Source organism: Ovis aries, chromosome 3 (genome assembly GCF_016772045.2).
Source record: "Ovis aries strain OAR_USU_Benz2616 breed Rambouillet chromosome 3, ARS-UI_Ramb_v3.0, whole genome shotgun sequence".
In the NCBI taxonomy this organism is placed as follows: Eukaryota; Metazoa; Chordata; class Mammalia; order Artiodactyla; family Bovidae; genus Ovis; species Ovis aries.
The window spans coordinates 179,224,041-179,294,310 of record NC_056056.1 but is presented as its reverse complement, the minus strand read 5'-3'; the positions used below and the strand labels follow the sequence as shown (position 1 = coordinate 179,294,310).

Genomic DNA, 70,270 nt, shown 5'->3' with positions numbered 1-70,270 from the left:
GAAGGAGAACAAACTCCACAAGTGTCAGAATTATTTAAAAAGTGTTTTGTTTGCACAAGAACAGGCCACGCGGGCACCAATGTCACCACCTGGAGGGTAGGTGAAGGTGGGTCTTGAGCAGAAATACACACACACACGGCAAACCACGAGCTGGAAAGTCGATGGGGAGTGAGGCTTTGGCTCCTGGAGGCTCCCTTTTCACTCTGCACATAACCCAGAAGGTGCAGAGAGACGACTGCCCTTATGGAGGCCTGGCCTGGTGCCAGGCGCCTTCCCACCTGGAGGCAAGCATGACCCCCCCCCACCAGTCTCCCTTCTCCAGGGGCACCTGAGGCAGCCACTGCTTCCTCCTCCATCATACTCACTGGGGAGGAAGGGGGACATAAAGTGACATCGAGCTCCCAGGGAGGGCACAGAGGCCTGATTCAGAGCAAGGGCTGTGAGCCAGGCCAGTGTGCGAGGGCGGAGGGGAGCAAGGTGTCCCAGGGAGCGCGATCCAGGCAGGGCTCTGCAGGCGCGCAGGCCCGAGGACCGAGCTGAGGGCCTTTGGGGGAACAGGGAGCAGGGCAGAGTCGCTGGGATGTCCGTAGTCAAGTGGACCACGGAGGGGGCAGGGTGGGCTCATATGTGCAGCCCACCTGGTAAGTAAGGCGGGCCCTGGGGTCATCCCTGAGCTGAGAGCAAGTGGGCTTCACACAAGGTCAGAGGGCAGGATTGGAGCAGAGAGAAGGATGAGGGCAGAAGTTGGGACTGAGGCCGCCAGGCCGTGGGGCCCATTCTCTTCCCAGCCAGCCCCCCTCTAACTGCCCTGCAAGACCAGCTGCCCCCAAAATAGCCCAGTGGGACTCAGACAGGCCCCAAGGCAGCCAAAGGGCCTCTAAGTGGCCTTGTCTGTTTGTGGATCGGATGCTGGGCTCTCCTCGCCACCTGCTGGCCTTGGTGTCTCCCCTGTTCTCCCCAGAGAGATGCTCATTCTATTAACACACGCGGCAGCCACTCCTAACAAAGCCAAGGCCACATTCTCTGTGCTGACAGCCCTCTTTAACTTCTGCCGTGGGACAAAGGACAAGCTAGTTAACAGAGGGGGGGGGCCAGTAAGATGGTGACCAAAAGTGCAACCCAATACAGAGGCGATGGAGGATACAATAGCCCCACTCCAGGAGCTCCGTCCACTTGGAAGCTGTCCTGTGTGAAGCCGCCTGGGGCTTATTGCCTGTCGGAGGAAACCAGAGACAGGAGAGCAAGAGTCTTGGCCCTTCGAGGCAGGCCTGGCAGTTTTCCTCCCCACAAACGCACAACAAAGCGTTGGCAGAACTGTCTGGCAAGGGGGCCCAGTCTGTTTGACTTGCTAAGGGTGGTAATCTCCCCACACTGAGACCCAGGCGTTCGACTTAAATATTCCAGTTGCCATGGCAACCTTCTCAGCTGGCTCTTCCCCTGTCATTTTCCATCACACATCGTGGCAGGTAGTTTTTGCTCCAATTGGAAACTTATGGTTGCCCAGGCAACCTCCTTAGAACATCCTGAGGAGGCAGGTGGGCTGCAGGTGAGGTGAGGATCTGTCTATTGGGAGCCCCTAGATGGCTGCATGGTGGCCAAAAGAGGGGTCTGGGATCATGGCAGGCTGTGGTAAACATGTTTGGGGTAGAACATGGTGGGGAGGGGTAGTTCTGGGAAGAGAGGACGAAGGGGCTCTGCAGACGCACTCATTCATTCACTGCCTCGCTTGTAAGCCATTCACTCATTCTCTCCCTTGCACACTCACCCCTCGCCATTGAGCATCTGTTGTTTTCTGGCCTTTTTTTGCCTGCAGGCTGGGTAGATGGAGGAGCAGGCAGAGCCCACACACACACACAGCACACACAGAAAAGCAAAACCAGAAAGAGCCTGGCTTTGGAGTCCAACAGATCTGGATTTTCATTTAGACTCCTGACTTTCTCCTCTTATAAGTGAAGTATAAGACTCAGACTTGCTTCTGAAGATGCTGGAAGCAGAAAACACTTGAGAGCCCACAGCAAGGCATGGAGACAGGTCTTCTGCACCTGAGGAGCGTATGGGCAACGACTGTGGCTCCCATGGTCCTCTGGTGGCAGGGAAGGCTGATCGTGGGGGAGGGGGGCAACTGGGAAACTGGGACTCAGCCAGTCAGAGAGCAAGGCTGGCTTTGTCACACCCCCTCGGAGGGAGAGAACAGGGTTCCTTCCTTCCTCCCCTGAGCTCAGTCCCAGAAGAACGCGAGGGAGGGATGCAGAGGAGAGAGGAGTGTGACATCCCAGGAGGGCCTCCTGGCCCCCACTTAATCCCAACAACCCTGCCAGGTAGCCTTCTTTCCCCCTATTTTGCAGTTTAGGAAACTGAGGCCCAGAGAGGTGGAATAAGGTCAACCCGAAAGCAAGCAAGTTGATTAGGAATTCATCTGTGGGTTGTGCTCCTTCCACAATCCCTCATTTAATTCTCACAACAGGCCTAGGAGGCAGATTTCATCATCCCAACTCTGGATGTGAAAAGTCAATCAAAGCCAAGTGAGGAGGCTCACCTAGGATCATACAGCTCCTTCCCAGGCCCACTCGGCCCAACACCCTGACCTCGGGACCAGAGTGGGCCTGTCCAGCCCAGAAGTCACCCCTGGGAAGGGGGAATGGAGAGAAACTGACATCAACCCATCATTTCTGCCCCATCTGCAACCCCCACCAGCCTGGCTTTGCTGGGACCTGCGCCTGGCTTCTGGTCAGAGCGAGAGATGGGGAGAGAGGCCTGGATGGGGCCCAACGAGTTCCTGTGTCCCCATGGAGGCGGACACAGGCAGGAGGCCAGGCAGACAGCTGGGACAGGACAGCCCCGATTCCTGCTCCTTCAGTGAAATTGTGAACACCAGATGTACGGGCACCACAAGAGCTGACCAGAAGCCCCTGAGAAGTGTGAAAGCTGGGGTGGGAGGAGAGGGGAGGGAAGCAAGCAAGCTGGGGAGGTGAAGAGCTGGGACTCCTCCTTCCAGAGCGGAAGGCCATGGCTCAGACACAGGACGTGACGCATCCAAGGCAGTGGCTGTTTTTGTTCAGCCGCGAGGTTGTGTCTGACTCTTTGCTACCCCGTGGCCTGCAGCACGCCAGGCTTCCCTGTTCTTCACTATCTCCTGGATTTTCCTCAAACTCATGTCCATGGAGTCAATGATGCCATCCAACTATCTCATCCTCTGTTGTCCCCTTCTCCTCCTGTCCTCAATCTTCCCCAGCATCAGGGTCACAGTGACCAAAGGATGTGCAGATCTGAGATTCAAACCCAGCTTTGCCTCCCTCTCAGGGCCTCTGCAGCCCGCAGAGGGTCCACTTCCGTCACGGTCCGGCTTCTGTTCCCCCCACACACAGAGGGGGCAACCCCGAGGACTCAGACCTTCACTGATACCTCCATCCACCAGTTCCTCCTTCTTCCCCGAACCCTGCAGGCCTCCTTCCTCCCCAGGAACTTGGCCTCTTGCTCCTTTTCCTGCCTAGAACACTCCTCTCCCAGCGATGCTCACATTCCATGCAAGATTACACGTCCCCTCCTCTGAGAGGCTTCCTCTGATCATCTCATCTGAAACAGGCACCTCCTTTGCCAAAAATGATCAGTTTTGGTGGGCAGAGGATGGAGTGCTAGACAAGGGAGGCAAGACAGCCGTGCTGGGTGATGGGTACCTCGGGCGAGGGAGGCCAGTCGTTGATCCATTCTCTGTAACTTTCTATCTGCTCGACGTTTCCCGTCATAAAAGGCTTTATTCATTTATTTAAGGCTGCACCAGGTCCTCTTTGCCGCATGTGGGCAGGGGCAACTCTCTCCTTGCGGAAGGCAGGCTTCTCATTGCAGTGGTTTCTCATGTTGTGGAGCACAGGCTCTAGGCACATGGGCCTCAGTAATATGCTCCAGAGAGCTGGCTCAATAGCAGTGGCCCACGGGCTGAGTTGCCCCAAGGCACGTGGGATCATCGCAGACCAGGGATCAAGTCCCTGTCCCTTGCATTGGCAGGATTCTTTACCACTGAGTCACCAGAGAAGCTCCCCATCATAAAAGTTTTTTAAGGGAATTCTCTGGCTATCCAGGGCTAGGATTTTGTGCTTTTACGGCTGTGGTCAAGGTTCAATCCATGGACAGGGAACTAAGATCCTGCAAGCAGTGCTGTGCAGCTGAAAAAAAATTAAAGTTTTTAAAATAACAAATACTAGAAATTTACATTCCTTCCCCCCCCATCACCCTGTTTTATTTTTCTTCATAATATCTTAACTCCACCCAACATCTCTTCATGTGTCTAGCTGACCGTTTGTAAGCGGTTCCATGAGAGCCGAGCTTTGTCTTGTTCACCTCTAAATCCCAAGGGTCTGTGCCAGACACGTAGACACACAGTTGGTGCTCAGTAAATATTTGTTGAGTTGAAAAAAGAACCAGATGCAACAATGGATGTGTGTTCTAAAGAACAGAAATACGCCAGTTCAAGTTTTGGGTCTGAGCCCATTTTAACCACAGGTGTAGGACTGAGAGAGGGATGAAGATACTCCTCATTTACTCACTCCACAAATGTTTAAGGACACCCCTTCTCGCCAAGTCCTGCACTGGCACTGGATTCTCCAAGCCGAGTCTTCAGGGAGTATGCTGGAGACGGGCCACGTGCTGTGGAAACCCTTGGAAGGCAAACCTCACTCAGTCCTTCTCAAGAGGGCATCGGGGAGGGCCTCCTTATAGGAGTGACCTCTAAGTTTAATCTTAGGATAGTAGCATTTCTCCAGGGGAGGAGGATGGATGTTCCAAGCAGAAGACACAGCCCAGTCACAGGCCTAGATAGGACAGCTGGGACAATTGCCTACTTCAGTGTGACCAGGGCAGAGAGGGCCAGGGAGGCACCCGGAGGCCCAGGGTGGGCTGCTCAGCTTGGACCAGAGTGTGCAGGTCTTGATGGCAGGCAGAGGAGGGTGGAGGATGACAGAGAGGTCGTGTCTGTCCCACCTGCCTGTCGGTGCCAAGGACCTGGCAGCTCATCCTCACTCCTGGCTTTTGGTGCTTGGGGTTCCCTCCACCGGGAATGTGTTTCCCCGTCTCTGCACAGGTTCTCCTCCTCCTTCAGGTCTAGACACGAGCCTGGGCTGCTCTGAGCTGCCAGCATCAGAAAAGGCAGCCTCAAGGATTATCCATTTCCACTCCTCCTGCAGAGCCTGTGGCAGGTTCTTCTCTCTGCGAACACACCACTCTTCTGTGGCTTTGCAGAGTCTCCCCCGCAACTCCCAAGAGACAGGGTTTCTTCTCCCAGCACACTGATGATGGACGTGACCATGAGACCTGCTTTGGCCAGTGGAATGTGGGCAGGAGTGTCCCAGTTCTGAGCCTTAAGAGGTCTTCAGGTTGCTCCCTGCCCCCTCACCCTTCTGCCAATCCCAAGGGACAAGTGTGTCCTAGACAGTCCAGGGATGGGAGGCTACTGAGGCCTGAAGCCAAGTCCCATGGAGCCCAGAGAGATCCACTGAGCCCCGGTGGATCCACAGATTTGTGAGAATAAGTGACTTGATACACAGCCCTTAGCCTTCTATCATTATTCTTCCCATCTGAGCTCCAGAAGAATTAATGCTTTTGAATTGCAATGCTGGAGAAGATCTTGAGAGTCCCTTGGACTGCAAAGAGACCAAACCAGTCAATCCTAAAGGAAATCAACCCTGAATATTCCCTGGTAGCTCAGCTGGAAAAGAATTCGCCTGCAATGCAGGAGACCTCGGTCTGATTCCTGGGTCAGGAAGATCCACTGAGGAAGGGATAAGCTACCCACTCCAGTATTCTTAGGCTTCCCTGGTGGCTTAGATGGTAAAGAATCTGCTTGTAATGTGGGAGACCTGGGTTCTAACCCTGGGTTGGGAAGATCCCCTGGAGGAGGGCATGGCAACCCATTCCAGTGTTCTTGCCTGGAGAATCCCCATGGATAGAGGAGCCTGGTGGGCTACAGTCCATGGGGTTACAAGGAGTCTGACATGACTGAGCAACTAAGCACAGCACACAGCGTTCATTAGAAGGACTGATGTTGAAGCTGAAGCTCCAATATTTTGGCCACCTGATGTGAACAGCCAACTCATTGGAAAAGACTCTGATGCTAGGAAAGATTGAAGGCAGGAGGAGAAAAGGGCAGCAGAGGATGAGATGGTTGATGGCACCACTGACAAGAATTTGACCAAACTTCAAGAGATAGTGAACGACAGAGGAGCCTGGCTTGCTGCAGTCCACGGGATCACAGACCCAGACACAACTTGGCAGCTGAACAACAGAGTCGCCACTGCCTTATCTTGTACCAGACCACTACTGTGTCTTCAGTGCCTAGCACAGGGTCTGATGCATGGGAGAACTTATAATACACGTTGAGAGAGTTCATGAATGTGGTGTCTGGAAAGGTCTGAAACAGGAAAGACGTGAGTGTACACACGGGGCAGAAGGCTGAGTGACTGCTGCTAGGGGAGACAGACGTGGTGGGGCGGTACCCTGAAGAGGGGCTGGGGAGGAAGCTCTCATCACGGCCCAAAAGTGGGAAAAGGGGTCAGCCTTGGGAAAGAGCAGAGAAGCGTAAGCACAAAGCTAAGTCTAACTTCCCCTACCACACCCTGAGCTCATCTCAGCTGACCGGAGACACTCCTGACTTTGATGGGGATTGAGAAATTCACCCTCAGCACATGGGGAGGAGGGGATGGTTCACCACCGGAGGGAAACCAGGGAGAGCACAGGGTTGCTTTTAGTGGTTTAATTCCACCTGCGGGGTCATGGCCCTGGATCGCTTACTGGGGACAAACGCCGCACTCTAGTGGCCCTCTGATTTCTGGTGGCCTGGAGGGGGCAGCACAGAGAGGCTAGGGGCTCCACAGTCCACAAAGCAGCTTTTCCCTCCCTCTTTCTCTTTCCTCGCCACCCCCATAGAAAGCACTACGGACCCACATATAGACCACCCACACCCTTAATCCCAGGATTAGAGATGAAGCAGAGAAAACCCCACAGTGATGGACTCTCAGGCACCATGGGGAGAAGGGGACCCCTGTGCAGGTCCCCAAAACCTCATCTGGGTGGGGAACCCCCAAGCTGGTGAGGAAGAAGCGTAGATAGTAACACTCCCATCTGTTCCCTTCTTTGCAGCTTTCAAAGCACTTTCCTACACATCCCCACGTTTAAACTTCACAGGACTCTGCCGTCTTCCCCACGAAAGATGAGGAAACTCAAATTCACTGACTTTTCCCAGCACACATGAGGGACTAGAGCTGGCCCGGGACCCCGGTCTAAGTCTAACTGCCACTTGTAAGCTTGTTCTGTACATGAGTCAAGTGGAGATTGTTGCCCAGAGGTGGAGGCGAGGGGGATGCTGTGTGACCCACCAGGGACGTCTGGGCAGCAGGTTGGGGGAGGGGATAGGAATCTTCAGAATAAATCTCACCCTCAGAAAAGACCCTCAGAAGGGATTTGGGTGATGAGATGCTCAGAGAACAGAGGCAAGAGAAGGGTGAAGGAGGTGAGAGCGTGCAGTTACACCATGAGGAAGAGCTGCTCAGGCTCGGACTTGAGGAGAAGACAGTCTGCACGGTTCCATGGATGGAGTCCAGGGAAACTTCCAGTTCCTCGATTACTCCTCCGTAAGACTGGCAGCCTCTCGGTCCGCGAGGCACCCAGGACATTACTCTGCACTCACTTCAGTACTCCACGGTGAGATTTTGCTGGTGGTGTCTGTGTCAGCCTTGCCTGCAGACTTTGAGTTACCCCCTGACTCACTTGGGGCTTCCCAGGTGGCGCTAGTGGTAAAGAACCCACCTGCCAGTGCAGGAGACATAAAGAGATGTGGGTTTGATCTCTGGGATGGGGAGATTTCCTGGAGAAGGGCATAGGAACCCACTTCGGTATTCTTGCCTGGACAATTCCACCGACAGAGGAGCCTACAGTCCACGACTGAAGTGACTGAGCACACACACCAGACTCACTCATCACTCACTCACTCATTCACTCATTCACTCATTCACTGACTCAGCAGGACACCTGGCGATTCTGGGCACTGGAGATGCAGCCATGGCTGGACAAGGTCTTACCGTAGGCGCTACCGGAGCCAGCACCAGGGGGAGGAGAGAGGGCTTCTTTGGGCCCCACACCTGGATACCTGACTTTCTTAGTGGGGATCCAAGCGCTGGAATGTTCCAGCCAAGAACTGGTCACAGTTCCTACTTCCTCCCCAGAACAGCCTAGCATTCCCAAAGCAAGGCTCCGTCCTTTCTCCAGACACTACTGTGTCCTGTTAAATCAGATCTGCCCCCCAAAGGAGAGCACACTGGCCCTTATCCTTCAGTGACCCCTGGTGTGTTCTTGGTTTTATTTGTTCCAGCGCTTAGTACAGAGTTGGGCACAAAAAGCCATGGTGAGATGTTCGCTGACTGGATACAGATGAATTTGTCCATCCAGTAAATATCTAGGTAATGCCTGGTATTTGCAAGGCTCCCAGCCAGGCCATGGACACACAAAGGTAAACCAGACACACCATCACTGGCCCGGAAGAACCCAGGGTTTGGAGTTGATGACAGGCACAGGTCAAAACACTGCAATACAGCGTGACGCGGAACCACGTCTGTGTGTTTGCTCCAAGTTTCCAAGCATTAGGTATCTCTAAGAACGTCTGCGGAACTGAATTCAAGGGCTAAATGCCAAAAACATTTCCAAAACGCAGTCAAATACATCTAACATCATATCACATTTTCCTTTACAGCCCAGAAGGGCCACTAGGACTGCAAGACACTCTTATCCCCATTTCCCAGGTGACACGTCTGAGGGTCAGGAAGGTCAGAGAGGGCATGGCAGAGCTGGGGGCAAACCCAGGGCAGTGTGGCCCAGCGTCTCTCTTCTTTCTCTGACAGCCCAGATGCTGTTTTCCAAATGGCCGGGGCTCTCTCCTGCCTTGTCTTCCTCTACCAGTCGGAAAAGACCCATCTGCAGCAGGAACATCAGCACAGAGGCGCACAGACCCAAGAGGTAAGGACCAAACAGGAGAACAGTAGCTTTCCCAGGGCTCTCCTAGCTGACTCCCATTTGCATCTCGCTGGCCAGAGGCAGGTCACAGGGTCACATGATCAACCTAGCTGCAAAGGAGTCTAGGAAGTGGGTATGTTCTCAGCCCCAAGCACACCTGGCCTTCTCTCAAAAGGAGAAAGGGAAATGAATGTGGCTGGGCAACTTTGCTGGGCCTGCCTCATTCTGGATGATGGCCATGAAAGGGATCACTATGCGGATTATCACTATTATTATGGCCATTCCCTGCCTGTCCTCTGCACACCTCCCATGCCTAAGCCAGGAAGGTACTTTCCGCATCCCAGCCCACATACACACACAAACACACACACACAGACCCTGCAGAAGGGACTCCCAAGCCCCCGTCCCAGCCACTCAAGACACAGGTCACTGTGGCACCCTGCCAGGCTCAGGAAGACAGAAGAGCCCAGGGCCCCAGGATGTGCCCAGAGAAGGTTCTCAGCCCTGCCCTCCCCCTGCCCCAGCCCCAGCCCCAGCAGGAACTGCTATTTTGAGAGCAGGCGTCACCTCGTGATGGAGCAGTTCTCACCGGAGCCAGGCACACCTTGACTGATGCTCTGGCTCTCTCAGCCTCCCCTCTCCTGCCACCTATAGCCTTCACTCCCCAGCTTCTTGCCCCGTCTCTGCCTCCTCTCCCACTCATAAAGCTCTTTCCAATCCCCTCCCTCCGTCTATCTAAATCTCTCCTTTCTCTCCTGCCTCCCAGTTTTATTAAAGCCAGTCCACAGTCCCTGAGTCCCTAGCAGTGACCACAACACTGATGCTGACACGGATTGAGCCTTCACTATGTACCAGGCACCAGGCTATTCTTTTACAGCATCGTCTCATTTCATCATCAAAGCAATCCTGAGGCATCTCTGTTCCCACTTTACACATGTGGAAACTGAGGCATGGAGAGCCCCAGTAACTAGCCCAAGATCATAGACTTAGTCACACAGAGCAGGGATCCCAACCTGGGTGCCCTGGCTCCTTCACCTCTGTATCTACAGTCTGCTCTTCTCCCCCAGGTGCCTGCATTGGGCTCGAGGACACGGGCCTGAAGAAGGAGCAGCAGCTGCCCTTGAGCTCACCGCCCAGGGAGGGGCAGCGAGGACTCGGCCTTCTGGATGGACAGGGGACATCCCCTCTGGACCATCGCTGTGCTGGCAGCCACAGGACTGGAAGGGGCGGAGCCATTACCCAGGAGAAGGTGGTGTCCTCCCCGGAACAGGCAGGCAGGAGAGGGACGTCAGGCCGAAGGAAGAGCAGGGTCTGGACAGGAAAAGAGACACAAGCACAAGGCCGGGCTGGGGTGAAAGGGTGAGGAGCTGACGCTGCCCTGAGAGCAGGATCTTCCTTACACCTGCACCTATCCCTTCTCCAGCCGATCTTCCCAACCCAGGAATCCAGCTGGGGTCTCCTGCATTGCAGGCAGATTCTTTACCAGCTGAGCTATCGGGAAAGCCCCATCTGCATCCCAGGAGCTGCACTTGCCACACCCCGTGCCAGGCCCACACAGGCCACCAGGGAAACTTTAACCAGGGTGACCTGTGAAGGTGGGGGCAAGGCTGAGGAGGGCCAGGGCCCTGAGAGCAAAAACCCACATCCGTGACTGGCAAGAGGAGGGGAGAGCTCCTCTGGGCCAGGCTGGGAGGTGCAGCCTCTGCAGGGGTGCAGCCGACATAGCAGCCCCATGGGAGGGTGCCCAGAACAGGGTCCCCAAGCTCACTGCTCCCCGCATCCACCTCCAGTGTCCCCGATACATGCTGGTCAAACCCAACAGAGAGACAAAGGACAGGGAGCCTGCTGATGCATCCGTGGTGGGCAGAGTCATGCTCCCCCAGGGCATCCACAGAGGCACCCCCGGAATCTTACAGGGCAAAGGAGCTTGGCAGATTGGATTCAGTCAAGGGCCTTGAGGTGAGATTATCCTGGATCATCCAGGCTGTGCTTGCACGCTAAGCCGCTTCAGTCATGTCCGACTCTTTGCGACCCCATGGACTGTAACCCACCAGGCTCCTCTGTCCATGGGATTCTCCAGGGAAGAGTACTGGAGTGGATTGCCATGACTCTCTCCAGGGGACCTTCCCGACCCAGGGATTGAGCCCCCATCTCTTAAGTCTCTCCTGCATTGGCCGGGTAGGTTCTTTACCACTAGTGCCACCTGGGAGCTTAAAGAAGGAGGCAGGAAGGTCAGAATCAGAGAAAGGAGATATGATGATGGAGCCTGCGAGGCAGAGAGAGACACAGAGGCTGGAAGAGCCCACTGCTGGCTGTGAAGATGGAGTAAGGGGGCCACGAACCCAGGAAAGCAGGCAGCCTCCAGAAGCCAGAAGAGGCAAGGACACGAGTTCTCCTAGAGTCTACAGAAGAAAGCAGCCCTGCTGACACCTTGGCTTTAGCTCTGTGAGCCTAGTTGAAGTCTTCTGATCTCCAGCACTATAAGAGAGTAAATTTGCCTGCTTTACTATGCTGTGTGTGGTCACTGGTCACAGCAGCCACTGGAAACCTCTGCACTGGCTCTGTAGGTCAGCCTCCTAGGACAGGAAGCAGGGAGAGAAGGGCAAGGTGGCTCTGGAGGGGCAGACATGTGGCCAGCACGAGAGCAAAGGCACAGTTCAGTTCAGTTCAGTCGCTCAGTCGTGTCCGACTCCCTGTGACCCCATGAATCGCAGCACGCCAGGCCTCCCTGTCCATCACCAACTCCCAGAGTTCACTCAGACTCGTGTCCATCGAGTCAGTGATGCCATCCAGCCATCTCATCCTCGGTCGTCCCCTTCTTCTCCTGCCCCCAATCCCTCCCAGCATCAAAGTCTTTTCCAATGAATCAACTCTTCGCATGAAGTGTCCAAAGTACTGGAGTTTCAGCTTTAGCATCATTCCTTCCAAAGAAATCCCAGAGCTGATCTCCTTCAGAATGGACTGGTTGGATCTCCTTGCAGTCCAAGGGACTCCCAAGAGTCTTCTCCAACACCACAGTTCAAAAGCATCAATTCTTCGGTGCTCAGCCTTCTTCACAGTCCAACTCTCACATCCATACATGACCACAGGAAAAACCATAGCCTTGCCTAGACAGACCTTAGTTGGCAAAGTAATGTCTCTGCTTTTGAATATGCTGTCTATGTTGGTCATAACTTTTCTTCCAAGGAGTAAGCGTCTTTTAATTTCATGGCTGCAATCGGTATCTGCAGTGATTTTGGAGCCCAAAAAAATAAAGTCTGACACCGTTTCCACTGTTTCTCCATCTATTTCCCATGGAGTGGTGGGACCGGATGCCATGATCTTCATTTTCTGAATGTTGAGCTTTAAGTCAACTTTTTCACTCTCCACTTTCACTTTCATCAAGAGGCTTTTTAGTTCCTCTTCACTTTCTGCCATAAGGGTGGTGTCATCTGCATATCTGAGGTTATTGATATTTCTCCCAGAAATCTTGATTCCAGCTTGTGCTTCTTCCAGCCCAGCATTTCTCATGATGTACTCGGCATAGAAGTTAAATAAGCAGGGTGACAATATACAGCCTTGACGTACTCCTTTTTCTATTTGGAACCAGTCTGTTGTTCCATGGCCAGTTCTAACGGTTGCTTCCTGGGTGCATACAGATTTCTCAAGAGGCAGGTCAGGTGGTCTGGTATTCTCATCTCTCTCAGAATTTTCCACAGTTTCTTGTGATCCACACAGTCAAAGGCTTTGGCATAGTCAATAAAACAGAGGCACAGTGGGCATCAAAATCATGAGACATGTTAGGGGATGGTGAGCTGTCTGCTGGAGCTGGAGCATAAGACACGTGGCAGATGGGGCTGGAGAGGGTGGGAAGGAAGGCCTTGAAACACCACCAAAATCAGGAGCCAGAACTTTGTACTCGGGCAGTGGGGAGCCATGGAGTGTTCCTGAGCAGGACCAGCTTGATAAGATTTGGATTCCATCAGATTGAAGAGGGATTGGACAGGAGCAGGGAGGTTGGAAGGGCAGAGGGAGGAAGCTAGTCAACAAGCAGTTGTGGTAAGCTGGCTGACTGACAGGAAGGGCCCTCAGAAGACAGACAAGGGATGCTGCCTGTAGCTCTGCGTCTCCTGTAAGCAGCTTCAACCTCGACCAATCGGCCCCTGACCAGCCCTCACACTCACTCCAAGTTCCTACCTCCAGGTCTCCACACCTACCCCTTCCCTGGCCTGGAGACACCCCTGCTGCTCCTCCCCATTGAGCTTTCCCAATCTGCCTGAGGACACCTCTTTCAGGGAGCTATCCCTGAGGAGCCTCTAGAATCACAGGGGCCTCAGGAACCATCTCACCCAGCCCTTCCCCTGCTCTCTCTTCCTCCCCCACTCCCTTTTTTTTTTTTTTTTTGGTTAATTTTTGTTAAATTGAAGTATCTGCTCTGCTTAGTAGCTCAGGCACGTCTGACTCTGCGACCCCATGGACTGCAGCCCACCAGGCTCCTCTGTCCATGGACATTCTCCAGGCAAGAATACTGGAGTGGGTTGCCATGCCCTCCTCCAAGGGATCTTCCCAACCCAGGAATTGAACCCAGGTCTCCCACACTGCAGGCAGATTCTTAATCATCTGAGCCACCAGGGAAGCCCAAACTGAAGTATAGTTGATTGATAATGGTGTGTTAGTTTCAGATCAGACAGTAAAGAATCTGCCTGCGGTACAGGAGACCTAGATTTTTTTTTTTTAATTTTAATTTTTTTAAATTTTAAAATCTTTAATTCTTACATGCGTTCCCAAACATGAACCCCCCTCCCACCTCCCTCCCCATAACATCTCTCTGGTTCATCCCCATGCACCAGCCCCAAGCATGCTGTATCCTGCGTCAGACATAAACTGGCGATTCGATTCTTACATGATAGTATACATGTTAGAATGCCATTCTCCCAAATCATCCCACCCTCTCCCTCTCCCTCTGAGTCCAAAAGTCCGTTATACACATCTGTGTCTTTTTTGCTGTCTTGCATACAGGGTCGTCATTGCCATCTTTCTAAATTCCATATATATGTGTTAGTATACTGTATTGGTGTTTTTCTTTCTGGCTTACTTCACTCTGTATAATCGGCTCCAGTTTCATCCATCTCATCAGAACTGATTCAAATGAATTCTTTTTAACGGCTGAGTAATACTCCATTGTGTATATGTACCACAGCTTTCTTATCCATTCATCTGCTGATGGACATCTAGGTTGTTTCCATGTCCTGGCTATTATAAACAGTGCTGCGATGAACATTGGGGTACACGTGTCTCTTTCAATTCTGGTTTCCTCAGTGCGTATGCCCAGCAGTGGGATTGCTGGGTCATAAGGTAGTTCTATTTGCAATTTTTTAAGGAATCTCCACACTGTTCTCCATAGTGGCTGTACTAGTTTGCATTCCCACCAACAGTGTAGGAGGGTTCCCTTTTCTCCACACCCTCTCCAGCATTTATTGCTTGCAGATTTTTGGATCGCAGCCATTCTGACTGGTGTGAAGTGGTACCTCATTGTGGTTTTGATTTGCATTTCTCTAATAATGAGTGATGTTGAGCATCTTTTCATGTGTTTGTTAGCCATCCGTATGTCTTCTTTGGAGAAATGTCTATTTAGTTCTTTGGCCCATTTTTTGATTGGGTCGTTTATTTTTCTGGAATTGAGCTGCAGAAGTTGCTTGTATATTTTTGAGATTAGTTGTTTGTCAGTTGCTTCATTTGCTATTATTTTCTCCCATTCAGAAGGCTGGAGACCTGGATTTGATGTCTGGGTTGGGAAGATCCCCTGGAGAAGCAAATGGCAACCCACTCCAGTATTCTTGCCTGGAGAAGCCCATGGACAGAGGAGGCTGTCGGGCTACAGTCCATAGTGTTGCAAGAGTCAGCCATGACTAAGTGACTAACACTTCCATATATATATAAATACATATTTCATATTTATATATAAAATATTTACATATTCACATAATACATAAATATACATATTCTTTTTCAGATTTTTTACCATCCAAGTTGTTCCCTTCATACATAGTAGGGTGTCTATGATACTCCCAAATTCCTAGTTTATTGTTACCCTGCCCCCCCCCCGCCCCCCTCTCTCTTGCATCCCTTCTCACCTCCGCTCACATGGCCCCACAGCCAGGATGTTCATTGCCTGGATTCGAATCCCACCCCTAGGAGGTGCCTTAGCCTCTGTAGCTTGATGTCTCAGCTGTAAAGTGAAGACAATGGTAGCACCTGCTTGGTAGGGCTGTTGTGAGGACTAAACAGATGTGAACACACAGATCCGTCGGCACAAAGCCTGTGGGGTGCGAGATAGGTAGATGGCAAGCGTGCACGTCTGCTGTGATGACCCTCAGACAGAGTTCAGGGGTGTGGGGGCTCCTTCTAGAGCTGAGTTGAGCACAGGCTTATGCTCCTTCCTCCCACTGCCCCCAGGGCAGCATGCATCTAATCCATCTTCCACATGGTGTCCTGTAAATATTTGAAGGCAGCGATCAGTGTCCCCTGAGCTTTCCTGTCTCCAGGTAAAGCAGCCCAGTCCCTTCTCTTGTGACTCCCACAGTGAAGTTTTCAGACCTTTCTGCATAAACTTTTTGCAACGCCCGGGCAGGGCTCACCTGGGACACAAGCTTCCTTCGCCGCAGGCTCACTGGGCTTTGTGCTGGCCTCTGGGGACACTGAGGCAAGGAAGGTCCCATCTCAGCTTCCAGAGCAGGGTCATTTCTATATACTCTTCATCTCTGTCTGAGAAGCAGTGATTTGGTTGCCTAGGAGATGATGGTCTCCATCTGGGTCCCCTGCCTGGAGCATCTCCAACCTTTCCCCTCTCGGCCCTCACTCCTGAGGTGGTGAACAGGAAGCCAGGAGAGTGGGGAAAGGATGGGTGGGGAATTACCACTAACTTGCTGTGTGTCCCTGGGCAAGTTGCTCCCTCTCTGGACCTTGCCCGGGAGACTAAAGACCAGGACTGCATGCAGGTGTGCCTACGTGGATGGGCAGTGCCAAAGGAACAGTAAGAACACGGGGCTTCTCAGAGAAAACATGAAGCTGTGGGTTTGGGTTCAGAGCAAACCCTCCCATCCCCACAGCCCTCCCCACATCCTCTGTGAAGTCTGTTTCATCACACAGGAGAGAGGGGTTTTCAGGGAAACTGAAGAGAAGGCTGACTTCCACATCCTGGGGGAGTCTCACAGAGCAGAGGGGGCCCCCAAGAAGCTCCAGAAGCTATGTTCAGAGGAAGTGGAGCTGCAGGGCCCTGGGGGAGGGGGTCCGGAGAAGCTGCTCTCAGAATTTGCAAGGGGGGGATGATTGACATCTGGACCTCATGGTGCTAGAACTTCTCCTTCCCTCAGGGAAGCCCAGCAAAAATATCATTTCCTTTTCGCTCTCAAGGAGACAGAGGCCCCAGAGGTCTCCAGCAAGCCCACAGCAGAAACAGGACTAGAACCCGAGCCTCAGCCTCCAGCAGAGGCAAGGGAGGCAGTGCTTAGGGGCTGGCGGGAGGGGACGGAGGGGGTTGAGGTGGAGGCCTAGAGGAGCTCCCCTTTCCTCCATCTGCCCCTCTCTTGGCTCAAGCATCGGGAGACGGGCCCGCAGGACAAAGGCTGCTGCAGGAGGGCCTGGGGACAAAGCCACCACTGGGTGGACCAAGTTCTAAAATAAGCCCGACTCCCCATTAGTGTGGTCACCGTGGCAACCAGAAAGTTGTGCAGCAGAAGGAAACAAGTACCACTGTCAGTGCTATGGGGAAGAGCCTGCTATGGCCAGGCCCTGGGGTAGGCACACACAGGCTGTCCCACTGAAGCCACTGCCGTCTTCATTCGGCGGATGAGAGCACTGCGGCTGAGACAGAGACCCTGGCCAGAGTGACTCGGAGCCCAGGTCTGTCTGCTTCCTGGCCCAGCATCGGACAGGAATTGGGAGGCCTGGATCCAAACTCCCAACTCTTTCTCTGTCTCCTGGCCTCCCAGGCACCTCATTTCTTCTGAGCCTCAGTCTCCCCCTTCCCACCTGAAGCACTGTTAAGGGGTAGAGATGAAGCGAGTTCTGCATCCCTCCAGCATGGCAGGGGTGGGGAGCACGTGTGATTGTCCATGATCTGGGACTCGGGGATGCCTGTAATAATCTCCTGCCCTATGGGCCTAATTACAGTGCTGGCCTCCTGGGATTCATTAATAGTGCTTCCCTTTGGCATAGAGTGTCACACAGACTTGTTAGTTGATGCTCTATCTGTGCCCAAGCTTTCTCGTCCCCTTCTTCTGGGGACCAGCCCTGTCCCCTGGCCACAAGAGCAGGAAATGAGCCAGGTCTGACCAGTCAGTCATTGACCTCATCTCTCTGGCAACTGTGATTGGTCCAACAGAGAAGGGCATGCCCAACAGAGCCAATCAGACAGCTCCCCTGGGACTGGTATGTGGCTACCAAGAAAAGGGAAGCTCTTGCTTTCCCAGAAGATGGGGGAGGTTGCAGAGTTGGGATCTGCAGTGACCTTGTCACTCATACCCTGGAGAAGATGTGACTACCTCCCAGGCTTCAGCGGCAACAGATGCTATTCCAGCTAGTCTAATCAAAAATAAATTTTTTAAAAGCATATTAAGTGGCTGAGTGTCCATGAACAATGGCCCAAAACGCACTGTAGAACTGGGCCACCATCAGAAAGCTGTGCAAGAAGGAAGTCACCCCTTGGCTGCCAGCCAGAACCATGCCTACTCCACTACAGTCCACGCAAGGAAACCAGTGCTCTCTGCTCTTTCCCCACAGAACTCAGCTCCAAATTCTGGTCCACGCAATTGTTCCTTATGGCAGGATTTGCGTTACAGCTGCACTGCTACCTGCAGGGGAGCCTGGAAAACGTAGCTGCGGTTTTGCAGCTTCTGCAGCACAGGAGGCATGCGATGTGGAGGGTGTGCGCAGCGTGGCCTACGTCACAGGCAGAGGCTGGCCCTCGCCCTTGTCGCTGTCATCTGGGGAAACGCTGACACCACGGCAGACACGGCCCTCAGCTGGAGTCGGGAAAGTTGCCTGGGCTCGGCTGTATCCTCACTGTGTGTCCTCCATGAAACATCTCTCACTTGAGGCTCAGTCCGTTCTTCTGTCATTTAGGGATGTGGAGACCTGTCCCAAATGCATCTCCAAGTGGTTATGAAGGTCAAGGTGAGAGAGTAGGTGGGAAAGACCCTGTGCACAAACCTACTAGTCAGTGAAGGAAGGCTTTAAGGCTTTAAGGAAGAGAGGGTGGGATGACTTCCCCAAGGTCAGGTCAAGGTCAGGGAATACCATGTGGAGGACTAGAACTGAAGACTGTGAATTCTCCCTTAGGTCTCAGGGGAGTGGGAGGGAGTGGAGGAAGGAGCAGAAGAGAGGGGTGAAACGGCTCCAGGAAGTGGTGGTGGTGGGTTGTATTAAATTGTCTTGTGGCTGTATAGCAAATTTCCCCAAAACTTAGTAGCATGAAACAACATACATTTATTAGAGTTTCTAGGATCAGGAATCTGGGCATAGTTCAGCTGGGTTCTCTGGCTCAGGGTCTCTTATGAGGTTACAGTCAGGGTGTCAGCCAGGACCATGGTCTCATCTGAAGGCTTGTCTGGGGAAGCTTCCATGCTCACTCCCATGGCTGTTGGTAAGTCTGCGGTGCTGGCAGGCTGTTGGCACAGCCAGGCAGCTCACAATGTGGCAGCCAGCCCCCAGCAAGCAAGAGAGAAAGGGAGAGAGGGATAGGCCACCCTGATATAAGCAACCCTCTTTTGTAACCAAATCTCAGAAGTGGTAATCCATATTCTACTCTTAGACTCAAGTCACTAAATCAGTCCCCACTCAAGGGGGAGGATGACGTGAGAGCACATGTACCAGGAGGTGGATCATCCCGGCCACCCAGAAGGGTGTCCACCACAGGCCCCAACCCCTAGGCCCTCTTCTCTGAGAAGAAGGTGGGTCAGTGGGTACGGGAGGCTGCTCCCAGCTCCTTGGCACCAGCCCTGGGTCCTGTGAGTGGAAAAGCTGAACTGAGTCTGCACCTGGCTGTGCCCCTTCCCCGGAGGGAGGAAGATGGAGGTGGGAGAACAGGACGGAGTGCAGATTACACACACGGGCAGCGGCAGCAACATGCCCCCCAGCAAGATGAGGTTTTATCCAATAAAACAGGAGGCCCTGAGGCCTCAAAAAGCAATGTGTTATCACATGAGAAGCACTGGACTGAGAGTCAAGAATTCAGGGTTCTGACTCTGGGGAAGCTTCTAGCTGGCTGTGTGTCTGTGAGGAAGTTACATGCCCTCTCTGGGCCCCAGTCTCTGCAACTGTAACACAGGGGTGGTGATCTGATATTGCCCAGGTTCTCTCAAGCTCCAGTGGTCAGTTTCTCCTCCATGTGAAGGGGATCACAAATGGATGGAGGCCACCTAGGGGCTTGGCCTGGGCCTCCGCCACACTCCCCCAAGGACCCTGCCCCCAGGAGCCTCCCCTTCCCCTCCATCCTCTCTCCCGCTGGCCCTCTCCTTAGTGCAGTTCCCTGGCCTTCCTTCCTCACCCACCTTTTCTATGTTCACGCAGCCCAGCCTGCTCCCAACCCCATTCACTCTTTTCCAGCCCCCAGCCCCTCACAGAGCAAGGTGAAACCAGACTGGGCTTAAGGAAAGGGCTGAGCTGGTGGCTTGGGCCAGGGGACTAGACGGCGGTTGGAAGCTGTTCAGCTGATGCCTGGGGTTGGCGGCGGAGGCTGGTCTCTTGTCTTCCTCCCCCGGGAAGGTGGGGGATGATGCTTCCAGACTTTAGGCAGCTGCTCCGTGATGTTCCTCCTCCCCCTCCTCACCCCAGCCCTCCTGCTGGAGAAGCAGGGTGCACATGGGGGCTGTGAGCAGAGCCAGCAGGGCAGCACTCTGGCTCCAGGCCTGGGGGGCTTACGGAACTGCAGCCAGCTGCCCCAGCCCCAGCCAGCCCCCTTGGCTCCGTCTCAAAGCACAAGGCCACCCCAGGACCCACATGCTGGACCTACAAGGAGCCCCTTCCTCTTGGAAGATAACTTAGCACTTGGTGCTCGCTCACAGGCCTGGCACTGATGCCCTTTTCTGGGCCTTTATCCCCCAAGTCAGGAATAAACAAGCTTTGTTCTCTCTAGTCCCAAGAAACACAGTGGATGCTCAGTAAATTTTTTTAAATGAACTAAAAAAGATTGATGACGATGATAATAATAGAAACTTTTATATAGTAGTCACCATGTGCCAAGCACTCTCCTAAGAACTGTACACACATTAAAGCATTTAATCCCCATCACAATCCTATATTGGAGGCACTATTAATATCTCTACAACAGAAGTGCAAGAATGGGTGAATGCCATATTCTTTCAATGGGAAGGCATTAACCCACAAGAGATCAGATCCACGACCAGGCACAAAACATGAGAGGCTGTGTGATACGGTAAGAATCTCTTCCCTGTTACATCCATCTCTTTTGATTATCACATTTCCCCAGGGAGGTATATAGGGCAAAAATAAAGTTCTACTGCATGTCACAGGGAATTATATTCAATATCCTGTAATAAGCCGCAATAAGAATATGAGAAAGAATGTGGTGTGTGCATAAGTGACTCACTTTGCTGGGCAGCAGAAATTAACACAATGTAAATCAACTCTACTTCAATAAAATAATTTTTTTTTGTTTTTTTTTTAATCAGATATTACCAAAGTGGAAAAAGAATCAAACAAATATATAGTTGATTTGAATAAAAAATTGCTATGGGTCTAGGCCTTCCAAGCCTCTAAGACTGTAAAGTCCTTCTAAGACCAGGCTTCTCAGAGGCAGCTGGCAAAGATGTGGGGTGAGATGCCCCTGGGTTTGAATCCTGGCGGCACCCACTACTGTGACTTAATCTCATGGCACCTCGGTCTTCTCATCTGGAATCAGCGACGAGGATAACTTCTTTCCCTAGAACACTTGAAGATTAAATGAGATGAAGTATGTCAGGTGTCCCCCCAGGGTCTGGGACACAGCAAAACCTTTCTCTAAATAAAGCAAGCGGTGAACACCCAGAGTCTAGAGGATTCTCCAGGCTGAGTCCCAGCCAGGGAGTTTCTGGATTCCCAGGGAGGGACCCGAGGTCCCTGGGAAGCCACTGGTAACAGCAGGCAGGCAGTGGGGGAGGAGAGGAGGGAGGGAGTCACGCTGCCGCTGTGAATGGGGCTCTGGCGCCCCCTCCTGGATACTGCCCTCCTCACAGCCCTGGGAGAACAGGAGGCTTCACTTTTTCAAAAATCTCCCATTTCTTGGGTTTATTTTCCAAAAGGACCAGGTTAAAAAATAAAAAAGAAAGAAAGAAATAGATATATTTTTTTAAAAAGGACCAGAGACCTCCCTGGTGGTCCAGTAGTTAAGAGTTTGCCTGCCAGTGCAGGGGACACAGGTTCAAACCATGGTCTAGTAAACTCCCACATGCCTCAAGGGCAACTAAGCTCATGGGCCACAGCTACTGAAGCCCGTGCATCCTACAGCCGGGGCTCCACAAGAGAAGCCACCGCAACAAGAACCCTCAGACCGCAACCAGAGAGTAGTCCACACTCGCTACAACTACAGAGAGCCCAAGGCCAGCAACGGAGACCCAGCACAGCCAAATACATAATTTTAAAAAAATTTAAAGAAAGGACAAAAGCTAAAGACGGGAGGCCCACTGGTTCCTCTGGGGCTCAGTATATGGCACTTGGCAAAAGTTATGCATTTCTTGGCCATGACTTAGTAACATTATTAACCACAGATATCACCTGCCAGGGGCTTCCTAGGTGGCACTAGTATAAAGAATCTGCCTGCCAATGCAAGAGACAGATGCAGGTTCGATCCCTGGGTCGGAAAGAGCTCCTGGAGGAGGGCATGGCAGCCCAGTCCAGTATCCTTGCCTGGAGAATCCCGTGGGCAGAGGAGCCTGGCAGGCTACGGCTACGGTCCACAGGGTTGCAGAGTCAGACACGACTGAGCAGGCATGCACACACCTGCTAGGCGGGAATGAAGAGCTCCTCTCACTTCATCCTCCCCACGCTTGCTCAGTCTGCGTGACTATCAGCCTCTTTAAAAATCTGAGCAAACAGAGGCCCAAGGAGATAAGCTGAATTCAGGGCACACAGCCAGGATGTGGCGATGTTGGGATCCAGACCCCACCTGGCACTCAGGAAGGATCGGTGCTTGCATCTCCCACTGATGCATGGAGAGCTGGTCCTGCGATGGGGACCAGGCTGAGTGCTTTCACATGTGCCATTCAGCTCTGACCATGACTCTTTGAGGTGGGCTTTTGTCTCCCCCTTTGGTAGGGTGACCAGCTATTCTGGTCTGCCCAGGATGGCGGGCGGGGGGTAGTTCTGGGATGCGGCACTTTTGGTGCTAACACCAAGAATGACGTACATGTGTCACAGTCAAGGAAACTGAGACCCAGAGAGGGTGACATACCACAAGTGACTCCACGCCAGTAAGACGGGCAACCTAGAGGAAAGAGACGAATCCTCAGACAGCGACAGACAGCCCTGCTATCGGGCTCTGGAATGAGGCAGGGCAAGTGACTCAGAAGCACAGGCTGAGCTGGTTCCATTAAGAACAAAGCGAGAGGGTAGAAGGGGATGAGAAGAAATGGTGGGACAGACAAGAATCCCCTGAAAGCACTATCAATGTCTCCTAATAAGAACACCCTAGGTTGGTAAACTGGACCCTCCACTTATGGGCTGGGCCATTTTTTTTCTTAAAGTCCGACCCATGATTTCCCATCTGTAAAGTGAGGATAATAACCTTGTACTGTTGCTCATTCATTTAATCAGTGTTCACCCAGTTCCTACTGCGCACCTGGCATGAGAGAGGGGAAACATAGGAACATATGTAATTGGTGGGTGTGAGTCCCTGGCACATAGTAAGCTCCGATCAGCAAGTAGCCTGGGAGAATCCTAGACCCCAAATTTGGAAGAACAAGCCCATTGTTCAATGGGTGCTTGACTGCCTACAGAGACAGGGAGCTTGCTACCCCACAACACAGCCCATCTGTTAGCAGGAACCAATGCACCTTAGTTCCTGTATGTCTATGAACATTTAACAAGTTTTACTCTGTCAGGAGCTAAGTGTTTAGTGTGTATTAACCTGCCTAATCCTCATGGCAGCCCTCAGCATCTGGGCAGGGTTTGGGCTGGAGCAGTCAGTGCTAGCACAGGTTTTCTGACCAGTTTAGGATGTGGGTTTTTCGTCTGTCTCTCTGCCTCTGCCTGGCTTCTGCCTGAGTTGGGGTTCACCCTCCTGATAGCATCTGAACTCTACCCCCTCATTACCCATCTGCATCTTCAGGCAAAGATTTCACTACCCACCAGCTCCAGCCAGACCCCCTGCCCTCAGGGCTCTCTGGGAGCAGGGATCTGGCTGTGAGCACCCTTCCCACAGCAGTGAGGAAGCTGGCATCACCACCCCCCACCTACCCACCCCAAATTCCCGAACACACCCAGGAGGTGTCTCCCCAGAGAGCAAACTGAACATTCAGCCCTTCCCGTGAGCAGCTCCGCCTGCCCTTCCAGCTTCCGAGGTCTATCCTGGGCCCAGGCCTCCCACCCCGTCCATGCCCCAGCACGAAGTCCTTTCTGGGGCCACAGAGGCCTGTTAGAGAAGAGATCCCAGCAAAGGTCTCAGGGGTCTTGAGACACTATGGACAGTAAAACATCAATCTTATCTTTTCTTTGTCTGATAGACGTATCAGGTAGCTCCACTGTACATGAGAATCCTCAGTTTGATTCCATTGCTACCACTCTCTAGCTGTGTGACCTTGGGGGAGTTACTTAACCCCTCTGTGCTTGTTTTCCTCACCTATAACATGAAGGTAATAGAGCACAAGCTCACAGGGCCTCAGGGAGGATCAGCTCATAGAATGTGAGTGCCTAGCACACAGCAGCGCTCAGTAAGTAAGGGGCATTTACCATTCATTCATTCAACAAGCACTGTGTTGCGGGAACTAGACTCAATCTTCACACAAACTGCCAGGGAACAGCACAGGGCAAAGGAAAACCCCAGAAGATCCTGGTCCTCAAAAGCGTGCTCCCAGTAAACCCCTAGGGCCTCGTCTCTAGATGTCCTCTGTGAACCCTAAGCTGCTGGGACAGGGGCTTTGGCTTCCCTCAATCCCAATGCCACACATTTCTGACTGCTGAGTCCTCTCTCTCTGCTGAATGCCTTTGCTTCTTCCCTCATCTCAGGTCCCTAAGAGGTCCTTACCTGGCACCATCCTGCCTTAGCATCTGCAAAAACCCACTCTGTGGGCAAAACGGTCACTTTCCCTCGGTTTTACCCATCCCTCCAAGCCTCCCCACCCCACCTAACAACCCCGCCCTGTGTGGTGGGCGGAAGTGTATCCTTAGCCCTTATTTTCTGATTCACGAGCAGTAATACGTGCCATGCACTTGGAACCCACTTTGAAATGTTTGTTTTATATAGTATTAGCCCACATCCTGAACACTTCTGGTGTACCAGGCACAATCTGGTGTGTTTTATAAACGCTAACCCACGGAATCCCCACATCTCTCCTGAGGAGACAGTATCATCCCCATTTGCCAGGTGGGAAAATCAAGGCTCAGAGAGGGTAGTTAAGTGGCCCAAGGTCATAAACTAGAAAGTGGCAGAGCTGGGATTAGAGACCAGGCCACCTGGCTCCGAGTCCATGCTCTTCAAAACTATGCCCTTATTGCCTCATATTTTAAGTGAAAAATGGTTCTTTTTGATCTGGTGGTGGTTTAGTCACTAAGTTGTATCTAACTTGTGACCTTGTGGATTGCAGCTTGCCAGGCCCCTCTGTTCGTGGGATTTTCCAGGCAAGAATACTGGAGTGGGTTGCCATTTCCTTCTCCAGGGGATCTCCCTGACCCAGGACCTCAACCTGGGTCTCCTGCACTGCAGGCAGATTCTTTACCGACTGAGCTATAAGAGAAGCCCTTCTTTTTAGTCTATATTCTATCAGAAGTTGTAATTGAAAGCCTTTTAATGTACTCTTTGGCTAGACCGTAATGATTAAACAAATGTCTACTCTGGCTCATCCAGACATGAAGTTTCCACTTATATCTTTCATTATCAAATACAAAACTGACATACGTGTGTGTTTAAGTTCATATATAAAAGTTGTTATATTTTATATAGAGTCGAACACAACTTAGCAATAAAACAACTACCACAGAAGTTGTATGGCATCCAAAGCAGAGACATTGCTTTGCCAAAAAGGTCTGTATAGTCAAACCTATGGTTTATCCAGTAGTCATGTATGGGAAAGTTGGACCAGGAAGGCTGATATCTGAAGAACTGATGTTTTCAAACTGTGGACAAGGCTCTTGAGAGGCCCTTGGTCAGCAAGGAGATCAAACTAGTCAATCCTTAAGGAAATCAACCCTGAATATTCATTGGAAGGACTGACGCTGAAGCTGCAACTGCCATACTTTGGCCACCTGACATAAAGAGCTGACTCACTGGAAAAGACCCTGATGCTGGTAAAAATTGAAGCCAGGAGAAGTGGGCGATGGAGGATGAGATGGTTGGATGGCATAACCAACTCAATGGACATGACTTTGAGCAAGCTCCAGGAGATAGTGAAGGACCAGGAAGCCTGGTGTGCTGCAGTCCATGGGGTGGCGAAGAATTGGATAAAACTTAGCAACTGAACAACAGTGGCAAAAATATAAAGACTCCTTCCATGAGCTAGAGGTAGAATGCTTGTCTCCTGCGTCTTTTAAAATCCAGTATTTTTTGTGGTTTTATTTCTTACAGAGTAGAGAAAGGCATTTAGGCTGCTATTTGCAAGCACGTCTCTAAAATAACACATCTCAAGAGTGGACCATGTTCATTTCTAATGAATAAAAAGCCAGACTGATATAATCTTCACTGCATTTTCCTTTATAAGACAGGTCTTAGCACATCTGCACTGTGAAACTTTTGATCCAGTGTGTGTGAACTAACAAGGGAAGATCATATGGAGAAGTTGCCACTGCAAGTATGTGTGTGCTCAGTCATGGCCACCTGTTTGCGACCATGGACTGTAGCCCGCCAGGCTCCTGTCCATGGAATTCTCCAGTGAAGAATACTGGCGTGGGTAGCTACTCCCATCTCCAGAGGATCTTCCCGACCCAGGGATCGAACCCACGTCTCCTACATTGCAGGCAGATTCTTTACTGCCTGAGCCACTGGGGCCGCCCCACTATGGGGCCGATTAAACCATATCTGACTTAGGACAATTGCAATGATGTAAATTTCCAAAGCCCTAGACAGAGGTGCTGAATCACAGACCCTCCTCCGCTCTCTCCTCACTCATGCTTTCTCCAGGATTTTGGACTGGAGATGGGGGTACAGGGTAGTTCTCTTACTGGAAACCTAAGTTCAAAGACCCACAGAAGCCAGGGATGGATGGGGGGACAAGGGCACTAGCAGAGGAGCTGGGCCATTCTGGGTAGGAAGAGGTGGCAACAGTGCAGAAGGCAGAGAAAACCAGACACCCAGCCTTCCCTGGGATCTCCTCCTCTGTGCCAGGCACGGGCCTGATGGGACATCTGGCATCTCAGTGAGTCCCCACAGCAAGGTGGGACTAAGGGACTTGCCCAGTGGAGGAAGAGGTCTGCAGGAGGGCTCTCTCTGGATGAGGGGAGGGAGATCTGAGAGCAGTTAGGTCTCAGGAGAGGGAGCAGCTGGGGATGGAATAGAAAGTGTGTTAGGACCCTTCTCGGATTTTCACCAAGACCCTGGGCCCAACTCTGCGTGTGTCCCAGCCGCTCCTGCTCACATCCTCAGCATGAGGCCCACTCCTGCCCCATCAGCCAGAGCCAAGCTAGTGGCACCATTTGGTCCCTCTGTGCCAGGCCTGCCACAGCAGTGCGTCTGCCCCTGGGTATCATGACCATCCATGGCTGGCAGCAGACTTTTCCCTGGACAGACACCTCTGCCAGGCCGAAGTGAAGTCGGTGTGGCAGGTGGGCTCAGAGCCCAGCTGGGTTTAGATCCTGACCCCAGCCTCGCTCACTGTGACCCTGCCTCTCTAAGCCTATTTCCCCATCTGTAACAGCAGCCATGACTGCTAGGGGAGCGAGTGCACCCCAGCTTCAAATGTGGGTGAAGAACTTGGAAAAATCCCTTTTCTACAAATCCCATGGTTTGGGTACTAACCCTCACCGGCTGAGACCTCGGGGAGCACATTCCCAGGAGAAAGCTCCCTCTCCACCTCCTAGACATGTAGACCAGCCCTGCTGCAGGACTAATGCTCGATGCTACTCCAACAAAGGAATGGAAGGCTGGGTCCCAAGATGGATGGAGCACTCAAGAGTCTCCGCCTGAACAAGATGAAAGGCTGAGATGAAACAGGAGTGCTGAGATGCTCTCAAGAAGGTCAGCATCCAGACAAGACAACAGAGAGCCGTGAGAAAGGTACTCCTCCAATTATCCAAGCAGGAATGGGCTTTGAACACAGGTGAGTCAGAGCAAAGCTGACTTACCCCTTCTCACCTCTCCATTTCCTGGAACAGCGTCATCCATCGCAAACAGCTTTAAGCAGCAGGAGATTGTTGCACAAAAATACACTTGTGATTCAACAATGAGCACAATGAGGCATCAAATCTTCCTGTTCACGTTTTTAGGAAAAGCAAATCATCTTTGAATTTCTCATGACTGTCTTCCTTTTTACATGGTGGTTATTTTTAAACACTTCAATAATTTATTAGAATAAGATGTTTAATGTATGTTGGTACATTCATGCTTTTTTTTTTCTATTTCCAAATATATTTTCAATATCAAATACCTTACACAGTCAAAAGCTACGGTTTTTCCAGTGGTCATGCACGCATGTGAGCTGGACCAGAACGAAGGCTCAGTGTCAAAGAATTGATACTTTTGAACTCTGGTGCTAGGGAAGACTCCTGAGAGTCCCACGGCCAGCAAGATCAAACCAGTCAATTGTAAAGGAAATCAACCCTGAATATTCATTAGAACTGATGCTGAAGCTGAAACTCCAGTACTTTGGCCACCTGATGCAAAGAGCCAACTCGTTGGAAAAGATACTGATGCTGGAAAAGATTGAAGGCAAGAGAAGGGGGAGAGAGAGGATGAGATGGTTGGATGGCATCACCGACTCAACGGACATGAGTTTGAGTAAACTCCAGAAGATAGTGAAGGACAGGGAAGCCTGGTGTGCTGCAGTCAATGGGGTCACAACCAAGTGAATGAACTGATCTGTTTTTAATTTTGTGAATTCTACCTTTTTAAAAGCAAAATATACTCAAATTGTTATTTCAGAATTAAGCAAAATAATGAGCAAAAAATGGCATTGCTGATTTTCTCAAATATTACTATTAGTAGCACTTTCTACTACTCAAATCTCACAACTCATGGTGATGACTCCTACAACCTCCATTTAGTGATAAAACTCAGGTGCACACAGATCAATGAAACAGAACAGCTAGCCCAGAAATAAACCCACTTATCTATGGTCAATTGATTTACAACAAAGGAGCCAAGAATATACAACAGGGAAGGGACGGTCTCTTTCAATAGATGGTGTGGGAAAGACTGGGCAGCCTCATGCAAAAGAAACTGTCTTACACCTTACACAAAAATTAACACAACGGATTAATGGCTTAAACATTAAGACTGAAACCATAAAACTCCTAGACGAAAACATAGGCAGTAAGCTCCTTGACATTGGTCTCAGTGATTAATTTTTTGAAGTTGACACCAAAAAAAAAAAGAACAAGTGGGACAATATCACTAAAAAGCTTCTGTACAGCAGAGAAGAGGATCAACAAAATGCAAAGGCAGCCTATGGAACAGGAGAAACACACAATATCCAAAGTACATACAGAACTCATACAACAGCAAAGAATAAAAACCCCAAACAATCCAATTAAAAGATGGGTAGATCCGAATAACCACCTTCCGAAAAGACATACAGATGGCCAACAGGTCCAGAAAAGCTGTTCAGTATCACTGATCATCAGGGAAACTCAAGTCAATACTACAATGATATCACCTCACACCTGTCAGAAGGGCTATTAGCAAAAACACAACAAAAAACAGTGCTGGTGAAGACATGGAAAAAAGGGAACACTTGAATACTGTTGCTATGAAGGTAAACTGAGACAGGTACTAAGGGAAAAAAAGAGTATGGGGGTTCCTCAGAAAGCGAAAAATAGAATTACTATATAATCCAACAGACAGATACTTCTGGGTATTTATCTGAAGAAAATACGACACCTTAATTTAAAAAGGTATCTGCACCCCCATTTTCCCTTCAGCATTATCTACAGTACACCAGGTATGAAAACAACCTGTGTCCATCGACAGAACAGTAAAAATGTCACACATACATACAGCGGAATACTACCCAACCATTAAAAAATAATAATGAGATCCTGCCACGCATGCCATGGATGGACCTTGAGGGCCTTATATTAGGCAAAGTACATATCCAAAGTACAGATGCAGAAAGTAACACTGCGTGACTGTATCTACATGTGGAACCAAAAAATACCAAGCTCAGAGACACAGAACAGAGGTGAGAAGGTCCGCGGGCTGAGGCGGGTAAGTGCCGGCAGGGACAACACATGGGTGAAGGGGGTTAAAGGCACAGACCTCTAAGCACACAATACATTCATGGAAAGGTAATGTATGCCACAGTGACTGCAGTTATGAGATATACTGGGTATGTGAAAGTTGCCAAGAAGAAAGATCTTTAAATTTCTCATGACAAGAAAACAAAGCATCTAGTTACGTGTGGTGGATGCCAAGTAGACCAAGAAAATGAAACGTCAAAAAAAAAAAAAAAACCACACACACATCCCTGGTGGGGTTAAGAGTCCACCTTGCAATACAGGGAACACAGGTTCAATCCCCCACATGCCACAGGGCAACTAAGCACGCATACTGAAACAAAGACCCAGCACAGCCAAAATTCACAAGACAAAAATACAATTTCAATTGCTTAAAAAAGAGTCTGAGGCCCACAGAAGTCAGGCATCCCACTCAGGGTCACACAGTTTGCGGTGGCCCACCGGGAGAGAGCCAGCCTACTGAATCCCAGTACCCCTCTCTTACCTACTTTGTTCTAAGGCCAGGTGGGAATCCAGGTGCCTGGATGCAAATGCCTGGATCAATCTCAGCACACTGCCTGGTTCCTTCTGGACGTTCACTGCCAGCAGGTCTCCTAACATCCCTAGGAACTCACCGCCACGTACAGATGAAGAAACCGAGGTGGGGAATAGTTCAATGCATCCGGCCAGTCTGATGCAGAACCATAGCTCCTGACCACACATTAGCTGCTGAGGAGCAGCTTCGGGCTCTCCTAAGAACGCTTATACTCTGGGTCTTGCTGATTCTCACCAGTGTGCATAGCACGTGCCCCGCCCAGAGCCCAAGGGGCACAGGCAGGTCAGAAACCCAGGTCTGCCAGGCTCAAAAGCCTGTCCTCGCAACCCGGTGCAGAGGCCCACAGATATCCACAAACACACCATGGCTTTATTATTTCTATACATTTCCAGAAGCACATTTCCTGGGTCTACAGCCAGGGCAGACTCCAGAGGCAGCAAGGCAGGGGGCGGCGGGGTCCCTCCGTCCAGAGCGCGAGGGGGGCTGGTGGTGGCGGCGGCGGCCGCAGGCTCACTTGAGGCGGTAGAGGACCTTGCGCTGCATGCGGTGCTGGATCTCGCCCCGCCGCAGCATGAGCTGCAGGACCTTATGGATGGCGTGCTCCGGGTATTTCTGCGGGACACGGGGCGGGGTGAGCGGCATACCCCCAGACTCCCCACTGTTCGGGAGCCCAGGCACCCCCTGCTCATGGGAATGCTCCAGCCTTCACAACCTACCACTCTGCATCCTAAATGGGCTCACCCGTCCTAAGCACCTACTACACACCAAGCTTTGTTCTAAATCTTCACATACTTACACTCATTCCACCCCTCAACATCCCTGAGCAGCTGGTACGTGCTCATTTTACATTTTACAGGGGAGGAAACTAAGGCACAGAGAAGCTAAGTCACTTACTCCATGGACTGGAGCCCAGCAGGCTCCTCTGTCCATGGGACTTCCCAGCAAGAATACTGGGGCGGGTTGCCATTTCCTCCTCCAGGGGCTCCTCCCATCCCAGGGATTGAACCGAGGCCTCCTGAGTATCCCTGCACTGGTAGGCGGATTCTGTGCCACTCCTGACATCCCCGAACTCCGCTAGGTCTTGGTCCACTCACCCCTCGAGTGAGTGGGGTACCACCTACCACATAAACTGGATGAAGAGATGACATACACGAGAGGGAGCTGAGCCCAGAAACTAGACTGTCCGTGTGACTTCAAAGATGGTGACAAGGTCCCCATAGCTTCCAGAAGGCCCTTCCACCATCTATGGGATCAAGAGCTCTGTCCCCAGCGGGCTGGAAGGCTCACCCTCTGGTTTTGCACCCCCAACCCCACAAAAGGCAGGCAAGTAGGGGAAGGGAGAGACAAAGGGCTGGGGGAGCCTGGGAGGTCCCAGCAGAACCTCAGACCCTGGTCCTTTCCCCTTAATGCGACAGAGAAAGTCGTGAGTGGAGAGCACTGGGGACAGGCCTGGGCCCAGGCACAGCCGCCCCTACCCCATCCCAAGCCTGCCTGCTGAGTGCAGGACATGGTACAGGGTGGGTGGGAACCCGGCCCTGCAGGCCCACCTGCTTGGTGAAGTCCTGGATGATGCTGTGCTCAGACACCTGGGAGCCAATGGCGAAGCGGCGCTTGAGCTGCTTCTCGATGCGGCTCAGCAGCTCCTGGTCCTCCTGGCTGGTGAAGCCTTCCACCCCTGTGGGCGCGAGGAGGGAGGTGGGTCGGTGGGTAGGGACCTCGGCCTGCCCACAGCGGGGAAGGGCCAGCCAGGCCCCAGAGAGAACATGAGAGGAAGACAGAGAGGGAGCCCGGGGACAGCCAGGGCCTGAGCATGACGGCGGACAGAGGCCTGGAGTCGAGGACAGAGGCCTGGAGTCAAGGACAGAGGCCTGGAGTCGAGGACAGGGCAGGCATGAGCAGAAGGATGCTGCAGGCAGAGGGAACAGCAGGTGCAAAGATTCAGAGGTGGGAAACGTGCCCACCTCATTCAAAACCTAGTCGTAGGGCCAGGAACATGGCCAGAGGGGGGGCCAGAGGCAGCCAGGTCCCATGGGCTGGAGGGCACAGCCCAGGTTTTCCTGATTCTGGTGAGTGGGGCAGCCACTGGAGGGTGGTGAGGAGGGCCTTGAGCTGAGGACAGCACCTGGGCCCCAGGCGGGTAGACAAGTCAGGAAGACTTCCTGGAGGTGGCTACGTCAGGATAGAAAGCTAGAGGGGACCCGCAGTGACCCAGGAGCATGCAGGCCGTCCTGGAGACCACATCAGTGAGGCACCCCAAGCAGCCCTGGCAAGCAGCTCCTGATTTCCGACAACTGCTGGAATGGGGTCTCCTCTGCTGACCCAGGCCTGCAGACACCTTGGTGTTTCAGCTACAGAGAGGAGCAAGGTGGGAGGGGAGAAGCTGCTGAGAGGGACTTCAATGCTTAAAGTTGAAATGAGTTCACAAGGCAAACTCTTACATAGCCTGCAAAGCCCAACTCTAATTACCCTGCCCCAAATCACACCCACCCTGTGCCCTCAAACACCCGAGGGAGCCCTCCCCACCATAACCAAATATCTCAGGGGACAGGAAGCCCCTCCAGGGCAGAGATTGAGTCGGCATCACCAAGGGGAGGGCAGAGGCAATCAGCCCCCACTCACCTCCCCGGGTCCAGCCACACTGGCCCTTGAGCCTGTTGTCCCTGGGGTCTTGCCACTCAGCCCTTCCTCTACCCAGGGGCCCATTCCCACACCCCAGGGAGCCAGGTGTCCACTCATGCCCATCCCTGCTTCTTGCCACCTCCTGAGAGCCCATCCTGGACCTCCCGACGGGGACACGGCCCCACCCCTCTTCAACACGCCCGACCTGCTGGAATTCTCCCCTCTGCACTCTTGGCTCCCTGAGTTTGGCATGTCTGCCTCTGGTGTGTCTCCCCAGGAGAAAGGGGGCCTTGTAGGCTGGGACTCAAGAGATATGCTTGCTCCTGCCCTCCTGGCACCTGAAACAGCCCGGCAGACACTCAGCCCTGTCTGCTGGCAAGGGAACACATTCGTCCCAGGGGAGCCTGGCACAAAGTCAACGCTCTGGGAAGTCCGCTCAGAGGCCTAGCTTGAAGCAGGCGGCAGGACTGACGGCAGCCTGAGCCACACTGGACTCGGGGTCAAGAGACCTGCACTCTAGCTGGGAGAACGGCAACCAACCTTGGGCACCGTGAAAAGGCCTCTCTGGGTTTCAGTTTTCTCATCTCTAACAGGGGAAGGACTAAGCACCCAACCTGACTTCTGGGGGCGGCTGTAAGTAAAACGGGGGAAGAGTGTCGGAAGTGCTCAAACGGTTACAACTCAACAAACAAGGCTGGTGAGTGCTGTTCTTAACCAATGATAAAACTGTGAGCCTTAATAACGGACTGGGCCTAAGAGGATTGTGCTGCAGGGTCTCAAGAGGCTGTTCTTCTCATCTTGGAAGAAAATGGCTGGTGGGGGTGGGGACGGGGGTGGGGGGTGGCTTCTTCACAGGAGGAAGCACAGAAACCTCAGCAAGTGCAGAGAAGCAACCAGCACAGCAGGCATCCAGCACGAGCCCCACCCAGAGTCCAGGGACCACCCGGCCTGTCTCCCCACATCTGCTCACCTGACAGGGTGCCAGACAAGGCAGCGTCCAGCGTGGACACCTGGAAGAGCCTCAGCGCCTCCTCCACGTCTGCCTCTGTGGCGAAGGGCTGCAGCTTCATCTTGCTGAGGGCCTCGGCGATGCGCACGATGGCCTCCAGCTGCCTGTGTGAGAGCAATGGGACGCCAGGGTGCACTCAGTCCATCGTCCCTCTTCTGTCCAGCCCCTTCACAGAGAAGACTGCTGGTTGTCCCCGTGATCCATCTCTCTTAGCAACAGAATCCCAACTTCTATTCCAGTATGTGGTACCCAGGTACAAGACATTTCCCAGTCTCCATTGCATCTAGATATGTCTGTGTGACTAAGATGTGGCCAGTATGTTTTAAGTCCAAATATTTTATGGGAACTTTAGTAAGTGTCCTTAAAAAAATAGGCACTTCCTTTCCTCCCTCTCCTGTCACCTGGAATGCAGGGATAATGGCTGGAGTTCTAGCAGCCACACTGGACAATGAGAATAAGGGTGAGCCTGAAGGAGCCCAAATTGCTGCTGATGACTGAAGAACCATCACACGATCTTAGACTACCTGCCCTCAAACATTTTCACCTAAGGTGGAAATAAACTCCCAATTTACTTAACTGACTTTATTTGGACCTTCCATTATATAGAGCAAAACCCACTTCTATCTAATCAGTGCTGGAAGCAGGATTCAGATGAGGTGGTTTAAGCTCTTAGTCACTCAATTGTATAAACTCACCACAGTGGAGAGAGTTAACAGCTAAGACAGCTGAGGCCCAGAAAAGGAAAGCAATCTCTCAGGCATCACACGGGGGGGCAGGAGGCAAGGACCCGGTCTCCTGACTCCCATCCCTGGACCTTCCCTCATCCTCAGGCTTCCCTAAAATGGGGGAAGCTGGACAGAATTCAGAAGAGAGGGTTCCAGGTTTTCCCAACAATAAACAAAGCAAAAGATACAGATAAGTAGGGAGGCAACTGTTTTCACTCCTAAAGGAGTGGTCCCTGCCCAGCAGCCTGACCATGGCCAGCACCAGTGATCAGCAGTGGGTTCCAGCCCCACAGGGCACACCAAGCCCTGTAAGCCGAGGCCGTGCATCAGCCCACCCAGCCCGCTCACCGGACGGTGATGGGGATACTGGAGCGCCGGTCGCTGTCCCTCTCGTGCTGACGGGCCCCGCTCCGCATGATGATATACCGATTCTTCAGCTTCTCTGCAGCCTCTGCTGACAGCCGGGGGCCACACTTCCTGCAGGACAGGGGTTGGGGAAAGCAGCTGCCATGAGAGCAGGAAGGAATCTTGGGGTACCCACCCTGGCTGGCCTCTGCTGGCTTGAAGATACAGTTTCTGGGCCCACCAGATGGCAGGCTCACAGCAGTGCTTCCCCCCACCACATTCAGGGGTGAGATGCACAATGACACCCACGAGAGGTTCCTGGTGACTGCTGCCCAGGGGCTGGGAACATGCCAGTCTAGGGGGTAAGGGGCGGGAAGGGTGGCAGCGGGAGACATTTGGTCAGATGCACCTGCACTCTATCCCCTCCACCCCAAAGGCCCGCCCCAAGCCAACTGACAGTCGCTGGTTTAGGGGACCTCAGGTCACCTACTTCAGGGCTTCCCTGGTGGCTCAGCAGTAAAGCATCCGCCTGCAGTGCAGGAGACCTGGGCTCGATCCCTGGGTGGGGAAGAGCCCCTGGAGGAGGGCACGGCAGCCCAATCCAGTATTCTTGCCAGGAGATTCGCATGGACAGAGGAGCCTGGAGAGCTACTGTCCGTGGGGTCTCAGAGTTAGACATGACTGAGTGACCGAGCCCAGAGGGAGGGAGGAAACTCCCCAAGGCCCCCTGGGACCTGGCATCAAGGGAGAACAAAAATTCAGAGCTCTCAGACTCACACACAACTGCCCAAGCCTCCAAGGGTGGGGCCGTGAAGAGCTCAGAACCATGACAAAGACCCCGGTACACTGGGCACTGGGTCACTGGGACAAAAGTGGTGAGGAGGCATCCACCCAAATGCAGTACTTCACCTCCCATCAGAAAGGCACTCGAAGATCCCTCCACCCAGTTTTTAGCTCCAATAAGAGACAGAGGAGGTGCGTGTCCAGAACCTTAGTACAGCAGCGAAAAGCACAGCCTGTGGAGCCAGGCACCTGGGTTCAAATCCTGGCTCTACTAGCTCCTGCCTGCAAACTTGGACAAGTTACTTAACCTTTCTTTGCCTCAGCTTCCCCATCTGTAAAATGGGATAACAATATGCCAACCTCACAGGTTTGGGGAGAGGGATAAAGTTCACTTATGTATATACAATAATCAGTTTCCTGGTGGTCTAGTGGTTAGGATTCGGCGCTTTCACTGCTAGGGCCCAGATTCAATCCCTGGTCAAGGAACTGAGATCCGGCAAGCTGTGCAGAGCTACCCAAATTTTAAAAATTAAAAAAATGCTCAGAATAACACCTGGCACAGAATAATCACTATATGTATGACTATCACCACTGGTAGTCTGTGAGAACAATATTTAAGGCTGCAGCTGCTGTTCACTGAGTGTTTATTTGGCGCAGGGCCTTGCCAAGCGCTCACGAATCATCTTGTGTGATTCTTAGAAAAACCTGAGGGCACAAGCACCCTGGGAAAGCGAGGCTCAGAGGTCAACTGATCTGCCTAAGGCCACATAGTGGGGGCAGGCGTTACCAAAGACCATGTCCACAGTGCCTCCCCACACATCAGAGTCAAGTGCGCCTTGAAGACCACCTAAACCCTCCACCCTCATTTTAGAAACGGGGAAGCTGAGGCCAAGAGCCACGGACTGGGTGACTGTAGGAGGAGGAGGAAGAGCTAAACCCTAAGGGCTCATCTCAGGTATCCTGAAAGGGCTCTCCCCGACCAGGGAAGACTGGCAACCCTACCCCGGGGGCCAGCGTCCACGACTCACGTGCGGCAGTAGGCGATGAACTTCTTCAGCTTGGCCAGGTCAATCTCGCCCTCCACGGCCTGGGCCTGTGTCAGTGCGCTCACGTGCAGCGTGATGACGTGTTTAGCCAGCATCTGGGAGGCAGAGGGGACCCAGGGTCAGCGCCATGCCTTCCTGAGCCAGGTCCCAACACAGAGCTGAGCAGGCGGAGAGGGAGAGCTCCCAGGGCTAGAACCAGTGGAGAGGAGGTGGCCCTTCTCTCCTTGGGGGCTGTTAGCTGGTAAGACAACATCCAGAGCTGCCAGGGACCTCCCTGCCGCCCCAGGGTGGGGCGAGGCTGCCTGAGAACAAACCTCCACCCAGGGAGGCCGAGCCAAGTGAGAAAGAGGCAGACAACCCTGAGACCAGACCCAGCTGGGCCTTGCATCTCCAGGCTTGCCTGTAACACAAGCCCTTGAGTTCCTCCAGAAAGACTAAAAGGAACTGGGGTTCTAATACTTGCAATCAAAGGTCAACCCCCTCATTCCACATACAAAGGACCAACGCCCAGGGAATGAGAGACCCCAAATCAAATCGCACGTGGTTCACAGGAGAGGCGGGACCAGCGACCCCAGTGTAGTGTTTCTGGAGTCTGCAACCCACCTCCTTGGGGGCCCACTGACAGGCTGATCTGGTAGCCAGGACTCTGGACCCTTGAAGCCCCTAGTCTGCCCACCCTTCCCCTGCCCGAGACCTGCAGGCCTGGGAGGAGCCCGGTGCCCTACGTACCACATCCCTCTCCTCATTGTGCTCATCCTTGACGATGAAGATCATGTCAAAGCGGGACAGGATGGTGGGCATGAAGTCGATGTTGTCCTCCCCCTTGGTCTCATCCCAGCGGCCGAACACCGAGTTCGCAGCAGCCAGGACGGAGCAGCGGGAGTTGAGGGTGGTGGTGATGCCAGCCTGAGAAGGGAGTGTGGGGGCAGCAGAGGACAGAAATGAGAACTTGGGCTCACAGCCTTCTCAGGTCACACACACACACGACTCCAGGACCACTGCTGCAGTCAACAGAGGCCGGGCGCTCGGGACAGCCTGAGGGTGGGGCCAGGGCCCAGCCCTCGCAGCACCCCGGGCGTGGCCGGGCCAGGCCGCCCTGTGGCTGGGGCCCCGGGGAGGGCGCTCACCTTGGCAATAGAGATGGTCTGCTGCTCCATGGCCTCGTGGATTGCCACACGGTCGTCCTCTCGCATCTGCATGGAAGAGAAGAATGTCCACCAGCCCCAGGCGAGGGGGCTGGGGTGCAGCGGGACCAGGACACCTTACAGGAGCTACTGTTCCTAAGTGCCAGCCAATGGCAGGAACCAGGTCACCTCTAGTCATGGGCATAACGTGCGGGCTTGGCTCTCATCTCCCCACTCTCTAGGCTCGGAGAGGTTTAGTTACGTCCCTATAGTGATGGGAGGTCTCTACATCAACAGAGGGGTTTCTGCATTCACACCCCCAGCCCACGGCCACCAGGCGCCACCAGAACTGAGCCACCCCCTCACCCTGCCAGGCTCACCTTGTCAAACTCATCAATACAGACAACCCCTCCGTCGGCCAGGACCATGGCCCCGCCCTCCATGATGAAGTTCCGGGACGAGGGGTCCCTTATCACCGAGGCTGTCAGGCCGGCCGCGCTGCTGCCTTTCCCAGACGTGTACACCTGGGGGAGGGCAATGGGAGGGTCAGGGCCCAACACAGCCCCCAGGCTCTGACCCCAGTGAGTCAAGGGGCCCCCAGAGCTGGAGCTCGCACAGGGTCACACATCACAGCGGGGTGCAGAGCACAGAAAGTCTCAGCGTTCCTCCTCTGATGGGGGGCCACCAGCCCCAGCCGGCCTGGAGGTTCTCCCCAGGGCTGGTCACATCCATCACTCACCTGAGCCCGACTGTCTCATGAACCAGCCCCCAGGAGCTGGGCTCACCGAGCAGTAAACTGAGGCCGAGAGAAGTGACACCCTCCCAGTAAGGTGGGCTCCGGACTCTCCGAAAAGACTACCCCACCCTGAGTACCATCATCTTTGTAGAGACCTGAGAACCACATGCTGCCAAGGAGCCTCTGAACTGTGGCAAGTCCTAAGCAAGGTGTGCTTAAGTGTATGAAATACACAAGAATTTCAAAGTTAGTGCTAAAAAGAGTACAAGGTATCTTCTTCAGGTTCTCTTATGTTAAACCACACACTGAAATAATAACATTTTACACCGCTTAGATTAAGCAGAATTAAGATTGTGTACTTGTGTACTCAGTCATGTCTGACTCTTTTGCAAGCCCACAGACTGTAGCCCACCAGGGTCCTCTGTGCATGGAATTTCCCAGTCAATACTGGAGTGGTTTGCCATTTCCTTCTCCAGGGGATCTCTCTGACCCAGGAATAGAACCTGTGTCTCCTGCATCAGCAGGGCGATTCTTACCACTGAGCCATCTGGGAACCCCATCACCACTTTCTTTTGCTTTTCTAAGAGGCTACTAGGAAATGTACACTCCCCGAGGCTCACAGCTGGAGTCCACGTGTCTCCGCCGGGCGGCACTGGCAGAGGACACCTGGCCCACCCCGCGTCTACCCAGAGGCCACGCTTCCCTGCATAAGACCACGCAGCCATCCTCACCCCACTCCAATCCCCCAGATGTGCTGATCACCACACAGGGGACCCGGCTGACTCTCTCCCCCGTGGCCCCTCCTGTAGCTTCATCCCTGTGGGGAAGCCAGGGCAGGCAGAGGTCATTCGGGACACTCACCCCAATGGGTGAGCACTTCTCCACGAACTTCAACAGCTGGGACTTGGCCGTCCCCGGGTCCCCCAGCATCAACAGGTTGATGTCTCCTCGGCGAGTGAGGCCATCTGGGAGCCTGGGGAGACGGGTAGGAAGGCCAGGTGAGCAACAGGAGAATCCAGCGAGGGCTGGTTGGTCACAGCAGTCTGGCTATCACTCCCGCCCCACCACGTCATGAGCCCTGGAGTAGGTGGGAGGCAGGGGCTCTGGCCTGAGAGCCACACTCCTAGCCAGCTATATCTCCTAGTCTCCTCTATGGTGACCTGCCACCCAGAAAGGGGAGGGTCAAAGGAAATGACACCAAGAGCTGGGCTCAGGCACACACAGACAGCATCTGATAAACACGTGCCCCAGCTGGAGAGATGGGAGCCACCAGCGCGCCACTGGCGGTACCGTGGAGCAGACACCACGAGGGCAGGCTCCAGGCCAGGATATGTGCCTGTCAGCAGTCTCTTTAATGCTCTATGCCTCAGTTTCCTCATCTATGAAATGGGCTCAACCATAGCTTTCTCATAGGGCTAACTTGGGGACTGGGCTGCAAACAGATAAAAACATTCAGAAGACTGTCTGGCATATGGTAAAACTCAGTAACTGGAAGATGCCAGTAACATTATCACTCTTTATATCTCTACTGTTTCAGACTCTCAAAAGGACACATGAGGTCCCCTGAGTGTTAGGCTTCCATCTGTCATATTCATATGGACATCTGGGTACAAAGGGGTGGTGTCTCTTGCCTAAAACTGCACAGTAAGTAAGTAGTTGTCAGAGATTTAATCCCCAGTCTCCAGACTCCACGCCCAGAGCTCTCTCCACTCCATCTGCCAGGTTCCCCAAGTTGCCCCACCTACCCAGGATCGGAGGGACTGCTCTGCAGGGAGGGCATGGATTGGCCCCCTGCCAGCTGACAGCAACCCTGGGAGGTGAGAAGGGTGCCTGAGAGTAGGAGGTGGGACTGAGGGTCCCAGGAGATGGAAAGAGTATTCCCGTCCTGCCCATCCGGCAGCTGCCCTGCTGTGGGCAAGTCACCCATCCACTCCCTGGACCTGGGAAGGCTTGGACCCCCACCTCTTTCGGGAGCCCCCGAAGAGCAGGCAGGCGATGGCCTTCTTCATGTCGGTGCCCCCGAAGATGGAGGGAGCAATGCTCTTGGAGATGAGCTCGTAGACATTGGGGAGGGCAGCCAGCCGCCGGAACTCCTCCTCCTCCTGCGGGGTCATGGCGCCAGCAAAGGTGCGGCCTGGGTGGGCAGAGGGGGCGTGGGTGCATGAGGGCCCACCCTCCCAGCCCAGGGCCTCCCAACGGGCAAGGCCCCCAGGGCCGGGCAGCATGAGCATCAGTCTGAGCACAGACAGACCCCACCTCTCGCCTGAGGACTGGGCCTGTGTGCTGCAGGCTCCAGTGAGCAAGGGGAGGACCTGGAAGCGGGGGGTGAGGAGTTAGGGGCCAGATCAGAGGGGCCCTCAGGGACCACCGGGATGTCTTCTATCTTGCTGAGGGCAGTGACAGGTACCTTTGGTTATGAAAGCACTGCTCTCCCTGGCTGCCATGCAGAGCAGAGTGTAGGGGCGGGGGTATAGACAGGGGGACCAGGAGGAGGCCCGGGGAGGGACAAGAGGAGTCAGCCCAAAGCCCACTCACCGGAGCCATCTGTGTCCACCTGGATGCCCAGGACCCGGATGTAGGCGCTCCGGATGCCCACGCCCACTCTGTCGCGGCCCCTGTTGGAGGTCAGGCCAAACTTCTTGATGGAGTAGATGCCCATGATGGTGACCCTGTTCCCAGGGACGACCTTGTCACACAGGTACCTAAGAGGAGGGTGGGGAGGAAGGAGGAAGAAGGTGAGAGTCTGGTGGGGGCAAGAGCCCCTGGCTCCCACCATCCCTCACGCTCACCGTTCACCGTTCACCTCAGCATCTCTACAGGAGGCTCATCTGGCTCTAGCGCCGCCCTGCCCCAGGGCTCTCGCCCTCTCACCACAACCCAGCCCACGTTTGGCCGGCACAGCTGCTGGGAGGTCGACAACCCTTGGTCGTAGCAGCGGCCTGACTGGGTAGGTCAGAAGGCCCACGCCCAGCTCCTCAGGGTCCCCATCCCCACCTGGCCTGCTGTCAGAAGCACTGCAAGGCTCCTCTCAGCCATCTCAGGGGAAGCCTTCCTCCTGAGGCCCTCCCAGCCTCCCTGTAAGGGCCACTCCCCATTTTTGCCTCTTCACAGCTCCACGAAGCTCAGGCAAGTCACTTTGCACCTGGATTTTAATCTCCACTTTAAAAAAAAATAGCTGCAACAAGGAAGTCTCCAAGCCCCTCCGGCCAGAACCATGCTCCAGTGCAGCATGGACGGGACGCTGGGGCATGTATTCGTACTCTGCCACTTACGAGCCGTGTGACCTCAAAGTCACCGCACCTCTCTGACCCTGGAGGGCTTTGATAAAGTGATCTGCCCTGCTGGGTTACTGTGGGATCAAGTGAGGTACCAGACCAGAAGGGCGTTAGGCAAAACAGACTCCCATCCCTAAAGGACCCTCACTGTCACTGTTAACATTCCGGGACTCCCCTCTTCCCAGATCCCACTTCTTCAGCTTTAAATCTAACCCCAGACTGCACAAATAATCTAACACCAAATACTTAATTTGTATGAAGGAACTGTGATAAACACTTCATTTGCATTTTCTACTTTAAATCTCCCATCAGTGATGAGAGATTAAGGCCCGTCACTGTCCCCATTTTCCTGGTGAGGAGACTGAGGTTCAGTGAGCTCATGTCACCTGCTCAGCAGTCTGACCTCTACACCTTCCACTGTCACTGAGGGAGCTAACAATCTGTGGATCCCCTCGTCCGAAAAGCGACTGCACAGACTACCTGCTTGAGGCATCAGGGTGCGTGAGCCCAGGTGAAGAAGCCCTGTCCATATCTCCACGCCATCCTCCCAGGTCCCTGGAAGGGGACCGGGCCAGCCTAGCACCCTCTCCCCACTTTCCGATTACCCAGCAACATCCAAGAAGAGTCTTAACAGAAAGCCCGGGGCAGGCGTCAGCCTGGGAAGAGGATCCTCCCCATCCAGCTGTGCCACCTCAGGCCTCCCGGTTCTAAGAGCGCCAGGGAGACTCTGCAGGAAGAATGCAGGCAGCAGCAGCCAGACCCCTCCACCCAGGGAGCTGGTCCCAAGTGAGACTGACCTGCTCCTGCAGAGTACTGGGAGACGAGGGGAGGAAAAGCCTGGAGGAAGCACCAGGCACAGAGCAAGTTTCCGTAACCAGCCCTATTCCCTGCTCCCCAGTGCACTCGGGGTCCACATATGGCCCCTGACCGAGGGGCGGGAGGCATGGCCAGCCAGCCTGCGCACAGCCCTGACCTGGTGTGGGGGGCACAGCCAGGGGCCCGCTCACCGGTCACAGTAGAGCTGCATATGCCGGGGCATCTCCCCGTGCGGCACGGCGTCCGGCAGCTCCTGCAGCTTCAGGGTCTGGAAGTCCACGCACTTGCATTTGTCCGGCATGATGAAGTACGGGTCTAGTGGACACTTGGGGCGCCCAGCCTGATCCCTGTAAGGAGAGAGGAGAAAAGAGTCACCAGAGCTACCCCCAGGGCCCCAAGCCCAGGGAACCCATCAAACAAGTCAGCGACAAGCCTGGCCAGTGCCAAGTTCGGGATCTCCAGGACAAGCTCGGGGAAGGCACTGGAGGAGGACGGCTCGGCGGGGGAACACACGGGGTTAGGGTTGGGGAGGCCTGCTTGGAATCTGGCTCCCATTAACCAGTGTTAGATAGCCACATAGGGGTGTCTGGCAGGTAGCCAGACTGGAGGTTGGGGTTCAGTGGAAACACACATCTGCATGTCCTCTGCACTCAAGGTACTCAAAAACCCAGATCAAAGAGGAATTAAGTGTAGAAAAGAGAAGTGTGGCTAAGCCTGAGATTAGGAAGCAGAGGGAAACCAGAAGCCAGAAAAGGGTGAGGGCCCTGAAGATCAGGGTTAGCAATCATGTTCTGAAAGAAGCCAGAGACACATATTTTCCGTCTGTGGGCCACGAGGCCACAGGCAACACAGCCATAGGCCACAGGTAAACCAAAGAGCCTGGCATGTTCCTGGGCCTCCGCTCCAGACCTGCCCCAGTGAGCCAGGGTTTGAAGACTCCAGGTGGACTCCCCACCCTGGCCCCCTGTACAGGCTGCCTGGGTTCCTTGGAGGGACAGAACTCACCACCGCAGAGGGGCAGGGGGACACCACCCTGTTCTCAAACCCAGGACCCAGGACGGGCACGCCGCGGCCCCAGCCCCTCCTGGCTGCAGCGCTTCCTCCTCATCCTTCACATCTCTGCTCACACATCTCCCCGTCACCCCCCAGGGTGCCACAGGGCCCGTGAAGCCCACTTACGTGTTGCACTTCCGGGGCAGGGCGTAGCCCTCCAGGCCGGGGCGCATGGCAATGTTGGTAAGCGTGCTGTGGCAGCTGCGACACTGGATGGAAATGCGGGTGGCCTTGGCGCGGACTCCCGAGGCCGCGATCACGATGCCCGGGATCTTCACCAGGTGGGACATTGTGTCCGACTGCAACAGAGCCGCAGGGAGGGGGCTGGGTGAGGGGAGCCAGGGACGCTCAAGATCACATATCAAGAATCTCTTCTATTCTAATGTCTGCTGAAGTATTTAGGCATAAAGTACATGTCTGTGATTTACTCTAAAATCTTTCAGCAGAAAAAAGGAGAAAAGGCAAAATATTAACAGCCGTTAAACCCAGATGGAGGCAGATGGAGTCATTACACTATTCTCGCTAGTTTTTAAAATATATATATTTACTTATTTGGTAGTGCCTGGTCTTAATTGTGGCACTTAGTGAATATATACATATATATATGTATGTATGTGTGTATATATATATAAATATTAGTTGCAGCATGTGGGATCTAGTTTCCTGATCAGGGATTGAAGCCCGGTCCCCTGCATTGGAAGCAGAGTCTTAGTCACTGGGCCATCAGGGATGCTCCCTCACTACTTTTGTGTGTGTGACATTTTTATAATAAAAAGCAAAATAAAACAAGAAAAGTTCCTTTTATCATCATCTTTTCTTCCTATTTCCAGCAGGTGTTCTGGGACAGGCAGGTAGGCTACGGGTTCGAGCTGATGCCCCCTCTGAAGCCGGTGGGGTGGAGAGGGGAGCAGGAAGGAGGCTGGCCCTCTCTGGTGACTGAGACCAGGGGCACATGTGCCCAGCGGACCCCAGAACTGCTGACCCACGTCAGAGCTTGCTTTCTGGAAAACACCCTACAGAGTGCAGGGATCTGAGCCCCCAGGATTGGAAAGGACTGGGGCTGCCTCAGGCCCGAGGCCACCCTGACAAGCGATCCTTCTAGAGAGGGCTCCTCCTCTAACAGAACGCCCACCCGAGCAGGCCAGTCACTGGGTTTTCCAATGGGGCTGAGAAGAGGAAATCTGTTCAAGTGGGGCTGAGGTTTGCTTTTCTGAGGGAATAGCTGCCCCACAAACAGGCCCAAATCCGCCTCCATGAACAGGCAGACACATGATGCTCGGCTTCATTTCAAGTGCAAGCCCGCCTGCGCCTCCCCCCTCGCCCGCGCCTCCCCCCTCGCCCCTCAGCCTGGTGCAGCGCAGAGACAAAGCTGGCACATAGCTCAGCTTCGAGAGCCCGCAGCCCGGCCCTGCTCCTGTAACAAGGCGTGCCACTGTGCCAACCAAGGAAGGTCTGAGGGGACCTGAACTGCGCAGCAGGGCACGAGGGCTCCAGCAAAGGCCAGTGCGTGGCCTTTCGGTGGCACAACCTGGGCCCAGAGTTCACCAGGCACAGGCACGGGTATCCGTTCATTTGCTTCTCACCACCTTCTAACAGAAGAACCAACGTTTGACCCTCACGTCCTCCTCAGGAAACTCCCCTGGGTCCCACTCCCGCCTACTTTATAAATTCTCCTTTCACTTGGCAGCCAGAGGAAGCTTTTAAAGACAGAATCAGCCCATCCTCCTATTTAGCTCTCAATCTGAACTCCTCTCCACAGCGGCGAAGGCCCTGGCCACCTGGCTCTCCACTCGCTCCCTCCCCTCCCCTCCCCTGCCCTCACTCCCTGGGGTCCAGCCACAGTGGCTGCCATCTGCCCCATGTCTGTCCCTTGAGACGGCTGCTGTCCCCACCCCAGTGCCTTTGCACCTGCTTCTCCTTGAGCCCGGAACACCCCTCCCTTGAGCTGTCACAGGGTCATCATCCCTCAGACTCGTCCCAGCACCACCTCTTCAGAGAGGCCTCCTCCAACCGCCACCTGGCCCCTCACGTTGATCCTCATGGCTCATGTCCTGGGACCTGAAATCAGCTCAGTGCTCCCTGTCTGTTTCTCTCACTATAAGCTCCACCGAACCAGGTACTGTCTGTCTACAGTGAGAGTTGAACCCAGCATCCGGTGTGAGGTAGCCACTCAAAAAGTGTTTGCTGGATGGCAGACGGGCCCTGCCCAGCTTTCCTGTGGCCCCATCACTCCCCAGTCACACTGACCGTCCTTCCCTCAGCCTGGTACACGCCCTGGCCCCTCACCTTGCAAGCTTTACACTAGCTATGCCCTGCCCTCCTCTCCCCACCCCGTGTTCCCTCTCAGCTGTTTGCACGCTGCTCGTTCTCACCCACAGGTCTCCACTCAGATGTCCGCTCTGGAAAGCAGCCTTCTCTATCTTTTCCAGAGGGGCCCTATGCGTTCTCATCACTTCCCAATTTCTCCCATTGCTCTCACAGTCACCTACAGTTATCGTGGGTGACATTAACCATTTATCCAGTCTCCCAGGGAAAGAAGCTTGTCCTTGAGTTCAGTACTGCTCCTCCAGGACCCAACTTATGTCCTGCCCACAGAAGGAGCTCAGCAAGCATGTGTCCAAGGAGCTAATTTTTGAGAGGCAGAAACAGACTCAGAAAGGTTGAGTGAGTTGCTCAGGGAAGCACAGCTGGCACTCAGGTCTCTCTCCAAAACCCCTCCACGCACACAGCCACCACCACCACCCTCCAGGGGCCCCACCTTCAGGCTACGGATGCTAGACGGGCTGGCGTCCGACTTGAGCATGACCTGGATGTCCTGGAGTACCTCGTCACCAGCAGGCCGCGGCCGGGTCACCTCGTCAGCCACCTCCTTGGCAGCTTCCTCCAGCTGGAGATGGGGAGGGGACAGGCTGTGAGTGACCAGAGCAGGGCCAGCCCTGGGGGGTTCCGGGGTAAGGGTCCCAGGGCAGGGGTCCCACTTACCAGCTCCAAGTGTTCGGCTGGCTGCTTGTACAAGTAGTCAGCCAGCTCCTCATCGAAGCTGGCCAGGTCCTCCATCTCCACCTCGATCCAGTACTCCCCCAGGTTATAATGCCGCTTGAGTTCATCCCTGGAGTAGGTGCAAGGATGGGCACAGGGAAGAGGAGGCAATACTGGCAGAGGCGCACCCACACCGAGTCTGCCCATACCACTGCCCGGCCACCAGCTTCCCAAACACATCAAGCGCCAGGTGGATCTACTATAACCCAGTAAACCATCCCCCATGCCCCTACAGAAGCATCTTCCAAAGCAAGCTCCATGGAAGCAATCCAAGTCATCAAAGACAAACCAGTCCCTTCACTGGACTGCCTGGAGCCTTTAACCCTCTCTCAGATATTAACAAGGCACACAGCTGAAACCTGGCAATCGAAGGCAGCAGAGACCATGCCTGTCTTATCAACCACTAGACTCTTCCTACAGAGCATCCCGTGAGACTATTATCCCAAAAACACTTTTGGGGGCCACTGACGTCCTCAGGCTCATCCCTTTCTACCTTATGTTCAGAGCCATATACAACAGCCAGTCTGGCTCTGAGAGCCCCTTGTTGTAACAGGCCACCCCATACCGCCCATGTGGGCACCTCCTGCTATCAGAAATGCCTTCCACACCAGATACTCTTCTCTCAGCTCTAGATCACCTGAAGCCTCCCCTAACTCCTCTTGTACACTCCCTCTTTGAGGCAATCATCACCTTGTAATTTACTTGGGCATGCCTACGCTTCAGTCCCACTGATTCAAAAGCTCTTCGAGGGCAAGTAGTATGAATCTTTTCATCTTTGGACCCTAGGGTTTGGCACACAGATGGTCAGTGTCAGCTGGTGCATGAGTAAATCGAAGCAGGAGTGGCTATGCCCGTTTTACTGATGAAGAAACTGAGGCTCAGAGAGACTGTCACTTGGAAGTCACTGAGCTAATAATGCATCAGGCCCAAGTGTGGACCTGTAAATTCATGCTGTCTGCATTTAAGGGCCTACAAGGATTTGGTGGGATGTCACCATTGTATAATGACTAGGAGCAAGGGCTTTGCCCAGCTCATTCAGTGCTGCAGCCCACCACCTAGAACAGCGGCTGGCATGCAGCAGCTGCTCAGTCAATAGAAGGTGACTGACTGGAAAGAACGAATGAGTGAGCAAGTAAGGTAAAGCATAACTACCATCTCCAGAGAACTGAAGATAACTCGCTTTACAAAGTATTGCAGGCATAACATAGAAGGACTAAAAGAAACAGATGAATAGAAGCAAATCCTGGGAAAAGAACCAAAGGGCCCAGGTGACTCACTCAAAAGTTAACTTAAGATATGAAATGTACAAAACCAAACGCCATGAGGGTGCGGGGTCCCTTCGAGTGGAACTTAGCACCGCTGGGACCGCATCTCCCCTCTTGTCCCGCTCCGGCACGCACCTGTACTTGAAAGTGAAGCCGGTGCGGTCGGTGCCCACCCGGTACTGCCGCAGGAACTCCTTGAAGCGCCTCTGCAGCTGCGATTTGCGGGCCTGCCCCTCATCGGCCGCGTTGTCGCCCCCGAAGCTGTCACTGTAGAAAATGCCGGGGTCGTCGAAGCCCGACATGACTGCACCTGACGCGGAACAAGGAGATGGAGCAGACTGGAGGGCAGATGGGGGCGTGCGGCGTCCCCTCCGACACGCAGGTGCTCGGCTCCGAATGCGAGGCAGACGTGAGCCCGGTTCCGCCTCCCAGACCTCGACCCCAGCTCTCCCATGAGACACCCCTGCCCAGCCCTATTGCGCCCCAAATGCAGACGCCGGCCGTCCCCCGGGGGGGCTGGCTCCGAGGGGCCCACTCCCCAGCTCCGCCAGCCTCACCTCCGCTTTCCCGCGCTCCCCGGAACAGCAGACACAAGAACCCCCACTGTCCGCTGCCGCGTTTCGCGGGAAAAATCTGATGTAGCGTTTGGACCCCGCGGCCGCTGCGCCCTCATTGGTTCGCCGAGACCCCGAGGCCAGCGATTGGACCGCTCTGTGCCTACAGGTCCCGCCTCCAAAGAAATTGCTGAAGGGGATTGGCTGCAGGGCGCAGGACGTCGGGATACCCTCCTTCCGGGCTCCATTTTGCTTGCGGGACAATTTGGCGCGAAACTGACCGGGAGGAAACGGCGGGGCGGGGCGCAAAGATGGCGAAGGGGAGGACTTTGCTGTGTACTCGTCTTAAGCCTTTTTCAGGAGGAAATGACCCCTTTCCGACTACAGGCGGAAGAAGCTATAGGTCCCTGAGAAGTACTTGCTTCTCAGGGTGTGGTCACTTGCCGGGTGTGAGCCTGCTGTCCCCTAGCGTCTGGAGGGGGCGCTGCCCTCCTGCCCTCCCCGCTCTCACACCTAAACAAGTTGGGGATTAATCAGAAATAATCCACCTCTGGTCTCCTTAACGCCTCTAGGACTAAAGTCAGACTTGGGACTCCAGGGATGTTTTCTTAGCACAAATGGTGTTTTTGTTTTTTAAGTTGTAGAAGAGTTTTCATTATTTGGCAATGCTTAAAATTTGCGAAAATTCATAACCAGATTCCCAGCCTAGGTTAGAAAAACGGGAAGATCCAGCAAAACTGGACGGATTCTCAAGTGGCAACAAGGACTACATAATCTCCCCTCCTTTCTTTTCCGTTCTCACTGGAAGCACTAACTACGGGAACCATCTTTTTATTCCGTAGTCTATATTGACACATTTACGGGCAGTGTTTAAAATATGAGTCTCTTTAAAAGTGTCAAAATTATACCAAATGAATTCTGAACCTTCAGGGAGGTCCCTCTGCATGGAGACATAGCTTTAACTCATTCTAGTTAACAGCTCTTTAATCTTCCACCGTGTGAATAAAATACAGAATATTGGGAGGGGGGTTCATGTTTGGGAACGCATGTAAGAATTAAAGATTTTAAAATTTAAAAAAAATAAAAATAAAAAAATAAATAAAATACAGAATATTAAGCCATTTTCCTGTTGGTAGAATTTAAAGTGGTTCTTTCTCCCCTCCCTCTCTTCCTTCCTTTCTTTGTCACTGCAAACAATGAGTACTGGTATTCTTGTCACAGAAAATTGGAAACTGGGCCTGGGTGAAAAGAACCAAGTAAATATTTTGAATGCCTACTCTTGGTAGGCATACATTATCACACAAACAGTGGCTTCTAGACCTAGTTGCTATGCTATTTGGAATCTCCCAAGCTTTCGGTATCTAGCCATTACAGAGTTCTGCTCCAAGTCTCCAGAATCAGAGCTTCTCAGGTTGGGGGTCCATGATACCCAGGTATTCTGATGTCACCATCAAGACTGGTGTTTGACCACTAGACCCTCCTACCAGCTGTGGAATGCATGTGGTTGTTAGTTTGCCAGTGAGCAAATGGAGACATGAAGTGACTTGACCAGGTTCCAGACTTACTTTACAGAGCCAGAACTAGAGACAGAGGTCTCCTGGATCCCAGTGTTCACGTTTGAGTCTCATTAAGGAAAAGCTTTGTCCTTTGCTTTGCTAAATACACTTTCAACCTGGGGCTTTCACTCTCCCAGATTGGGGGACTACATTTTTACTTTCAGTGGCTTTTAAGACTTTGGGGCTTCCCTGGTGGCTGGGTCAGTAAAGAATTTGCCTGCAATGTAGGAGACTGGGGTTCAATCCCTGGGTTGGGAAGATCCCACGGAGAAGAGAACGGCTACCCACTCCAGTATTGGAGAAGTCCATGGACAGAGAAGCCCGGTGGGCTATAGTCCATGGGGGTCACAAAGACACTACTGAGCAACTAACTCACTTTGAGGACTTCAGACAATGGAAAAGCCTTGGCTCTAGAGCTGGCCAGACCTGGTTTAAATCCTTCCTGACCCTCTAGAAGTGGTAACTTCTCAGTTTTTCTGAGGATCAAATGAGATGACATCATGTGAGGTGACTCGCACAATAGAGAATCACTTAGCAAGAATCACAGAACACTGATCTCCCTCATTTCATCATTAAGAGTTCATATTCTGTGCTGTTGGCATTTTACATGCATCTCATTTGCTTCTCAAGACAGGTGAGCTGGGTCTCTGTATTGGTGTTGAAGGTGACAAGCCCCAGAAGGGTTAATACCTAACCCCAAAGGCAGTTACAGAAAGAAAACCAGGGGTTTGAACCAGGGTTCTTACTCCAGTCCCTACAATTCACTGTACAAGACACAGGTCTTATTCCAGAATTTGCTCATTTCAGCTTTACAGTGAATCCCGTCCTTGGTAAAGCTGTCTTCCATCAAGCAGGGTTCACCCCAAAGACGTGCCCACTGACTGCTTCAAGGTCACCCCCACCACCCTTAGAACAGAGCACAACATCCCAAACCAGCTCCTATGACACCCACACTTTCACCCCTTCTGCCCACCAGACTTTCAAGAAACACGTGAGGAAGAAAGGTCAGCTCCCCAAGGGTAACAGAGCCCAAGAAAAACACATCAAGTTACTATCAGGCCATTTAGTTTATTGTTTCACATGAAAGTTAGCAATCAAGGCCACAGTCCTGTTAAACACTTCCCTCCCCACCCGCCACAACCCACCCCTACCCTGCTATAAGAACAGAATAGAACACAACAGAATACCACAGTTCAGGCTGAGCCAGGAACACAAAGTGGCTCCAACAAAAACAAGACGGAAACATAAGACACAATATCTTTGAACATATACAAAAATTGCCATGGCCCGCAGGGCAAGCGGTCACAGCAGGTCAAAAGGGAGACTTCAGACCCAAGGCTTTCGGAGGTTCACAACAGCTGTTGCTCTGGCTACATCTTCTGGGCTCTGCTGCAGGAACAGGAAGGGGAGAGTGCTGAGGGGCCAGGGAAGACCCCGTGCCCCACTCTGAAGTGCAGGTCACTGACTGGATGTACTCTGGGTTGGTGGAGATGTCTCAGGCTCCTTTTATCCAGAAGGGAGGGACGCAGGGAGACAGCAGGAGCCCTGACAGCTGCCCCCTGCCCCAAGCTCAAGGGAAGGAAGCCAGCCAGGAGGCTGCCCCACTCCACGAACAGTTTTCACGGCCCCCCAGGAGGCAGCACACTCGCATTCACATGGCATAAAGCCCCACAGCAACCGTGGCCACCAGAAAGCTGAGTGTGAGGACCCATCGCAGGAGAGGTGCCTGGGAGAGGACGCTGGGCTGGGGCTTCCCACTGGGCGCCTTGGCGGGAGCCGAGTCTGAAAGAAAAGGCAGATGATGTCAACTCCTGGAAGATGGAAGCAGGGCCATTTGACGTCACAGAAAAACACATCAGAGGCGCCTCAGCAGGGTCTAGTAAAGTCCCCACTAGTTGCAAACCAGTAGCCCTCTAACCACTACTTGGATACCTCCTAAGACAGGGAGCTGACTTAACTTCTCTCCAAGCTGTCCACTCTTCCATTTTCAGGCAGATTGTGAGAAGTACTCTCCAGGGGTACCCAGGCTACCACAGTTTGAGAACTGATGTGTTAGGGCTAAGTCCCCCACCCCCACTGGGTAATCTCATCAGGAATGGCCACATTCCAGTGTTCCCTGCAAAACCCCACCAACAGAGGGGTCCATGTAGTCCTGGCACACGTGAGCTATGGTGGCACCAGGAGCAGAGGCCTGAGATGACCTGCCAACCAGGTGGCCGAGCTTCACCCCTCCCCTCCTTTCACTCCCCAAGCCACACTCTCGCCACAGGGAGGGAGGGGACATCTGTGGAGCACTCTGGTGCTCTGGAAGTTTCCCGTATGTTCTCTCAGCACTGCCACCCCCTAGCGAGCTCGCTGAGCGGCCTGAGGGAGGGACTAACCCAAGACAGGACCCTGCATCCACAGCGGGGGGCTAGCTAGAAGCTGCCCTGGGCCCCTAGCCCCAAGTCAGGGGGTCTCTGCTCGGGAACTGTTAACAGACCCCCAAGGGACCTACAGTGTGTGTGTGTGGGGGGGGGGGGGGGGGGGGGGAGGACTTGCCATGACTTCAGAGTATCCTTTGAGTACTCAAAAGTGACCTAGAACCAGCCCAACCCCCCTGATTCTAGAATGGGGAGACTGAGGTGCAGGGGGTCATCTGGGTGAAGGCTGGCTCCACCCCCGACTTCCCATATAAAGCCTGGAGAAGACAGAAGAGTCTGAGACACCAGAACCAGACGGCTGGGCCACGTGCCCTCCACACACGCCCCCCGGGAGGCCCTCACCTTGTGCCTTGCTGCCGGCTCGCCTGTGAAGGTCTGGTCCCTGCGAGGGATCACGGTCCTTGGGCTTCTGGGTCAGCAGCCCCTGCAACTCCTCAAACAGCTGCAAGAGAACAAAGCGCACGTCTCCATGAAAGGTGGGGCCACGCCTGCTGATGGGAGGTCTGAGGTTTCATTGTGAAATAGCACGACAGAACAGAATCACAGTAAAAATACCGAACATCCAGCTTAAGACATAAGATGTCACAAGTTCATTAACTCGCCTGTCTGGTCTTCTCCAAATGCTCCCCAATAACAGCCATTCTGAATGGCCACTCATGCCCGTATGCTGGGTCCCTTTGCAAATTACCATGTCTTGAGTGGTACCCAAGCAGGCACTCAAGGCTCTGTGGTACTCATTAGCCAGGGTTACAGACCAGGACATTGTTGCTCCAGAAATTCAGTGCCTGGGTGGTGACTAACCCAGAGGTCACACGGAAAGGGCCAGCCCTCCCATGGGGCTCTGGCTCCAGAGCGCCTGTTCTTTCTACACCACCTTTCTGAAAGATACAGCTTTTCTTAGAAGAGTGACCAGGTGTGCTGGGTTTTTAGTGGTATGCAAAGGACGCACATTGCTCAATAGCAAGTGCTATGACCAATCTCTTCTGGGATCCCAGGCTGGGAATAAGGAGCCAGGAAAGCATAAACTAAGAGCCCAGTTCCCACAGGGCCTCCAGATAGGAGGAGAGCGACAGAATTCTACAACATCAGGGTTAGAAGGAATCTCACCCCCACTGGGAACACCCACCCTGGCTCTGCCTAAGAGATCACCTTTCAAGGCAAAACCCATCTTCCCCTGGATTTGAGACACTTGTAGAAAGAACAGATCACGCCTCCTGGCTGGGCTGAGAGGCCCAGATGGCGGAGGCCAGGTCTGCAGCATCCGTGAACCCTGCAGTGCCAACCTGGCTACATATGAGCACACAGCCTACTTGTATGTCGTCACAGGGAGTTGTCACAGAGTGCCACAATGGTGATGCTCACATCGTACAATAACCGTAGCTAACTGCCCACATCCGCTGATCATCGAAAAAGCAAGAGAGTGCCAGAAAACATCTATTTCTGCTTTATTGACTATGCCAAAGCCTTTGATTGTGTGGCTCACAAGAAACTGTGGAAAATTCTGAAAGAGATGGGAATACCAGACCACCTGACCTGTCTCTTGAGAAACCTGTATGCAGGTCAAGAAGCAACAGTTAGAACTGGACATGGAACAACACACTGGTTCCAAATAGGAAAAGGAGTACGTCAAGGCTGTATATTGTCACCCTGCTTATTTAACTTATATGCAGAGTAGAGTACATCACGAGAAACGCTGGACTGGAAGAAACACAAGCTGGAATCAAGATTGCTGGGAGAAATATCAATAACCTCAGATATGCAGATGACACCACCCTTATGGCAGAAAGTGAAGAGGAACTAAAAAGCCTCTTGATGAAAGTGAAAGAGGAGAGTGAAAAAGTTGGCTTGAAGCTCAACATTCAGAAAACTAAGATCATGGCATCTGGTCCCATCACTTCATGGGAAATAGATGGGAAAACAGTGGAAACAGTGTCAGACTTTATGTTTTTGGGCTCCAAAATCACTGCAGATGGTGACTGCAGCCATGAAATTAAAAGACGCTTACTCCTTAGAAGGAAAGTTATGACCAACCTAGATAGCATATTGAAAAGCAGAGATATTACTTTGCCAACAAAGGTCCGTCTAGTCAAGGCTATGGTTTTTCCAGTGGTCATGTATGGTTGTGAGAGTTGGACTGTGAAGAAAGCTAAGCGCCGAAGAATTGATGCTTTTGAACTGTGGTGTTGGAGAAGACTCTTGAAAGTCCCATGGACTGCAAGGAGATCCAACCAGTCCATCCTAAAGGAGATCAGTCCTGGGTGTTCATTGGAAGGAATGATGCTGAAGCTGAAACTCCAATACTTTGGACACCTCATGCGAACAACTGACTCACTGGAAAAGACCCTGATGCTGGGAGGGACTGGGGGCAGGAGGAGAAGGGTCAACAGAGGATGAGATGGCTGGATGGCATCACCGACTCGCTGGACATGAGTTTGAGTGAACTCCCGGAGTTGGTGATGGACAGGGAGGCCTGGCGTGCTGTGATTCATGGGGTCGCAAAGAGTCAGACACAACTGAGCAACTGAACTGAACTGAATGTTCGAGGGCTGACCCTGTAACATGTCCTGCTTTGGGGACTTGATTGATTTAAGCAGTCACAACAACTCTGTGAGCTAAGTGCTATTATATCCCCATTTTACAGATAGGGAAACTGAAGTACAAAGTGATTAAGATAAAGATTTGCCTAAGATCACCCCACCAGGTAAGTGACAGAACTGGAACCCTGGACCCCAAGCCCCTGCCCTTAACCATGACCGCTGACGCCCCCCGCCCCCAACCCTGCGAGAAATGTCCCTGGAAGAGCAGCTGGAGGCAGGGTGGCCACGCAGCACAGCCCAGACCCTCACCTGGATGTTGAGCAGGAAGGCGGTCTTGGCCTCGTCCAGGACCCTCTGCCGGACCTCGGGGGTCATCTCCAGCGTGTTCATGCGGGAGCGGTACAGCTGCTTGAACTTGGTGGCGCTGGCGATATTGGGGAAAGTGAAGAAGGCCAGGCCCTCCCCAGAGCTGGGCAGGTTCAGGGCCTTCTGAGCAATCTTCTTGAGAACTTGGCCCCCAGACAGGTCGCCCAGGTAGCGGGTGTAGGCATGGGCCACCAGCAGTTCGGGCTCGGCGCGCCCCACCTCCTGGAGTCGCTGAACATAGCACTTGGTGGCCTGTGTGTAGGGGATGGCCTCCTGCCAGCGGGGCCCGTACCAGAAGGCCATGTCCTGCTCCAGGGCGGCCCGGCGGTGCAGCTCCTCTGGGAAGTAGAGGGGAGTATAGACGGGGTTCTCCTTGTTGCGTTCGATCTCCTCCTCCAGGGCCACGTAGATGTGGTACAAAGATGCCATCACCAGCTGAAACCAGAGCAAGTAGGTGGTTATCAGAGCACCCAGCCCCTTCGCACTATCGCCTTCAGAGTCATCCTTGTCACCTCCCCAGGCTGGGCTCCCACCTCCTGCCAGCCCCTCCAATCCTCCCCACGTGGCAGCCAGAGAAAGTGTCACAGGAGAAAATTTTCATCGTGCACTGTCTGAGCCTAAAAACCTTTTATTACACTGGAAAAAATACGAATCCTCATTTCATCCTTGGAAAAATCTAACAAAGGAATGGCTATGCCCATTTTACAGAAAAGACACTAAGGCTCAGAGAGGGTATGAGACACAGAAGTCACAAAGCTAGTAAGAAACAGAAATGGAGCCAAGCACAGGCATGGCTTTCTGGAGAAAGTAAGTGAATGAAAGTGCTTACAGGAGATGCCAGGCACCTCTCCCTGGCTTTTGACTTCTGGGGATCCATCTGCAGGGCACAGCTCTCCCCAGAAGACCCCTCTGAACCCCATCACCTCTGAAAGCTGGGCTGGGGGACAGACAGCCCAGTGCCCCTTGGCTCGGGTAACTCCCATTACACATTAATTTTCTAGTTTTGAGTTAGAAAGAGGACAAAGTTTAGATGTTCCGGCTGAGGTTTTCAGGTGATTTCTGAACCTTTAATCATTCATGGGAGCACTGTCTCTCACCAGGGCAGAAACCCAGGCAGCCTGGTACAGAGCAGCCTGGGTTTTCAACTGTGACCGACCTGGTCCTAACTCCACTCGGCCAGTCCCTGGTTGGGTGACGGTGGATAATACCACTCACCCTCTCTAGGCAATCTGGGGCCTGGGTGACTCTGCACAAGGTTCCCTTCCTTATGTAGAAGGGTAATCTGACCACAGAGTGATGGGGCAGGTATGGGGATCAGGGAGGATGGCAGAGGTGAAGCACTAGGCGCGACCTGGTAGTCAGCACTGAAGTTGGACCGTGATGATAAAAAACGCTACCTCCATCAGCACAATCTGAGCGAGCACTGGGTCCTCTCCTGGATCTTTGTGCAGACTCTGAACTCAGGGGCCAAGAAGGAAGCTCCAAAGCGTACAGTGGCTGGGCATGGGGTACTCCAGCGGCCACCTCCCCACTCCCACTGCCCCAGTCACGTTACAGCAAGTGTATGTCAGCTTTTTCACGTGGGTGGAGGGCAGAACGAAGGAGTAAGGGCTAGCCTCACACCCACAGGACACAGCCCAGGGCTGTGAGCCCCTTAGAGCTGCAGGTTAAATCGCCCTTCACTGAAGCACCTCTCCTGTTGGAAGTAGGGGGCGTCTCCCAGTACGCAAAGGCAGGGTGTCAGGAGTGGTGAGCCACAGCTCCCCACGCACACTGTTCAACCCAAACAAGCCTCTCCTCACACCCAGCACCTGCCAGGTTCTTTTCTCACATGCTTTCCTTCTACCTGTTATGAAGTTCACAACTGTGCTGGGTAATAGCAAAAATTCATGCCTCAAATACAACGGGCACTTAAGGAAATCATGCTGGGTATTCCCCTTGGTCCAATGGTTAGGACTCCGTGCTTCCACTGCTGGGAGCATGAATTCAGTTCTTGGTTGGAAAACTGAGAGCCCACATGCTGTGCAGTGTGGTCAAAAAAAAGGAAAACCCTGCTGTTGAAAAGGCTCATTTCACAGGTGAGGAAAAGGTACCTTGGGGAGGTTAGATGGTGCCCGTATTCTTACTATTAAGGAACAGAAGTACTCAAGCTCCAACCCATACTCCCCTCTTACCTTCACAGCCAGATAAGATAACCAGGCTTGGCTCAATTTTGGCCTCTCCCATTTGCTTACAGGCTGTGTGACCTTCTGTTAGTTACTTAACCTCTCTGAGCCTTCCCTTCCTCATCTTCCTTATCAAAGCTGAAGCACTAATTAAAATTAAGTGAGTAAAATGCCAAGCAGGCACTAGGTGGTCACTTAAAAAGAGTACCACTGCCCCAGCCCCTCCACAATACTACACTGCAGGCTGTGAAACCTGCTGTGTGACCCTGGGTAAGTCATTTCCACTCTCTGAGCCTCAAGGTCATGACCTGTAAAATGACTCCCTTGAACATGCTCAGCGGCTCCCTCAGCATCCCTAGTAGCCATCCCCACTAATATCACTGCTCTGCGCTTTGGGTGCACTCCCACCCAATGTACCCCTGCCAAGGCTGGTACCTCCAGTCCACATACCTTAAAACCTTCTCGGGTCAGCTCACCCTTCTGAAAGTTCTTCATGAACTCGGCATTCTCCGCCTGGGTGTGCACCTCCTTGGTGGCCTCCTTCAGGGCCTCTGACAAATCCTGGGGCATGCTGCAGAGAGAAGGTACAGAGGTGAGCAAGGGAGTCGAGGACAGGGCTCTGAGCACAGTCCCTTCCAATGCCGAGCTTCTGAGGGATACCCCTGCCTGCGTGCAGGACTTAAAAAAAAAAGAGATTTCCGCTTTTTCAGGCTTCTCTGCAGAAACCCAGGTTCCCATCTAATACACAGCCACTTTCCCAACTACCTTTAAGATGCAACCCCAGCCACACTTTTCAGTTATTAAAACACTGTGTAATAGGGGTCCCCCAAACCAACAGGAAAGGTCTGGCCAGTTATTCTCAATAGAGAAGAGAAGGGAGCAGCATCGGTGGGCAGGGTGCACACTCAATTCACCTGCAATTGCTTCCACTGGCTTTTAGACCCAAGATTTAACTCATTAACTTTGTTGAGGTTTCAGATACAGATCTCATGATCCCTTGTAACATTCTGCTCGCACAAAAGTATTGAAAAAGCTCAAGTAAAACTCAGTTTTACTCAAAGAAACAGTCCCTTTGGCGGAGTATTTCTGCCTTATGTCTGCATCCACCTCCCACACGGTGTCATTTCTCCTTTCTGACCTGCACTCCTTCAGAAACATCACCCCCTGTTCTGTACATGCTGGTCAAATTCTTGGAAGATGGGAGGAGCCAGACTCAGAGGTGGACAAACCCAGGGCCAAATTCCAGCTAGTCCTTGGCTCTCTTGCTGTGCCTGCTCTACTATGCCACTCTAATACTGAAAGCGCGGGCTCAGTAGCCGAGCTGATGTGCTCCTTAATTCGACAGCTAGCTAGCCAGAGGTGGATGCGGCCAAGAGGAGTCCCCAGTAAGAAAGCCAGGCTTTGTCGCCCAGGCTCCAACAATCGGCGGGGATCCCGGATTGAGCAGATCACTACCTCCAAGCACTCGCACAAGTACAAAACCAACACCAAAGTCGGTCCCACGACAACACTCCCATCGGGTCATCCACAGGGAGCCAGGCATGTCAATCATCTTTCATCTCTCCAACTGCCCCACCGGGGGGGACTGGCACCCAGCTCCTCCTAACACCAAAGCCGCAAGTGACCGCCCGCCCATTCAGCGAGGTCGCTTCCTGCTTCCCGGCTCGGTCTCGGGAGCTCTGCAGGAGGAGGGATCTGCCCTGCCGGGGAGAAGCCGGTCCCTCGCCCCGCACTTGCCTGTCGGGCTGCTGGCGCTCCATCCTGCGGCTGCGTAGGTGTGGGGTCGATGCTGGCTCCGAGAACTCTGGCTCCGACGGCGCAGAACCGGATCGAGGAGGCGGGAGGGATACTGTGCTGAGTCCCAGCTTCGCCGTCTATTTATCCCCGGGGCGAGTCACGTGGCCGCCGCCCGCCGGCCTTTCCCCACTTTGAGGCCCGAAGTTGCAACACCCACGGGGGCCGGCCCGCCCCTGGCCTGCGGGGGTGGAGGAGGAGCGGTCATATGACCCTTAGAAAACAATCTATTTAAAACAAGACATTAAAAAAAAAAAAAAAAAAACTTCTGGAAATCTGTCAGCAGTGTGATTTTGCCCCTTTCAGAGCCTCCAGCCCAGAAACGGTACTTGAATACCCCAGGAATCTGAATGGTTCCAGAGAGCTGGGAGGCAGGGCTTCTCAGAGCAGGAGGCTGCAGGGCAATGTCAAGGACTCACCGTCGCCAGACCCTGTCTGCAGTCCCCCGCACCAGCCTGCTCCCTAATTGTCACCTCCTTCTGGGACCCTCAGCTGGCAGCCTGCTTCTTCATGTTCCCTTTGGCCATTTTTTCTTTCTTGAGCACCTACTAAGTGCTAAGGACGGTACTGTTTTCATGGTTCATCCCTACAGTTACCCTGTGAGGTAGATCTCTGCCATTTTACAGAGAAAATGAGGCTGGGGGTGGGTGGGGGCAGGGATTAAGTGACATGACCAAGGACACACATAGAGCAGGAAAACAGGACCCAAACTCCAGGTCTCTGCCTGTCTCCTTCAGGCCCTCTTAGCACTTGGTTCCCAGATGGACAATGATGTTGGTCATCCAGGCCACCTCCCTGCTCACCTGTGTAGGGGCTCATTGAGTCTGAGTTATCTCATCCTCATGACTCAAATGATAAAGAATCTACCTGCAATGTGGGAGATCTGGGTTCAATCCCTGGGTTGGGAAGATCGCCATGGCAACCCACTCTAATATTCTTGCCTGGAGAATCCCCATGGACAGAGGAGCCTGGCGGCCTACAGTCCCTGGGGTTGCGAAGAATCGGACATGACTGAGTGACTAAGCACACGTGCGGTACCCACCTGGACCTGGAACAGAGCTGGTCCTGTGATCAACTATGGAATTGATACTGCACGAGATTGATCACTTAGGATGGGGGGAAGCAGATCACTGGGCGAGCCCAGATGACAATGCAAATGACAATACCAAAGTCTCTTCCCAAAGTTGCAATTCTGGATTCTAGATTAAACAAAACAAAACAAACAAAGAAGTTTAACTTTGACTCAGGACAAGGATGTTGTTTGGAAAAGAGGTAGCAAGTGCTCCACTTCTGAAGGAATGTGAGTACAAGCTTGAGGACTGCCAACCCAGCCATCAAGCGTGGATTCTTGGATTGGGGGACTACACCGGCTGAGGTGGTCCTTCCTGGGCGTAAGCAGAAGTCTCTGATGCTTGGGGACAGTCTGGAAGAACCAAGCAAGTACTGGAGGTCAGTGTGTCCATCCAATCCAAGGTCAGAGCTCTGGCCCATGATCCATCCTCTTCCAGGATCACTGACACCTGAACTTCAGCCACCAAATCAATCTAGAGACATGGGGGCTGTTCAGTCTTCTAGAGAGGGGGGCTATGCCAAAGAATCTATATATCGATCTTTTGCTTCGATGAACAATGATAACAATACTAATAGCTAATGTTCATTGAGCCCTTCCTGTGTGCCAGATACTATACTAAACACATGTATTAACAGGTTAAATCCTCATAATAACTCCATAAGGCTGTTACTGTTATTGTCCCCATCTTACAAATGAGGAAACTGTGGCAGAGAGGTGAAGATAAGGGTTTGAACCCAGGCAGTCTAGTACAAAGATTTCAAAAGTTCAAGGTAGGGCGTCATGTCTCAGAATCCAGTAGAAGGCGAGACAAGCCAAAAAACAAACCATGGTTTGTCTCGCTAGAGCCCAGAAGTCACCTCCACGGTTGTCGTTTAAAGGCTCATTCTACAGAAGATGGCATTTACCAGTTCACAAGATTCACAGAGGTAAGGACTAGAACTGGAGCTGCTAGCAGATTTCAGAAAAGAGTTGCCAGGAACTTTCTAGAAAGAAGGATTATTAGAAACAGGTATCTCCATTAGAATGTAAGCTCCAGGACGGCAGGGGTTTTGTTTTGTGAATCTCCAGAGCCTGGAACTGTGCCTAGTAAGTAGCAGACAATCAGTACTGAATGAATGAATATATGCCACAGGATCTCTTTCTGGTAGACACGAGCTTACAGCTAGGTTACCAGAAAGAGTTGGAATCAAGCTTCAAGTTTTGATCTTAGTCCAACTTTACTGATCACTTACTGTGTATAGAACCCTTATGTGCAAGAACATTTAATCCTGGCAAAAGCCCTGTCATTTTCATCTCTGTTTTGTCCACGTAAATACTAAGGTACAAAAAGGTAAAGTCGTTTTCCCAAGTCACATGGCTAGTGATAGCCAAGCCAGGATTCAGAGCACAGCACTTGGAAGCCAGAATCCATACTTCTGACCCCCATATCACATGCCCTTTTATGGGAGGCCAGGCTGTCCTCCAAGAGTTTACAGGATAAAAGTGGGAAAGTCTGAATGCTTGCCATCAGCCTGTCCAGTCAGAAAGCCCAGAAGGTAAAGCTCATATGATCTGCCATTCTCAAACTTAACATAGGGGAGCAGAGGACCCAAGAGGAGAGTGACTTTGCCAGGCTGTGCCCCACTAGGACACAGAGCCTTCAGTGGCCCAGGGGTCCTGGTTCCGAGTCCAAGTTCACTCCTCCCTACAGCTTCTTCCCTGGGAGCCCCTGACTTAGCCAGAACAGACCCATCCCACCCTCAACACACACACACACAAACACACACAGACAACCTCAGGGCAGAGGGGGCTGGATAGGGCTGATCTGGTATCTCCTGTCCCAGTGTTGAGCCTGTGGCCTTTCCCCATGCTGATTCAGCTTCCTGACTTCCTCTTCTCTGTTCTCAAACAACTTGAATGATTTAAATGATAGTTCTCCTCCTGCAGTAGGCTAAATAATAACCCCCACCATGTCTACATCCTAATCCCCAGAACATCTGAATATGTTACTTATTTGACATGGCAAAAAGATTTTGCAGATGGGATTAAGTTAAGCATCTAGAAATGGGAAGATTATCCTAATATGATCAGAAAAGTCCTTATAAGAGGGAGGCTGGGAGGTTACAGATACAGAAGGTGATGTGATGAAGAAAGCAGGACAGAGATATTGGAAGATGCTGTGCCGTTAACTTTGAAGATGGAGTTGGGGGCCGTGAGCCGAGAAAAGCTGGTACCCTCCAAAAGCTAGAAAAGCTGAGGAAGTAGATTCTCCCCTAGAACTCCAAAAGGGATGCAACCCTGCCCACCCTTTTCAGGACTTCTGACCTCAGGAACTCCAGAGAATAAATCTGTATTGTTTCAAACCACTGTGTTTGTGATATTTGCCGTGACAGCTTTGGGAAGCAGGACAGGGTGGACAGAGAGATCCGTCCTGCCGTCTCCCTGCGTGATGCCTAGTATTCCACCATTAAAGTGCTGCTGTTGTTCTTTAGTCACTAAGCTGTGTCCAACTCTTTGTGATCCCATGGACTGGAGTCCGCCAGGCTCCTCTGTCCATGGGATTTCCCAGGCAAGAATACTGAAGTGGGTTGCCATTTCCTCATCTCGGGTATCTTCCTGACCCAGGGATCGAACCTGCGTCTCCTGCACTGCAAGCAGATTTTTTTTTACCACTGAACCGCTTGGGAGTTCCCTGCCCCCCAAATAAAGCTTAATTCCATCAAAGAACTCACCACCCTCTCTCTGGATTCCCTTGCAGAGCCAAATACTTGAGCAGCTGAAATGGGCCAGTTATATTACGTGTGGAGCTGGAGGTACAAAGCTGAAGAGGCTAGAACCCCACTTTGACAGAACACGGGTGCTCAGTGTCCTCATGAAGTCTGGGCCCAGAGAAATGATCCAGAAAGGGGGTAGGGAACACCAAAGACATATGTAGATGGAATTGGGAAAGAAACACTGGAGTTTGCTCTGAGCCAAGCCTTCTCCCAAACAGGGTCCCATTTCATCCTCCCCATACCCAGGAGGTAAGCATTTATCTGTGGTAAGCAGAATCGTGGCCCCACAAAGATGTCCTTGCCTAATCCTTACAACCTGTGAATATGATCTGTTATCATCGAATAGGGTCATTACCCTTTGCAGGAGGCCAGTTGTAAATGTCTAACCTGGAGCCTGTCTCCTCCTCAATCACCCTTTGCACATGTAATTGAGGTCGCAGATCTCAAAGTAAGGAAATCACTGCAAAGTCTCTGGAAGGGCCCAGTCTAGATGGGCCCAGTCTAGCCACATAAACCCTTGCAAGCACAGAACTTTCCCTGGCTAGAGATGTCAGAGAGATGTGAAGTATGGGAAGCAATCAGTGATTGTGATGCTAAGTCAGTCAGGTCAAGGTGGTCTCCACAGGCTGGGAGGTGTGGGAGCATCATTGTTTGGGGCCACAGGAAAAAGTCAGAGTTGAGACCCCAGGTGGCTCAGACCTGGCAGGGACAGGCAGCAGCCTGGAGGTCAGCGTGGCTGCAGCAGAGAGCAGGAGGGGACAGGTGGAAGACGACAGCAGGAGAGACATGTAGCCTGTGAGGCCTGCAGGCCATTGCTAGGACCTTTGTAAGTAGGGGAGACCCAAGGGCTGGGAGGGGAGGAGTGCTGGGGTCTCACTGGGTTTTCCTGGGATCAATCACTGGCTGCTCTGGGTGACACAGGACACTGGCAGAAGGCAACTGACCACACAAATCCAAGGAGAGATGAGGCTGGCTTGCAAAGAACAGAGAGGTAAGTGGCCTAGGACACGCATGCATATTGTAAAGACAGAGCTTTACATGTTAGGAGAAGAATAGGAAATGGGATGTGAGTAAGAGGAGCTGTCAAGGATTAACTCCAAAGTTTGGGTTCAACCAGCTGGGAAGATGGCATGATCAGTTGGCTGTGATGGGAGACCTTCAGCAGCTCAACCTTGGACACATCCCTTTTGAGATGTGTGGGACAGGGCTTTTCAAACGCTGTGCAAAAATTTGAGTGAAATGGGAAGCGTCTACCCTTTTCTAGAAGTTTCACTTCCTCCTGCCAGCAGGGAAGACTGCCCTTACCTAAGCACCCAGCTGGAGGCTGAGGAAGCAGCTGGGGTGACTCAGCAAAATCTGCCTTTCCTGTCTCCGCCCGTCCCCCCTCCCAACCATGACACAGCAGAAACGGCACGAGGGGAACGTGGAAACCGAGACTCAGCTTTCCTAAGGCGCCGCCCCTCCCCCTCCGCCCGCCTGGAAAACGGAAGCGGTATGGGCGGCAGGGAGGGGCCAGGGCTCCTCAGGCACTAAAGTGAAGAACCAAGGCGAGGCCTCCGCTGAGGCTGGGGGAACACAGGGTTGGTGATACGAAGTCTTTAGCTTCAGCTGGACCGGTTTTCCAGGCGAGTCAGTGGACCCCCACCTGGGTGTCCTCAGGCAGGGGTAGCCCAGACCGCATCCATGCCCCGCACGGATCCAAGAGAACAAGCAAGTCCTTAACCCAGGGAGGGTAGGGAATGGGGTGGAACGGGGAACACCATGGTGGTGTGCAGGCTACATGGAGCCCAGCCTTGGTCTCCGCAAGGTAGACGAGCCCCAAATCATGAAAACCGTCCTCAGTCTGGACTGCAAAACACTGAATCTTTCTAGGTTGCAAGAAGCCTGATAAACAAGATTGACAGACACCCCAGCGACAGAATGAACGTTTGGACCTCTTGTAACAGACAAAAGATGAACATGGCTAATAAAAGAGCTCCTTATAGAGATGTATAACTGAATCACTTTGCTGTCCGCTTGAAACTAACACAACATTGTAAGTTAACTGTACCTTAATACCAATAAAAACAAAGCGGAAAAGGAAGGGGGAGGGAGAGCTCCCAGAAGCAGTAAGACAGTCACCAGGAAATGTTAGCATTTAATAGGAGTTGATTACCATTTCCCTTCTAGGAGAACTGGGTACCCCAGTGAAAGAGCCGGAGAAGAGGGCCTGCCCAGGCCCAAGATGAAACACTAGTTCGTTCCTTATCTCTTCTCCTCCTCCTCCTGCTCCTGATTTGGCTGATAAGGCAACTGAGGTGCCGGCAGCACTTCTCTGGTTAACACTCGTGATTAGCTCCACGTCACCCTTGGGATAAAGTGCAAGCTTTTCAGTCTAGCCCTCTGCCCTCAGCCCAGGCCACGTCTCCAGTAGGAGGGATCTCACCCCTCTCGTTCCCTTACACCCTGTGTGCTAGTTTCAGGAATACCTGACTACTCCAGAACTACAGAAGCTCCCATCCCTCGGGCCTTTGCTCAAGTGGTCCCTCTTGCCTAGAATGTTCTCTCCTGTGCTTTTGCTTGGCTACTCACCTTTCAAGACTCAGCCCAGAAATAGACCTCCATGAAAGAGGTAAACCTATAAAGCATATAGAATAAAGCATAAAGGAAAGACTTACTGACCTTAGATTTGGCAAAGATTTCTCAAATACAGCCAAAAGAAAAAAGCAGAAAAAAAAAAAAACCACCCACCAATAGGACTTCATTAAAACTTTTGCTTTTTAAAAGACACTGTGACTGGGATTTGCCTGGTGTTTGAGTGGCTAAGACTCTGTGTTCACACCCAGTGTAGGGGGCTGAGGTTCCATCTCTGGTGAGGAACTAGACCCTGCATGCCACAACTAAGACCCAGCACAGCGAAATAAATAAATAAATACTAAAAAAAAAGAGAAAAAGACACAGTGATGCAAGAAAAGAGGTGTCTTTTAATAGACATCTATTCTGTTTAATAAAATAGAAGAAATATTTGCAAAAATACATTCAACAAAGGACTTGTCTATACAATATGTAAAGAATCATATGATTCACTAATAAGGCAAATAAGTGAATCTTTTAAATGGGTAGAAAGTTTCAGCAAATAATTTACCAGAGAAAATAGATGGATGCTAACTAAGCACATGGAAAGACATTGAAGTTCATGGGTCATTTTGTTGTTGTTGTTCAGTTGCCAAGTCATGTCCAACTCTCTCAGCCCCCCAGGTAGCAGCACAACAGGCTTCCCCGTCCCTCACCACTTCCCGGAGTTTGCCCAAGTTCACGTGCATTGAATCGACGATGCCAACCAACCATCTCATCCTCTGTCGTCCCCTTCTCCTCCTGCCCTCAATCTTTCCCAGTATCAGGGTCTTTGCCAGTAAGTTGGCTCTTCCCATCAGGTGGCCAAAGTATTGGAGCTTCAGCTTCAGCATCAGTTCTTCCGATGAATATTTAGGGTTGATTTCCTTTAGGATTGACTAGTTTGATCACCTTGCAGTCCTAGGGAGTCTCAGGAGTCCTCTCCAGCATCTCAGGTCATTAGGGAAACGCAAGTTAAAACCGGTATGACATACCACTATATACCTATTCAAATAGCTAAAATTAAGGGCTGACTCCTCCTGCTATTGAAAATGCAGACAAAGGAGAACGTTTACTGCTGGGGGGAACATGAAATGGTACTTGCCAGAGGCCAAAGGCCAGAGTGTGCCCCACCACACTCGGGTATAAAGCTTATGCTACTTTGGTATAAGGGTTATTTTGAGCTGAAGACAATTGAGAAACAACAAATGTCAGAAAACCACTTCTCTGCTTTCCCCCTGATTTGTCTGAAAGCAGGCTTAGACAACTCTAGACTCTTAGCCTAGGGATGGCACCTAAAAGAACTGGCATAACAAACCTTTCCAAATTAACCCTTATCTTCCATGAGTTTCCCCGGTATGCTTACCCTCCTGCTGCTTGCTGCCCCCAAAGGCCTAAACTCTTTTTTCTTTATCTTCACCTCTCTACACCCTTATTCTGTTAAGATGCTACAAAAGCCTCGGTTCTAAGGACCTTTTGACTAATTCAGCACAGTGTTTCTCCCACGTGAATAAACCCTCTGCGTTTTAACACACTCTGCTTCTCTTGTCAATTTATCTTCCCTCAGTTTAATTTCCAGGGCCCCAGGTGGAAAACCTAGGAGGGTAGAGGGTAAGGTTTTCTTCCTCCTTTACAGTACAACCACTTGGAAAAACAGTCTGGCAGTTTCTTAAGCGCCTAAACATACACCTGCCACTCAACCCAGCCATTCCATTCCTAGGTATTTATTTGCAAGAAATGAATGCATGTGTCTATACCTGAACATGAATAATCACAGTAGCTTTATCTGCAAAATCCCAAAATGAAAACTACCCATCTGCAGGTAAATGGGTAAACAAACTGTGGTATGGACATACACTGAATAATCAGCAATGAAACAGAAAGAACCACTGATCCATACAACATGAATAAATCTCAAAAGGATTCTGCTGAGGAAAAGAAGTCAGACCTTCCCCTAAAGAGTACTTACTGTATAATTTCATTTATATAAAATTATATATAAATAGGGCTTTCCTGGTGGCTCAGATGGCAAAGAATCTGCCTGCAATGCAGGAGACCTGGGTTCAACCCTTGGGTTGGGAAGAGCCCCTGGAGAAGAAAAATGGCAACCCACTCCAGTATTCTTGCCTGGAGAATCCCATGGACAGAGGAACCTGGCAGGCTATGTCCATAGGGTTGCAAAGTCGACATGAATGAGTGACTAACACTTATATATAAATTATATATGAAGTGTATATAGAAATACATAAAATTCCAGGAAGTGTAAACTAATATAATCAGCAGTTCTCTTGATGGGGGGGGACGATTACAAAGAACCATGAGGAAACTTTTGGGAGTGATGAATAAGTTCATTACATTGATTGTGGAGATAGCTTCCCAGTATACTCATGTCAAAATTTATCAGTTTGTATCCTTTAAATATATAGAGTTTATTGTATGTCAGTTACATCTCAATAAAGCTGTAAAACAAACCAACTCAGCTCAGACTTTTCCTGAAGTTCTTCCCCTTGCCTTATGGGTCCCTGGCTGAGGTCCCTGTCCCCTAGTAGCCTCCATCCTGACTCTAAGATCCTTGAAGATAGCAAGGATCGTGACACTCCCTATATCCAGTCCCTTTGTATTAAATGATCTCTTCATATTAAGTGAAGGAGGCTTAGCAGGGTTAAATTTCCTGCCAGTGGTCACATAGCTCACCTGGGACATGAGGGAGGCCAGGTATGTCTGGCTGTAAAGCATACTGAAGTTCTACAACAATGAACTGTCTAGAATCCTGGGCCTGAGGTGGTGAGGAATGAAGAAAGACTAATATATTTTTCTAACATTGCCCAGTCTCCATTAATACAGGTCCAGGGACTGAAGACCACAGCCAGACCAGGCAGCAGTCCAGTGTTAGGGAGCTCAGACTGCTAAAAAGCTTGGCCAATATGAAGCCTGACTGTGGCTCCAAAACCTGGTTGGACCTGGTTCAATCTGATCACAGCACTTCCACAAAGGACTGCAGTCACATCTGGGATTCATGACTTATCATGTATATATATTTCAACACTAAGCTTTTATTTCCTTGTCTGGCAAAACAAGGAGTCATAACAGCATCAGCTCAAGGGGATGTGGTGAGAATTAAATCAGCTCAAGATCTGTAAGAAGCTCAAAGCTGGGCCTGGCACAGGAAGCCTGCAGTGAGTGTTAGCTGTTGTTTGTTCTGAGAGTGGCATCTAATTCCCCTTTCAGGGCCCCCAAGAGCCTTTTTCCTATCTAGAAGTTTCTGGATGGTTCTGAATAGGGTCAGGCTCACTAATATCTGACAAACTTTGCTCTCAGTTGGGAGTTTCGAACATCAGATTTCTCATCTTAACTTTTTTCTCAAAAAATCATCTTTGAAGTAATTCCAAATATACAGAAATTGCAGAAATATTACAGAGAATTCCTGTATGTTTCCACCTAGATTCACTAGTTGTTAGGTTAGAATTTGGTCCCTTTTGTTTAACCATTCATTCTCCCTCTTTCGATTATATATATGCTCTTTTTGACACACATCTATGATTTTTTTTTTCCTGGCTCATTTAACATGTAGTATATCCAGAAGACTGTCTCTGGTAAGCTGCAATCCAATTATAAACATCAGGAAATTTGACTTTCACACACATTCAAATTTCAGCAATTGCCCTCAAAGGTCCTTAACTGCCCTTTCCCTCAGTCCAGGCTCTAACCCTTGCATTTAGTCGCCCTGTTTCTTTGCCCTCTGCCTTCTTGTGTTCCATGACCTTGTCTGGCCATGATCCGGACCTGCAGTTTCGCAGACGATCCTGCTTTTGACTAGATCCCCATCTCTTAAAAAAGATCATCCCGCCCACCCCACTGGGCTCTGCAATCTAAGGTGGAAGCCCCCAACCCTGCTCCTGGCCGCAGGGAAGTGTTAAGTCTCCTAAAACAGGGGTGGGAGGGAGGCGGGCTGGGGAGCCGCGGGAGGGGGAAGAGAAAGAGGGCTCGCTGGGGGCGACTCAGCCGTCAGCCAGGACCAGCGTGATCCGGGGAGTCGCCGCCGCCGCAGCCGCCGCCCGCCGGGTAACTGGGACTTTGCCCGCAGGGATTAAGGCGGGAGCAGCTGGAAGCTGTGACTCAGCGAAAACAGATCTCGGGACCGTGACTCAGCGAAAAGCTGCTGGGGACCGTGACTCAGCAAGACGTGCTGGGAAAGGATTGCTCAGCAGGGCCGGCGGAGCCCGGTCACGTGCGCTGGCGCCCAGGCAGTCCGCAGGATGGGGACAGCGTTCTGGCCTTGACCCCCTGACCCCTCCTTACCGCCTCACCTTCCTGAGCTCAGCTAACACCAGCGCCAACCGTACAGGGCTGGCTACTGGGAGGCTTAAATGAGCTCAGAATGGCAGGCGTTCACAGGGTACCTTAACAAATGACCTGGAGCCAGCCACTTGGCCATTCACTGCCTCCAGCAGCGTGGGAACTGCTGGAGCCCTGGGAAGGTGGGATTGGCACAGATGAGTGATCAGCGACTTCCTTCTGCC

The 70,270-nt window shown here is 52.3% G+C and overlaps 2 protein-coding genes across 2 annotated transcripts; both read right to left on the bottom strand.

The window, feature by feature from the left end:
* Window positions 1–30,452: 30,452 nt before the first annotated feature.
* On the bottom strand, window positions 30,453–48,581 carry MCM5 (minichromosome maintenance complex component 5). Its single transcript, XM_027967704.2, has 17 exons — window positions 48,496–48,581; window positions 48,074–48,248; window positions 46,617–46,743; window positions 46,393–46,521; window positions 43,761–43,933; window positions 42,773–42,928; window positions 41,026–41,192; window positions 40,453–40,624; window positions 39,352–39,463; window positions 38,135–38,278; window positions 37,758–37,823; window positions 37,360–37,536; window positions 36,613–36,725; window positions 34,805–34,933; window positions 33,693–33,835; window positions 31,651–31,778; window positions 30,453–30,715 (listed from the first exon to the last, which is right to left on the bottom strand). The coding sequence occupies exons 2-17, from the start codon at window positions 48,238–48,240 to the stop codon at window positions 30,614–30,616; spliced, it is 2,205 nt and encodes a 734-aa protein (XP_027823505.1). The 5' UTR covers window positions 48,241–48,248; window positions 48,496–48,581; the 3' UTR covers window positions 30,453–30,613.
* Window positions 48,582–51,096: 2,515 nt separating this feature from the next.
* HMOX1 (heme oxygenase 1) lies at window positions 51,097–59,392 on the bottom strand. The gene is made up of 5 exons (XM_027967703.3): window positions 59,277–59,392; window positions 57,990–58,110; window positions 55,318–55,809; window positions 52,814–52,913; window positions 51,097–51,830 (listed from the first exon to the last, which is right to left on the bottom strand). The coding sequence occupies exons 1-5, from the start codon at window positions 59,297–59,299 to the stop codon at window positions 51,700–51,702; spliced, it is 867 nt and encodes a 288-aa protein (XP_027823504.1). The 5' UTR covers window positions 59,300–59,392; the 3' UTR covers window positions 51,097–51,699.
* Between the last annotated feature and the right edge of the window lie 10,878 nt (window positions 59,393–70,270).

Coding starts and splice junctions, on each gene's coding strand:
- MCM5 (XM_027967704.2), bottom strand. CDS start 48,240: ATGTCGGGCTTCGACGACCCCGGCATTTTCTACAGTGACAGCTTCGGG. Junction 42,929..43,760: donor CTGCCCCGGAAGTGCAACAC/GTAAGTGGGCTT, acceptor CTCTCCTTACAG/GGATCAGGCTGGGCGCCCCA. Junction 31,779..33,692: donor CTTGTCTGGCACCCTGTCAG/GTGAGCAGATGT, acceptor TCGCGCCCACAG/GGGTGGAAGGCTTCACCAGC.
- HMOX1 (XM_027967703.3), bottom strand. CDS start 59,299: ATGGAGCGCCAGCAGCCCGACAG. Junction 58,111..59,276: donor GAGCGCCAGCAGCCCGACAG/GCAAGTGCGGGG, acceptor TTCTCTCTGCAG/CATGCCCCAGGATTTGTCAG. Junction 51,831..52,813: donor AGCCGGCAGCAAGGCACAAG/GTGAGGGCCTCC, acceptor CTTTTCTTTCAG/ACTCGGCTCCCGCCAAGGCG.